Here is a 72,089-nt window from a genome sequence, read left to right as displayed (position 1 = left end):
GTAGCAATTTCATGGTGCTCCAAGGTTCCACAGGTTGCATCATCCACAGTAGGTACAACTGGTGCAATTTCATCAATCTTCTGAGTATAATCCAATGGCTGCTCCATAGGAAGCGCATGACATTCAGAAGCGAGAGGCTCTTGCACGAGAGAAGCCTCCTGGGAGGATAAGTTCACTTCCAATGAGGGTGAGCTTTCAACAATTGTTGTCACTGGCAAAGGCGGCTGGATGCCATTAACCAGTTCTGGTGCATTAGTCCCCCAGCTCTGCTGACAATTGATACTACTGACAATCTCATGCGGTAGAAGCACAGGAGGGGATCCAGAACTAACAGCATAACTGGAATCCCAGGAAACTTGTGGAGGTAGATTCATGAAGTTATGGGCATGTTCATCTTGGTTGCCTGGGATCTGCGAACCAATCTGAAGAACATTCTGTAATGATGGCTGAAGCCGAGAGGGGTCCATGGATGAATGGCCTGTTGGTATTGTAGTAGTCTGTAAGTGTACGTAAGAGGGTTCACCGAAATGCTGCTTTGATTGATGTTCTTGCAAAACCTGTGAAAGCAATTGTTGTTGCCGTAACAACTGTTGCTGTTCCTCCAGTTTCTGTTGCTGCTTAAGCAACATGATCTTTTCAAGCAGCAACATCTCTGGTGTTGGTACTGGTGTCTGGGGTTGCAGCTGCTGCATTAAATACTGCTGCTGCAACATATTTAGCAGTTGGGAGTCCTGAGATAAAGTGGAGGGGATAAACTTTTCAGGTTTTAAAATACCAGATGACTTATCCATAGTTTGACCAAGCAAACTTGTCAAGGAAGGTGGAGTAGGTGCTTGCAGCCTCTGGGATCCAGAGCATGAAAATTGTGGAACATATCCTTGCAGGCCTAAAAGCAAAACCGTACAAGACATTAGGCAGGCTGTTAGAAAATACTAGAAGAAATATTGATTAAACTGTGGAGAGCCTTACGTATTAGAACCCTAGAAATATACCTTCAGAGCTCAGCAAACAAAAATTATATACTATAAATAAATAAACGTAAGTGTCTATGTAAAAACCCAACCTTGAGATGGATTGCTCATGCCACCAGACATGAGTGACTCCAAAAATCTGTTTTCAGCTTCTGTTGCTGGCCTTGGCTCATTTCTGATCATATTGATCTCACTTGTACCAGCATGAACTTTCCCAGGGCTACTGTAATTTGGTCTGCTTGGCAAATCTGAGAGTTCACCCTGTTTTGGCACACCAAATCCAGGTGGCGGACGTGCTTTAGCCCGCAAGTGGGGCATTACATCACCAAGTAGGGAAAACAGTGAGTCCTTGGGTGCACTAGCTAGCCGAACTTCCAAATCTATCCCAAAATACCCTGCCTCAAACCAGCTTAAAATATCAATCCCTGAAAAAGGGCCTTGAATTTCACCTTGAGGATCTTTGTAGTGAAGAACAAGGTCCTCCGGAGCAGGCAGCTTCCTAGGTTCAGGTTCCCTAGCCAAAACTCCAGACGGCTGCCTCTTAAGTATAGGATCCTCACTAGATTGCCAATTTGCTTCAGCTCTAGCATAGGATGAATTCAACACATTGCTTTCTCGTTGGTTAATCATATCTTTCTGTGGTTGTGACCAGCTCATGTCGGGGGTTCTTGACCTGGCATCATTTGGAATCTCTTTCAAGTCATGTGTGACTGTAGGTGACCGTTCCCCAAATGAAGAGGTTCGCCACATGGTGCCAGGATTAACAGAGTTAGTCACTTGTATGCTTGATTCCCTACTTATAGGCAACTCTTCATCCCTTTTAAAAAGAACCTTATTGTCTGAAAGAATATAAATGAATAGAAGATCAATCTCATAGTCAAATAAGTTGAGAAAGGAGAGTAATATGTCAAATCTACCGAATACAATGTAGTGCATTGGATTTCAAACTACAGAAATGCTGAATTTTAGCTGAAAATAATCGCAATCATGGAAACTAAACAACCAATCCATTCAACACAAAGATGTAATCCACAATGAGTAATTATTGCATTCCTCACATCAATACTCAACTAGCCCCCAGACAAGCTGATTCAAGTTCGCCACCTGGGTCCTCTTTTTAATTCCAACAGCCATGAAACAATTTCCCATGTGGCTCAAAAGCTTAATTGAGAATACTTCTCACATCCAATTAAGTAATTGCAAGATGGTTGCCAGAGGTGTTACCAAATACATGCTTATATGATTCATGTAATTATACCTTCAGATATGAATTTAGCATCTGGGTATCCCTTATGTTTTTCAAGCTGTGAATAACTGCTGTTTGGAATGTCAGAAGTTTCCTCTTTACAATCATCAACAGCAGGTGGTAAATCTTCTCTACTGCCTGCATAAACATGTTACAGAAGAAATTAGACACTAAAAATTTCAAAAATATACAGAGTAGATATATCTTGCACTTGTTGAATACCAATCTTGTTTCTTCTTGAATGAGTAAACTCTGTAGTGTTCCGGCTGGCAGACCCGTCTTTTGGCATCTGAGGAGCACCACTACTAGTTATGTCCCCTTTGTCTATTCCCTTTAGAACAAGCTATCAAAGAAGCAATAAAGTCAACCGAGGACTCCAAATCAATGTTTACCATCCTAAGACGTGAAAAAATAAAAAAAGAAATTACCATTTCATCAGAACTGGGAGCACAAAGAGCTAGAGGTTCCAGTGATTCATTTTGTGTAAGTGAAGGAACTGATAGAAGCTCTTCTACGAGATTTTGGTAAATTCTCATATCAGTCCTCATGTATAAGTCAAGTAATTTTTTCCTACTATACCGTAAAGGGGATGGCTCTCCATGGTCAATTTCACTCCTGTTAGATATGTTTCCCAGAGTTTGATTGTAAGAAGGTATACTGGCCCCTGTGTTCCCACCAGAACTTCCCCTTCCATGACCAGCAGAAAATGGTGAAGAGTGACTTTCTCCACGTCCTCTGCCATAGGAAAAAGTGGGAACCTGCTTGCTTGGAGTTAGTGCTTGGTGATGTGGAGGCTCTCCCCTTCCTCGACTTTGAGAAGAGGTGGATCTCCATGGGCGATAGTGATCCCCCTCCTTCACATCCTTCCCATGACTAGAAAGATGGGGCAACCCTTTGTCAAGAAGCATATCACCATCTCTTCCAGAGTCTACCCACTTATCTCGCGACTTTTCATTATTTTTATCATCAGGCCCCCAGCGTGAGTTCCACTTGCTCTCACGCTTTTGATCATAATTTGAGTCCCTGTTACCTGAATCAGTCCACCGCTCAGTGGGTGCACGGCGTGCTTCTCCAAATTGTCTTGAAGGCAAGTTATCTGCCCATCGATCCATCCTGCGGTTATCACTGAGCTCTTTATCTCCATCCCTCCAGTGATCTTTGCGCAGAGCTGAATGAGTATCTCGTTCTTCATCACGCCAGCGGTCTCGACGGCCAGTTTCCATATCAAGTAAGGATGGCCTAAAAACATCCTTTTTTGGGGTACCATGCATCCCCTCGCCATTTCCTGATGGCTTAATGACTTCAGAGCGACCTCCATGAGCAGGATATGGCACAGGATGATTTTCCTGCATCGGTGATTTAAAATTAAGGGGAAAAATATGAGACTGTAAGAATATTGAACAAAAGATTAACTAATTCTAGAGATGAGAACCATATGTCAATAAAATGATGTAAAAAGCACTCACACAACATAAAACCCGCCTATAAATGAACAAGAACACCCTGTGCCAGATAACAGAATTATATAGCCACCACAACAACAATAATAACATACCATAGTTCCCATTCCAAGCTTATTCTCCCCTGGCTTTGAAAGAAGCCATTGTGGTGAAAGCGGAATAGGATTGTCAGATCCTTGAACATCTACATAAAACAACAGCAGCATCAATTAGAAACATAGCAGATACTCAAAGCTAGTATTTAAAATCAAAATGCTTAGTCCCGTTCAAAGACAGAGCACAACAGGTACACTAGCAATGATCCAAGCCCATAAATTTTTTCAATAAACACTCTCTGGTAAATGACCGAACTTGCCATGTGTGAAACTGCCACATTATTTATCATTGAATACGAAAAACAAAGCATGAAACAATGACAAACAAATGCGTTAAGACTAGAAATACATAATTCACAAAGCCTCAATCAACTTTCAAATGCAGCATTTCAAACTATTGATAAACCAAAGGAATGTCTCAATAAAATGTATTGATGAAAGCTAACAAGACAAAAACTGCACAATCAATTGTCAGTAAAAAGCTAATGTGCCATTTATAAATGAAGTAAACAACCATACAATTTTTCTTACATAATCACATAAATCATAGCATTTGAATCAATGACTGAACGAAAATAAAAATGTGCTAGAAAATAAATTGAAGAAGTATGTCCAATACTAGTTTTGAGTTGAATTAATCAGAAAAAAAAATAAGAAAACTTCCGTACGTACGTCCTTATCAAATCATACTTTTCAAATTGAAAAAATATATAACAAAAGCGGTAAGTTGGATACTAAAGCGCGCCCTGCTTAACCACAAAGAAAAGGGAACAGAAAGAAGAGAAGAAAAGAGAGATAGAGAACCTTCCATTTCCAGATGATAAAACAAAAACCCTAACTTCGAAGCAACAAACTAAAAAAATTTAACACAAACACAGAGCAATCTCGTAAAACCACTGAATCTACAATAATGCTTTCAAATATCAGAAACAAATAAGAGCAAAACAGGAAATGGAAAGAGGTAGGGTTTTAGAGAAGAGGAATGCAAGAAGGTGTTAATCCCTTAATGGTAGTAGGGGAAAGGAAATCGGCGAGGTAAACTACCTTTGGAGATCGGATGGTGAGGGTTGACGGTGAGGTGGCGGCGGGAATCGGAAGCAGAGGTATGAGCCATGGATGATCAGTGAAAGTCGAGAGAGAGACGAAAACCAAAGGAAAACCCTTGCTGCTGTTTTTTTGTTTTTGGTTTAACCCTTTCCTTTATGTGCTTTGGTTGCGCTAAGCGAGGTGAGAAAAAGGGAAATGTGAAGAGAGGTGAAATATAAGTTAGGTGAAAAAAACCAAAATATAAGCAAAAGGTAGTAAAAAGAAAGAAAAATTGTGGAGGGCTGGGTTACGGCTTATGTTAGTAAGTAGAGAGTCATTTGCTGTCCAACTATAGTTACTGTTGGACGGATTCTTAAGATTATTATCCGGTTGGGTAATATCTACGCGCTTGGGCGAATCCGTGAAGAACACGGCTTCTTAACACGTCTTACAGTGACTTGCACGCGACGTTGTGATGAAAGCAGATATGAATAAGTGTTTTGATTCGATGGGTGCGTATTACGCCACGACCGTGGAAATTAAGGTCGAGATGTGGAACGACGTAAAGGGCTGTCGTTTCCAACGTTAAAACACGCAAAATGAGTGTGAGATATTTGAAAATAAGGAAAAAAAATATTTGTTATGAAATAAATAACAAAGGGAAAATAAATACGAAAAAGAATTTATGAATTTTATTGATTAATAAAATATTTAAGATACTTCTCTAATGTTTATATTTATAAACATAAGAAATATAAATGAAATAAAATTTTACTTCTATCCGCAACACTACCCTTAGATATTCATTACTAGATAATATGTCTCGTTAAAATTTTCCTAAAATAAAAAAATCTATCTTACAGGAAAACCCATAAAGACAAACCCTCAATTAAGAAAAAAAGATTACAACTCGTATTTACTTCTCATCATGACAACATCACACAATACCTCATATTCTACATATTCAATATTTATATCACAATGCAAAGCTAAACAAATAATCCTACTCAAACATACCATTATGCCTTCAATGGCACCCAAATAACCAAAACCAAACATGTACAAAAACAACTAACATTCAAGTAAAGCATAAGTGTAAACATGACTTTAATCAATTCAATGCTAAGACATAATCTAGACATATCATGCATCAAACCAAATCCAAACATCCATCAAACATAATGCCTAACATATAATTAATTTCATCCATGAAAGCAATTAGCAAATAACCAAACCACCATTAACCAAATGACCATTGCTAAAACGCTATACATATTTACATAATCTATAAGGGCAACAAGATTCGAAATACCATCAAACTACAAAACCTAACGTTCCAAACACAAGACTCCCTAGGTACATGCCAAAATCGAATTAAAAGCATCACCAACACTTGAGTTCGAGATTGTCACTAGATGTTGAATCGACGTGCGAACCGAATAGTGCCTTACCTGCGCATGGACAAACAAAAACGTATCCATAGTATAACTCAATTTATAACTAGATGATGCCATGCTAATATCAATTCAAATATGCAAATTTATATAGACAATATTCTACCAAATACATTTTACTATTGCTACATACATGGCAAATTCAATTCACATAACATACGGTACCCCAAATCCAATTTCATGTATACAATGATCATATCAACCATAGTTCAATTCATTTCATACATAAATAATCTCCATTACTTATTCACATATCCAATCCCTATTTTGGTTTCCATTTTACATTTAATTTCATTTCATAACATTTGTTATTTCAATATCATTTGCCATTTCAAGTCATTAACTCTAGTTCACCATTTACTTCCTCTATTAACACAACTCAAACCAAGACAAATACATGGATCCAACCAACACACCAATTTGGCACCCAGTGCCTCATTAGATAAATCTGAAGTAAGTAGTTGCGCCCAACGCTATAAATAAATTTGACACCTAGTGTCTTATCGGTTAAACTAAAGCAAATTGGCACCCAGTGCCTCATTGACTCGTACTTGAAGATATCCCTAAATTATTCCTATCCTATGGCATGACAATTATATTCGACTCTGCCCAAACAGTTAATAGGGTTTTCGTTTCATAATCCAATAATAACTAATGTCTCAATTTCACAATTATTTCAATCAAGTAAACATTTATTCAATATATATAGAAGTTATAATTATCCCAATTCATACTCAATTTTCATAATTAACAAAAATACACACATTTATCAAACATATTCATTTCAATCTTCATAATCGTTATTCAATTCAAATCATTTCAAGTGCACAAGAATTCTCACCTTATAATTTTACCATGAATGAGTAAATCAATATGCATCAATTTATAATTAGTTCGGATTATAGAAACACAAATTGTGAGCTCCGAGCTATTCGTTAACGACTTTATCTTTTCCCTTCTTTTTCGAGAAATTCGGGTTGACGTTAGCTACGGAATAAAACGAACAACACATTTCATCAATTTGATATTCAATTGCTAATATATGAAACTTTTGCTTTTTATTCAATTTAGTCCCTAAAACCGGGACTAACATAACTTCCACATTTAACCTTAAATTTTTATACCAATTTCACTCTAAGCCAAATTTAATTCCCTATTTCTCATTTCTACCCCAAAATTTTGATTTTTTTTCAATTTAGTCCCTATTACACAAAATCAATAATTGACTTTATAATTTAGTCCTTTTTCACTTCTAACCTAAAAATCTATCAAATTGGTCCCTAAAACTTTAACTATTCAATAATGATAACATCGTACTAAAAAATAGGACATGGGTTAGGTAGCTTATATTATCGAGATTTCAAAAACATAAAAATTACGAGAAAAAGACTAAATTGCTTGAAAAATTAAGCCCTAGGCCATGCGTGCTTCTCCCCTTTCACATTGGTTTCAAAATGAAGAAAATAAAAAGAGAAAATGGTTTCTCTTACTATCCACCTACATGTTTTTAATTCTTTATTTTATTATAATATGATTTTATAACATATATTAATATTAATATAACATATATATCTTATATATATAAATAATGTATCTTTTGACCGTCCACTACAATAAAAAAGGTATAATTACTTTTTAAGTCCCTTAGCTATGTTTTATCTTATAATTGAATAATAATTCACACTTTTATCACTTACGCGATTTAGTCTCTATACGCTAAATATACCTTAATTCGATACAATTATCCAATCGAAATTTGATTCACTTCTAACATAACTCTGTAAATATTTAATAAAAATTATTTACGAGTTCGGTATAAGGAATCGGGGTCTCGAAACCACACTTTTCAACACCACTGACTTTTAGGCCGTTACATTTTATATAAAAATAAATTTAAAAAATATAATACATGAAATACACTAAAAACATTAAAACAAATGTTTCCTAACAAATGGGAAAAAATTAAAAAATATATACACTTAAATATCATTTATGTTTATGTCTTGTCCACATGTTTATTTGTTTATATGTGTTTTATAAATATAAAATATTATATGTGTCATGTTTAATCTTATGTGATTGCATATGATATGATTGAGTATGTTTTTCTAGTATCTTCAACATGTGTATTTTTATTTCTTTGTTTAAGTATTTCGTAAGTTAAGATATGTGTTAATTCTGTTGTCTTGTGTTATGTTTTTCATGTTTGTGTTTTGTTTTGAAGTTGTGTTTTTTATGTCAATTTATAGTGTTTTCAGGTACATTCGACTGGTCATATATGCCCTTGTGACTGTTCGTATTCCATTCCAAATACATGCACCCAAATATACAATGCACTCATGGATTCATATACTCAACCAAGACCATGTGACTCTTCATATTCCATCATAGATTCAAGGTTTCTGCAAAGGAATGTATGGCCGAATTTAATGTATAAACTTGCCATGAATGGATAACACAGCAAAAGGGGATTAAAGTGTTTATTCGATTGATACATGCACATCCAATGGAGGGTGTATGAATTAAATGTTGCAACAATTAATTTGTGGATGCATGCACATTCAAGAGCCATGCATTTGGCTTTTCAAATATTCAAAGAACTCTATCATGCATGAACATACACCCAAGGGGATGAATATTATGTTAAAACGTGAATGACTAGGGGAAAGATCATGACCATTCGGTCATTCCTTGAATGGGCACATATATAAACCTTCTTTGGTACATTGATGGCTTGTATGCTTGAACATTATTTACGGTCGGTTTGTGGCTATTCACTTGCCTAGACTAGTCTATAAATAGTTTTCATTTGTAAGTTGTTGAAGATCTTTTGACAAAATTATAATATTTTGAGAGTTATTCTCTTTGTTCTATTAGAACACCTATTCGAACTTATCTAGACTTTGTCTTATGACATTCATCCAATCTCGATCTTATCACTCTCCTTCTCATCCCTATTCAAAGTATGACGATTAATTATACTGATGGGTCCTAACTTTTATAGTTAGCGGATCTTGGCCTTTTTCTTTTTATGCCTTTTGATTCTTTAACAACTTTATAGAAAATAGGTCACGTGTAAGTGTCACATGTGAATATGTAATGCGAATGTGCAAGTTTACACGTCGAATCAAGTAATAAAGTGATAAGTGAGATTGTTTCCACAAATATTAGAATAGGTAAAAATTGTTGGAACACTGGTACACTCCATGGCGTAGTAGAAAAATAAATCCGGTGATCACATCTAGGGATCCATGTGCGAGGAATGAATCGGGTTAAGAAGGGTATGAACAATTACCTTTAATAATCTGGAAATTCAAATATAATGGTTGTGAAACTGATTACGTAATTGTATGTCGATTCCAAGCCGCTACGAAAAGTTTCAGCCTCTACGTAATCCACCTGGTGTGACAACGAACGACAAGAACTCTCTTAAACTTTTTCAAAGAGAAAAACTCATTGATGATTGCTCGACCTCATACACTATATTTCGGGTATATAAGGTTTTTCTTAAAAACCCTATATTTTCTAATTCGAAAATAGTTATATCTTAATATGAATCAAGATTCATTATAATAATTAGCCAAATATAATAATTATAATTACCATAATTAGAATGTTTGATCGAAAAATTACAATTACAATAATTATAATAATATTCGATCATAAATTATAATTACAATAATTATAACAAGGATTTCAGTAAATTATGTTTAGTTAAATTTTATATGAATCAAATTCATATATATATATATATATATTAATTTAACCATGTTTTCAATCATGTGTACAACATACTTGTACATATAATTCGTTCGATATTTAACTGCCCAATTAAATTAATTCTATAATCAATTTAATTCATGTGATAGCCAAAAAATAATACCAACTATGTTTGGATTTTGTTCGTTTCAACCATAGGGTGTGACCCTGTAGGTTATTGTAATGTTAGCAGTAATTCTAGAACTATTCTAATATTACAAACAATGAGTGGGATCTAGCAATGCATCATTACTACCTAAGTTACAAGAACTACATAACCTCTTTGTGATTAACCCTTCATGTATTAAATTTTTTTATCCTTTATATCTAAAAAAAACACAAGTCATGGAATAGTCACACTTGCATAGTCCATCTAATGTTTCTTGATATCCTAAATAGACTATGATAAACAAATAAGTTTGATATCTTATATAAACTTATTTGAGTATGACCATGCATTTCTAGTCTCACTCAATCAAGTAGCAAAAAATATTGATCCTATTATGTAGAATGGACAAATCCTATATTGATCAACCATATCCCACTACATAGATTGTGGTATATCCAACATCAGCCTTTATAGAACAACCAATTACACTAGACGTTTGATTGTATCAAAATATACAACTCATGATGTTGGGATAATGATGATCTCAAGTCTGAGGATCGTATACATAATAATCACTATAAGTAATGTTGTGACTATTACATAATAATCCAAGAAACATACTCATAGCGAGTCAATCCAATAGGTTGTTGTCTAACACACATACTTATGTATTGATTTTGACATCCCATGTCAATGACAATAATTTGTCATCAGTAAACTACATGTTAGTCTTAATGCATTATTATTGTCCAAGCCTACAATAATACTATACTAAGAACATTTTAAGAATAATCATATTATTCTCAGGACATTATTATAAAATAGTTTATTTATATATACAAAAGAAAATGAAATAATAATGGCAATACCTTATATTAATAAACGAGGTAAAACAAGTATGTTATTATAATCATCTCATGATTGGCCTTTGGGCATACTCTTAACAAAAATATGGTTGAATTATCACTATAAACTATACTAATTAATCAAAATAATGATTTGAAGTGAAGTATTAATGTATGAAATATAAAAATCAAATAATGAATAAAATGTTGTGGCAATTCTACGAGACAAAGTTGAGAGGATTAATACTGTTGAATGGGAAGGTTGGAATTACTTGGATTATATCTTAATAACATAACAATGTCATGGCAAAATCTTGACCAAATTACTGCCCAGAGTATAACTATTACACTCTTCTTCTTTCGAGAGCTAGAATTAAAGCTATCAATTTGAGTCTTTGTATGTCTACAAGTCTTAAGAACAATACCTAACAATATTCTTCCTTACTCTGTATAAATCACAACTCTATGTCTAGAGTGCTATGAGTATTCGCTCGAGTACTCGCTCGTATTATTCGATTACGATCCAACTTATTTAACATTTTTAGAATTAAATCAAGTTTAATGATATACCATGCAATATCTATGGCTAGAGCTTGCATGCATATATTTAAAATAATCCAAATTGAATAAAACAGTAGATCTACTCAAAATATCACCATGATCATTAAATATATCAAAATAGATCCAATAATTCCAACCCAAATGAAATTAGCTCATGGGTTGGGATTTAAAATCCAAAATCAGAATAACATTTGTCGAAACCATTTTTTTGAAAAAACAAAAAATTAGTTGTTGACTTAAAAACGAAAATTGGGAGTCGTCACCGATCTTTTATTGAGGTGTGATCAGATCACCTTGAAAATAATTTTAGGTCTGCGAATTTTGAGAAAACAAATTCGGGAGTCGATTACGCACGAGGAAGGGTTAGCGCCCTCGTGACGCCCAAAATTGGTACTGAATTGATTGTTTAATATCTTAATGTCGAAATTTTTGAAAAGATTTTAAAATACGATCCTTTTATCTTGAATAAAATGAATCAGATTATAAAGCTCTCTTATTTCAAAGGAATAAATTGTCACACTCAGTAAGTTAGAGTGTAACATTTCAAATCCTCGAAACTAAGTTTGTCCCTTTCTAAAAAAATTTTAACACGTTTTAAAAAGGATATTTGATGATTTAAGTCAATCAAGAAATTGAAATCCAGTAAGTTAGCTTCGATTTCTCAAAATTCTTAAACACCAAATATTACCTTAATTTTAAAAACGAGATAACAAAATATCGTACCCATTAAGTTAGGATCCAACATTTTGAAATCTAAAGAATTTTATTTAAATGATTGTAAGGTTTTAATAAAATGAACACTTGATTATCTTAATTCATCGAGAAGAATTGAAGCTCAGTAAGTTAGGGCATAATTCTCTCGAAAACTTATGAATACCAAGCATTTTTTGGAGTTTTGAAATAAGACTATTATAAATTTTAATGAAATGCAATTCTTACAAATAATAATTGAATAACAATATATAAAGTAAATGATGAATAGTCAACTAAATTTACAATATGGAGCAACCAAACATATAATGCATCAACATTAATAATCAAATATACAAATAATTAATCTTACAAATATCAAAATGAGAATAATTAATATAAAAATAATTTAATTACAAGTAAACCAAAAATAATCGAAATGAATAAAAATTTTAAAACATAAAATAAAATTTTATAAATTATAAATTATAATACATTTTATAAACATATACATATATTAAAATAATTCCATATAAATTATGCATATAATTATCGTATAATATTATTGTAAAAAAATAAAATTAAAATACAAAAAAAAGGTTGAATAAAAAACAATTGATTTATTAAAAAAAACTTTCGAAATCAAAATTAAATATGAAAAGTATTTTGAAGTTGAAAATAATAATCAACAAATTTTAAATCGAGGTTTAAATAAAATTAAATTAATAATAAAAGAAGACAAAACTAAAATACAATTGACTCAAAATATTGGTGTATAATGAATTTTTTTTAAAAATAAAATAAAATACAAACGAAAATAATAATTTATTACATTTTAAACTATAATAATAAATTTAAACACTATAAATAATATTAAATACTATAATATACGAAAGTAAGATTTATTATAATATAAAAAAATACTGTTGAATTTTAAGGAAGAAAACTAAATTTGTATTAAAGTTTAATTTATTTCAAAATTGAAGGACTAAATCTGCAATTAAGCGCAAGTATCGAAATAATCTCAATCATCCACAAAACGGCACCGTTTAAGCCTGGATCTAAATGACCACAGAATCGAATATGAGGTACAAATTACAAACGATTAAAGAAAATCAAATCGTAATTCCATTAAACACGGAAGGACCTGTTGAATAAATAGACCAGACGATCCTTAATGCGTGGATCCTTCCCGGATCGGGTCACCGTTCGGATCGGGTCTTCAAACGACGCCGTTTCAAAGCCATTGCATTGGCTTTAAACGACAGCGTTTTAACTTTGTGCTTAAAGGTAAAAAAAACCCTAAAATATGTTACTTTGAAAACCTAAAGGGGAACCAATGTTCTCTGCGCCGTTTTGTGTTCGGAGGGTATTCGAATGGTTTTCGATTCAAGCCCGTTCTCCGATGACGGTAGAGAGGGCCCAAATCTCGTCACTAAGTACGTTCTCTTTTTTCCTTTACCGTTTTCCTCTTAATTAACAATGGGTGAATCACTAAAAGAAAATGAAAGAACAGAAAGGAATCGAATGATTAACAAAAATGCGAGACAAAAAAATCACCTTTCGGTATTTTAATTTCTGTATTCTCAATGCGTAATCCGTTTACAGTGTTCGAATGGCCTCTTTATAGCCCGATTTTACAGAAAAAATAAAAAATAGAATAAATAAAAGGTTCCTCCTATTTTGTTATCTCCTCATTTGCTGCTGTTTTCGTGTGTTTTTGCAGGTATTCGGCCAGCCTGGAGGTACGGAGGGGATGACGCATGCACCAGGTGGTGATGCACGCGCGGGGCTCTGGTTTGGGTTTTCTTACGACACCGGAGTAGAGGATCAATGCTGCGGCTGCACCAGAATGGTCTAGAAACGGTTTCTGATTTTGGGCCAATTGGGCCACTGTAACCGAGTTGTGAAATTTGAGTTTAAGGTCTGTTTAGGGTCTGGGATTTAAATTGAGCCTATTATATTGGACTAGGTTAATTGGGTTAGATTTTGGGTCTGTAATTTTGTTGTAACCTGGACCTGGACTATGTAAATGGACTTTGAATTTGGTTTTATTTATTTATTTGGGTTTTAATATTTGGGCTAAGGCCGGGCAAAATTTGGGTATTACAACATTCAACATCATCATTAATAGTTTAGCAATCATAGAAATTAATTAACAGAATAATGGTAGAACTGCAGGAAGCTTTCGCCACTCCAGCTTTCACTTCGATGTTGTTGAATCGTGCAGGATCCAAGGCTGATTGCTCATCTTTTTCCTTGCATCTATGCTCTCATTTTAAGCTGCTACCCTCTCTCTTTTCTCTAGAATTTTTCACGAGTTTTTTTGGTGAAAAATTGCTCTCTCAATTCCCCTTTAGAAATCCTCATCCCAAAATTCCCGTCCAAAAATCTTCTTTTCTTTCTTTTCTCTTTCCTCTTTTATAGGGTAGGTCCCCCTCTCTCAGCACTCACTTTTCTCCCTCTCTTTCAAGTGGATTTATCTAGTACATGTCAAATTGGCTGAGAGTGACAAGGATTGAGTGCTGCTTCAGCATTTTCCAAGAATTGCCATGACATTTGTGTTGGCAATCCATCCAACGTTTTGCCATGACAATATTTCACTTCCTTCATTCTCTTCCTCCTTTTCTTCATCCTTCCTACACCTGCTTTATACAACAACCAATTCCCTTCTTCCCAACAGTAAAAATAACATGAAATGACATTTAAGGCACAATCCAAGTGTTATTGTACAATGTTCTAAAAATAACCTAAAAATGCAAATATATCTACTTAAGTATAGGCATTTAGTCAAGCTTAGTGGTTCAAAATATAACTCTTTTCAAGAGTTATCAGTAACACCCTATACCCGGCCCGGTAATCGAGCCCGAGTAACAAGATGCCACATCAAACATCACATCTTCATACATATTCACACAGTCACATTTATGGACAACCATTGTCACATTCAAACATTTATAGGAGTATTAAATTTAAAACACATTAGACAACATTCAAATGACTTAATAACCATTAATCGTCGTTAGGAACAATTTAAAATCATGCTTAAAGATCATTTAAAAATTTTCCAAAGACAAACATGTAGGTATCGATATACTCAATCATATGTACGTATCAATATTTAAGAAGAAAGGTATCAATACCATTAAGAAAATTGATACCGTTTTAGCATTCTATTTTTCCTCAAATTTTAATCACCAAGCAAATTATCGATACAAAGCAAAAGTATCTATATTTTTACTCCAAGTATCAATACTCGTAATAGGGTATCGATACCAATTTAAGCTATTAACTTTCTGCACATTCATTTCAACATGGAGGTATCGATACTTATGCCCTGCTTATCGATACCTCTATACCTTTCGACCAAAATCATAGCAAGATAGGGCATATAACTCATTCAAAAATTTTCCACTTCAACATGCATCCGCAACTTTGTTATTCCACATCAAAATGACCATACTTGCAGTTCAAAGCAACATCAATAATTCAAACCAAAACAATACTAATATAACAACAAACAACCATTAAGTCCTATACATCTAAAAACATAGCAATCGTTTGAGACATTAATAATCAACAAAAAAGTTTACCACATTGCCTTATTCTCACAATTCAAAAATAATAGCAATAATATCACCTACTCAAACACTAAAGCCTAACTTGGATCACTTACTTGGAAACCACACCACTCACACCCCAAAAGTGTATCATTTAGCTAATACTCTCTAACAAACCAACATATCCCAATGAATGGAGTTGAACTCACATTCCCTTATCTCTCTGAAATTGTCTTGAGCTTAGTGCCCAAATCATAACACAAAGGTGAGTACTCATATAATCCTATGGCATGTCAATTATATCCGACGGCTCAAAAGGTCACAAGGAAAAAATATCAACAATAAAACACACATTTACTCACCGTTTTCTGTACACTTTCACTACACATTTGCATTATTAGCACATCTTCACTGTTATTCAACATGTATAACATACCCACTACTAGTACATTTCACAATAACTATCACAAACATATATTTCATATCACATAAAAGCATCATAATACTCAAACCACATACCATAATTACATAACTCGCAAAGTTAATGAGGGAAATAAGAAAGCTTACACTTGGAACTTAGGATAGGGGTTTAGGCTACTCCTAAGCTCCCATTTAACACTATGAATTGTGTCTACAAGCAACAACTCCAAACACTCACCGTTCGCGCTTTTGCCTAGTCGCCGAAAGCTTAAACTAGCTTTTTCTTTCCTTTTGCCTTGTTCGTCGAAGGCTCCAACGATTCCAAATCTTCACCAAAATAAATCACACAACAAATACAATTAACATTCAACCATAGACACACCTAAATCTACCAAAAATACAGGCCTAAGCTAGTTCCTTTTGGAACTAAAATTTTCAACTAGCATAGTCGAAAAGTAATAATTCAATTCCTACTCGTTCATTTTTCTTAAAACTGATTCCAATCATCTAATTACTTTCCTAAGAATGATCCTCAACCTTCAAACCACTTTAAACTAATTAGAAGCATGGTTCCAAAAATTCGACGTACAATGACTAATTTTCATGAAAACTAAACAAAATCTTAAAAACTTTTAACGAAACTTTAAGGAGAGATTAGAAACCTTCTAGTCACATCAAAACAAGTTGAAAAACACTTTGAAACATCAGCTTCATTCAAAATCTCGAATTTCACCATTAACGACTACAACTTCAACATTTACACAAAACCTTTGATTCAATAACTAAAAACTCAATTTAAATGGTTAGACTTCATCAATATTTACTAGAAAAATGAAACATTACCTTGGTTGGGGAAAACATGCGTTCAATAGGAATTCTGAAAAGCCCACAAGTTGAATGGTAGTAAAATAAATGGTGTTCTTGTTGCTCTTTATGAAATTTTAAGAAGGTTTAATGCTTGAAAAATGACGAAAATCAAAGGAATTGTAGTTTGAAATATCAAATTTGGGTGAATGGTGTTTGGGTTTCAAAGGACGGTAAAGAGGGAGAGGGGAAATAAATGTCGTGAGTTTCTTGTAAGTGGGTATTTTTAAAACTTTGGTTTATTTACCTTTGTGGTACTCCTAATTTTAACCCCTTTTCAAAATAGTCCACATTTTAAAATTAAAGGTATTTTCTACATCATTTTCAAAAATTGATTTAATTTTCTAAAAGTCATAGTCGAATATGTTTTTAGGTTACCACACTTCAAAATTTATGAGCTCATTTCGAGCTGAAATTTCAAGTTTACCTTTGAAACTTGTAGACCTAATTTTAGGGTGTAACATCATGTTCTTTTATAACATTGGTTCTTTTTTGGGTTCGTTATTGTGTCGAAGGTCCTATCTTAAGTTATTTTGTTACTTTAATTTCTGTTTAACTTGTTTTTCATACATGTTTAGAAATGATCGAGAAATAATGCATCTTGTAATTTTTAAAAGATTACAAGCACGCATCAAAAGTTGCATGAGTTGGCACTAGTATAGTTTACTTTTTTGGGTTATAAAACAAACCACCTTTTGTTCCCTTTGAATATCCTACAAAAATGCACAATTCTATCTGTGAGTCTAACTTCCTCGCTTTTTTTATCCAATACGAGGGTTGGGCATCCTCAAATTCTTAAATGATTAATATTTGGCTTCCTACCATGCCATCATTTCTATGAAGTTTTCGATGTTGCCTTAGTTGGTACATTATTTAAAATATATTAAGTCATTTGTACCGCATATCCTCAAAAAGAGATTGGCAGCTTTAAATAACTTAGCATCGAATGTACCATATCTAACAATGTTCAATTCCTTCTCTCTGCCACACCATTCTATTGTGGAGTGCTCGACGCAGTCAATTAGGATAGAATCTCATTCTCCAGAAGGTACCCTAAGAACTTTTCAACTAAATATTCCCCACCTCGATTAGACCGAAGTGTCTTTATGAATAAACCTAGTTGTTTCTCCACTTCTGTACGAAACAATTTGAATTTATCAAAGGTTTCACTCTTGCAATACATAAGGTACACATACCTATATCTGGAATAGTCATTAATGAAGGTTACGTAATATTCGTAACCACCTCTTACACTGACGCTCATAGGGCCACATATGTCAGTGTGCACAAGTTCTAGGGGTTTTACGACCCTCGTTTCTTTTGTATTAAAAGATCGCTTGGTCATCTTACCTTCCAAGCAAGATTCACATTGTGGAAGATCGATTTATTTAAGTGAACTTAAGATGTTGTCTTTCACAAGTCTAGTGATTTTTTCTTGGTTAATACGACCAAGTCACGATCAAGCCGTCTTGATATAAACATGCAACTGAAATTAAGTTTCTTTTGAAACTTGGTACATAGAAAATGTCTTTCAAAACAATCTTCCTAAAATTATCAAAATAAAAATATACATCTCCCATTGTTTTAGTTAACACAGTTGTCTCGTTTTCAATCATCAATGATAAACTCTTACCTTTAAGATCTTTCGTTTCCTCAAACCCCTATAGAAAAACATAAACATGATCAGTGGCTCTCGAATCAATGACCTAGTGACCTATTGAATCCTCCACTAAACAAGTTTCTATCATAAAGAGTTTCATATATTTGCCTTTGGTGGCCAGGTATTCATTTCACTCTTTATAATTCACCTTGAAGTGCCATTTCTTACTACAAAAGAAGTATTTAGACTTAGATAAGTCTGTAGGCTTTCTAGTTGTATTCCTCACCACTTGTGGTGGCCCAGATACCTTAGCCTTGTCTTTCTTAACGTGCTTTCTCTTCCCTTTAGAAGAAATGACTGTTTGCATATTGTGAGGGACTACCCAAAAAGATTCACGTTTTCTACCATCAATGGGGATGATGAGCCAAAAAGGCACTGATGAAGCTTGGTTCAATCTTAAGTTGTGTTGAAGCCAAGAAGAGTTGTAAGCAGAAGGGGTTGATGTTTGTAGACATTACTATGGTAGATAGGGGTGAACAAAACTTGATTCGATTCGAAAAAATAAAAAAAAATTGAATTTTGAGTTAATCGAATCGAGTTATTCAAATTATCCGAGTTAACTTGAATAAGCAATTCAAGTTTCAAGTTTGAATCAAGTTGAATTTTACAATTCAAATAACTTGAATATTTCGAATAACAAATTGATGTAAATACCCTTTTGGTCTTTATCAAGTTTGAAAATGAACAAATTGGTCTCTCTCTCAACAAAAATTACAAAATAATTTTCAAAATTTTAAAATAATTTTTAAAATTTAAAATATTTATAAAAAATTCCAAATTTTATAATTTTGAAATTTCAAAAAAAAATTCTAAAAAACATATAAAGAAAGTTAAAAAAATTAAAAATTTTCTAGAATAATAATTTTGGGTACCTAAATAAGTTAATTAATTATTCAAGTTTATCATAAGTACTTTTTTTTATTTTTCTTTGAATTTTTTTTAAATATACATGGTTTTAAATTTATGTACTATAACATGGAATTAGTTATATTGTAATAAGATTTTAATTTGACATGTTTAATTTTTTAATTTAACTTGAACAATTTCACTCAATTCGACTCGACTTGATTCGAAAAAATTTTAAATCGAGTTAGGATAATAAAATATGAGTCGTCAACTCAAAATTTTTTCACTTGATTTGACCGAATGCTCACCCCTAGTGGTAGACAGAATATCGAATGCCCTTGTTAATATAAACGTTTCAGATTTGTTCATGTTTGAAGAGACTACTCAAAATCTTGGTTTTAAGGTTGAGAAATAATCGGGGTAGATCAAGAGAATGAATTCTAAAAGGGTGCCAATAGTGGGTGTTGCAAAGGAGCTAAATTTCAACTTGACGATTAGACTGGTAAGGAAACTATCGAGGTAATACCATTTGATGATTACAACTTTGTGGATGGATTAAATTTCTTTACCGAATTAATGTGCTTCTGATTTGTTTGATCGCTAGTTTTGTTTAATAGAAAACATGATGGGTTCTTAAGAATATGCATCAACTATCGGACATTAAACAAGATCACTGTAAAGAACAAGTACCCAATTCCGCTCATTGCAAATTTGTTTGATCAGCTTAGTAGTGCAAGGTGGTTTACCAAGTTGGATTTGCAATTGGGGTACCATCAAGTTAGAGTAGCTGAAGGGGATGAGCCAAAGACAACTTGTGTGACGCGTTATGACTCGTATGAGTTATTTTTTATGTCATTTGGACTGACTAATGCTCTAGTGACATTTTGCACCCTGATGAATAAGGTACTTCAACCTTTTTTAGATCATTTTATAGTTGTTTACCTTGACGATATTGTGGTGTACAATAAGTCAGTTGAGGAGCATGTGGAGTATTTTAGGGAAGCTTTTCAAGCCTTGTGAGAGAATGAGCTTTATGTCAATGAGGAGAAATGCTTGTTTCCTTATCGCGGGGTACCATTCTTAGGCCACATTGCGGGAGGAGGCAAAATCTGAATGGATAGGGGCAAAAGTCGGACGATTACTGATTGAGAGCCATCAACCAAGGTAACAGAGTTGTGGTCTTTCCTTGGGTTGGTGAACTACTACCGCTGCTTTATTAAAGGCTACTCTAGAATCAATGCACCATTGACAGATTTATTGAAGAAGGGTAATGTGTGGGATTGGAATGAATAATGTTAGAAAGATTTTGATCAAGTAAAATATGTAATGACCAAAGAGCCTGTGCTTGCTTTGGTGATTATATTAAGCCGTATGAGATGTACGTGGATGTATGGGATTATGAAATTAGGGGATTATTGATACATGAGGGGCATCTGATAGCTTTCGAGAGTCAAAAACTTAATGATACTAAGCGACGATATACGGTTCAAGAGAAAGATATGATCGTGGTGGTGCATTGTTTGCACACATGGAGACACTGTTTGTTGGGTTCTAGGTTCATAGTATTTATGGATAATGTTGCAAATAGTTATTTCCTAACTAAAAAAAAGTTGTTTCCAAAAAAGGCTCGTTGGTAAGTTTTCATGGAAGAATTTGATTTTAGAATAGAATATAAGTTGAGGAAAGGCAATACAGTGGCTGATGCACTAAGCTAAAAAATAGAGTTTACAATAATCAGTTAGCCTGATAGTTCCCTATTCAAATGTATTAGAAAGGGATTGTCCCATGATCCCACAGCTAAAACATTGATTGAGCTTACTAGAGAAGGGAAAATGAGGCAATTTTGGCTTGAGGGAGATTTTTTTGTATACTAAAGGGCATTGTCTTTATATGCCTTAATATGGGAAATTGTGAAAGAAGAACATGAAAGAGTGTCATGATTCGAGATAGGTTGGTCATCCAGGTATGCACCACATATTGGCTTTTTTGGAGGACCGTTATTATTAGCCTCACATGGGTGATGGTGTTGATACCTACGTGAAAACTTGTCTAGTGTGCCAACAAGACAAGGTAGAGTCGAAACTCTGATTGGTTTATTGCAACCTTTGCCCGTTCTGGAACTCCCATAGAAAAGCGTATCCATGGATTTTATTATCAACTTGCCTAAATAATCGTTTACGAGTATTGTTATTATGGTTGACAGATTTTCCAAGTATGGAACCTTTATTCTACCAACCAATGAGTGCCTTGCTGAGGAGGCAGCTCATTTATTCCTTAAACATATGGTGAAATATTGAAAGTGTTACAGTCTATTGTTAGTGATTGAGACGGGCATTTTACAGGACGATTCTAGACAAAGTTATTCAAGTTGATGGGGTTAGACTTGAACTTTTCCACTAGCATGCATCCGTAGACTAATGGGTAAATTGAAAGAGTAAATGATTTATTGGAGACTTATCTTAGGCACTATGTGAGTGCCATAAAACGGGACTGGCCAAATTTGTTGGATGTGGCCCAACTTTCTTATAACTTGCAGCGAAGTGGGGCCATGAATCAATGTCCATTTGAGATAGTGACGGAGCAACAACCACACACACCCAAAGTTGTTACAATCCATTATGCAGGATCGAATCTAACAGCTTATCGATTTGTTAAAAATTGGCAAAAGATTTGCTAAAGAGCTTTCTTACACAAGACAAAACTCATAAAAATGAATCTACTTCCTAATCTAGATAATATTAGCTTTAATAAATGTGAAATCTGGGTTGAAGCCAAGCATGCTAGGCCTTCCTTAAAATCTGTCACTGATAGAAAAACTAAACTTTTGGAATTATTTCATGCTAATCTAGCAGACTTTAGAAACACAGAAATTAAAAATGGGAAACGCTACTATATTACCTTTGTAGATGACTACTCTAGGTATACAAAGGTCTATCTTTTAAGAGAAAAAGATGAATCTAAACAAACCTTTCTTTTTTATAAAGCAGAAGTAGAAAATCAACTTGATAGGAAAATAAAACGTATTAGATTCGATAGAGGGGGCCAGCATGACACTAACTTCCTTAAAGAGATTTAAGAGAAAGACAAAATTATACATGAATTTTTCGCTCCCTATTTTCCACAACAAAATTGCATAGCTAAAAGGAAAAATAGAGCTCCAAAAGAAATGTTGAATTCTTTACTACTTAGTTTTGGTTTACCTGATCACATGTGGGGGGGAGACCGTACTTTCTGTGAATCACATCATTAATAAAGTGTCTTATAAACAAATAGATTGTACCTCATACAAATTGTGGAAAGATTATGCCCTTAATCTGAAATACTTGAAAGTTTTGGGGTGCCTTGCAAAAGTAGACTTACCTGTTTTTAAACAGAACACTATTGGATATAAAATTGTTGATGTTGTTTTTGTTAGTTATGCTCTAAATAATGCTGCATATAGATTTATGTCTTTGCATGATTTTTCCATATGTGAATCCAGAGTTGTTGTTTTCTTTGAAAATATTTTCCCTATAAAGAAATCTGATGTTAATCTTGGTACAAAATTAGATGAGCATGCTTCTTCTTCTAGTACACATAATAGAGATATTCTTATTGATGATGATGTGGAACCTAGGAGAAGTAAAAGACAAAGGAATGACACTAGTTTCAAACCTAATTTTCTTACTTCTTTTATAACTGAAGTTAATGATTTAGACTTGATAAATGATTCTATTTCTCATACATTTTTGATAGATGAGAACCCAAAAACTTATGATTAAGCCATAAATTCAATAGATGCTAGTTTTTGGAGAGATGTTATTAATAATGAGCTTAAATCTATTATGTCTAATCACACTTGGCAATTAGTACACTTGCCTAAAGGTTTTAAACCTATTAGTAATAAATGAGTCGTTAGAAAGAAACTTAGACCAAATGGGTCAATACAAAAGTATAAGGCAAGACTAATGGTTAAAAGGTTTACTCAAAAATTTGGGTTAGATTATTTTGATACATACTTTCCTGTAACTAGGATCTCTACCATTTGTGTTTTGTTTACTTTAACTTCCATTCATAATCTGCTGGTACATTAGATGGATGTAAAGACAACTTTCTTGAATGATGATGTGGATAAGGAGATCTATATGGAGCAACATTCAGGATTTGTGGCACCTGGTATGGAAGATAAAGTTTGTAACCTTCAGGTTGATAAAGTTTGTAACCTTCAGGATTTGTGGCACCTAGTATGGAAGATAAAGTTTGTAGACTCAAAAAATCGTTGTACAGTCTCAAACAAGCTCCAAAACAATGGTATGAGAAATTTCATAATACTATTCTCAATTTCAGGTTTATAGTTAATAGTGTAGATGCATGTGTATATTCTAAAATGTTTGGATCTGATTGTGTCATCATAAGACTGTATGCAGATGACATGTTAATTTTCAGTTCCAATATAGAAGCCACTAATAAAACTAAGAATTTTTTATCTATCAGATTTGAAATAACTGATTTGGAAGAGGTAGATGTAATCTTAGGAGTTAAAGTTACAAAATTAGAAAATATATTTTCATTAAACCAATCTCACTATATAGAGAAAGTGTTAAGTATGTTTAATAGTTTTGATGCAATCCCTGTGAGAACTCCTTATGATTCTAGCATACAACTGTTAAAGAATGGAGGAAACAATGTTTCTCAATTAGAGTATGCAAAGATTATTGGAAGTCTTGTGTTATTGATGAACTACACTCAACCGAACATTGCTTGTGCGGTTAGTAGACTAAGTAGGTATACCCAGAATCCGAGCAATAAGCATTGGAATGCTCTAAAGTGTTTGCTTAAATACCTTAAAGGTAATATAACTTGGGAGTTAGAATTTGTCGGGTACCTTGCAGCCCTTGAAGGTTATTGTGATGCAAACTGGGTAACTGATAATGATAAGGTAAGTTCTACAAGTGTGCATTTCTTTACTTTAAGTGGAGCAGCCATTTCATAGAAGTCTACTAAACAGACCTGTATTGCTTGCTCCACGATGGAGTTAGAGTTTATAGCTCTTGACTTAGCCGGGCAAGAGGCCGAGTGGCTTAGAAATCTACTTGCAGAGATTCCTATATGGGAAAAACCAGTACCTCTTGTATATTTATTATGTGACTCGCAAGCCACAATTTGTGTTGCTAAGAGTCAAGCTTACAATGGTAAGAAGAGATATATTCGAATAAGACATGAATCTATGAAACATTTAATAAACAATGGAGTACTTGCTTTGGAGTACGTGAGGTCTGAAAGGAACTTAGCTGATCTACTAACCAAAAGGTTAAGTAGAAAAATGGTTTTTGATTCGTCGAGCGGGACTGGTCTTAAGCCTAGTGGTTGAGGAATTCATGGTGGATACCCAACTTAGTTTTTAAGTTAAATGTGGTTAAACGAAACCATGGAAAGACTTATAGTATACATTTTACCTATCCCTATAACGAATGATGTACATGCGTAAGGATGAGATTTTACTCTTAATGTATTCATAGCCTAGAATTTGGGTGGTCCTATTGAGACGGACTTGGTGATTCACCGACTTGAGAGGTTGAGTTTATTACTCTTAACCAGTTCGTATCCCAGAGTTTGGGTGGTCCTATTGAGATGGACTTGATGAATTCGTCGAACTTAAATTTGAAAGGATAAGCTTAATGAAAGCTCTTAATGATTTCATAGCCCTGATTTGGGTGGTCTATATTGAGATAGACTTTTTGAAATCACCTACGTAAGTGTGAAGGACTAACCACCTTCTATGAAAAACATTTTGGACAATTTTTCTAAAGCACTTACTAGTATCCTGAGGTACATTGGCTAAAACTTGTTGAGTTATTGCGGAATATCAATTGGATCTGAGATTAGTTGCTTGTTATGAGTTAACTCCTATCTTAACAAGTTCAATATTCGTTCACTTGTTAAAGAGAAGAATCACTTATTTCACTATGTACTAGTTCAAATCCACAAGATATTAGTGCTTAAGCAACTAATTTCACTGTTGCTCTTCTCACGTTTTTAATTGAAGAAAAATAAAACTCTATTTTTCTCATGTTTTCAAAATATCCGAATTATTTTGCATTAGTGGGGAATTGTTGGTAATGCAAAGGGTTGGTGTTAGTGGGTACATCCCACATTGGTTAAGTACAAGCTATCAAGAGAGTTTTTATATAACTTCTTGCTCTCATTGAGTAATTGGGACATAGGCCTATCACATGCGTACGCCGCTGCCGCTCGCTTGTTCCGGTTCGTGTCTTTGACACATACCACATGTATATCTTTTTGGATAAAAGTTTTATTATTTTTCAAAAAATAATGTCTTTAACAGTTTTATTTTTTTCTAGTTTATTGTTCCGAAAAATCTGGTATTTTTTTTACTGTTGGGCACGAAAATAATGGGGCAATTTCAAACTGTTCATGCGTCTATTTTGCCCCTGCCTATTTACTGTTTTGCCCCTTCATTGCTACTATAAATATAGGGTTGATTTCCTCATTTTTCACACAGAACACAAAACACAACTCTCTCTAAAAGCATTTTTCCCCTCTACCTTCCTTTCCGATTTGTTTATAAAATCTGCCGGTTTTTCCTAAATCACTTTAAAGAATTTTGTAAGTTTAGACTTTAAGCGAGACCGACTACGACCCCTCCAAACTTTCCTGAAAATTGATCCTACTATGATTTCCTGAGAAAATCAACACTAATTGAGTTTCATCTTCATTAACCTTGGGGCACCGATCACGACACAATAAATTTATGATTTCATATTTCGTTATTTATTTTCCAACCAAAATTCCAATTGCTAACCGAACCTTGTTGACCTATTTTCATTATATTGTTATACTATACTAGACAACCAACCGATGGTAGTAATGTTTGCATTCAGGTCCAAAGAGAAACGTGTCAAATTCATTGGAAAACACACGAATAGAATTGAATGCCAGCTTTTATCATGTAAAAACTAAAATGATACATTAACAATAAATATGCCATAGATGGTTAAAAGAAGTAGAATGTACTTCTTCCACGCAATTGAACAGAAATCATAAATCATCACTATTGAAAAAGATTTTACTTCCAGACTTGAACTGCAAAAGGATTATACCAAAACCAATAGGCCACCCGCCATAGTCTGGCGTATTCAAATTCAAAGCCACTTATATTATTATTCTTTTATAAGTTTATGAAAGAGCTACTCTTAGCCGCAAGGAAATGTATTCCAAGTCAGTCGTTGTAAATTTATTAAAATCCACCGTATAACCCACAAGATTCAGTGGATCTCCGCATACACCAAACATAACAAAAAAGGACCAGAAAACCTTCTTAACATGGGGACAAACTACAGATGAAGCTGTAGTGCAAGGCATTCCGCAATAAGGCCAACAGCACCAAGACAGTTATATCCGAGGTAGAAGAGTGGGTGGCTCAGCTGGAATATCAGAACTTGCCTGTCAAAAGTAATGTTATAACTTTTCAGTAACGGTGTAGCAATTGTTGGAAAACCATAGGGCTTCGTGGAAAAAGTGCTACTCAGACTTGCATGTAAATCTTAGTCAGACATGAGTATGCATCTGACTCGACGGTGGTATGATCATTTTTTTCCCAAGATTTCCATGTATTTCGAGAATTTCTGAAAGATCATATCTCCATCTCTGTCAGAGTAAGTGTCAGACAGAGGTACTTCAGGAAAAAAGCGAAGTCAGTTTAACATAGCTATAGTTACTCACCATTAAAGAAGTTATATCTATGTTCCAGAACAAAAAAAGAAGTTATATCTAATACTAAAACTTTTTAAATATATTGTAATATATCTTGCGATAAACCTCATTGTTTAATCAAGCTTTCTGATGAGATTTATGTCAACATTCTACTTCTAAATGGAGCAACATATATGTATATATAAAATGAATTTGTAGTACCTGTAGATATCTAGTTAACAACGTAGTAGTACTAAAATTAAAGCCTTCGACAGGTTCACTTTTCGTACGTGATGCATTAAGCTGTTTTCGGACTTGAGTAGCTAGTGACTGCAATTATAAAAATGAAAAAGATATTTTAAGTTCAGGAGTATAAAAAAACAAATTGCAAGGAAAAATTTCTCAAAACCTGCATCATTGGAGTTGGAACGGTATGATTATATATATGGAACACAATGCAGTGCTCTTTAATGATACATACCTTACCCAACTCAACTCCCCACTGGTCAAAAGAATTGATGCCCCAAACAAAACCTTCAACAGTAACTCTATGTTCATAGCTTGCCAAGAGCTGAGGCAGCCAAGAAGTGTGTTAGACCGAACAGGCGAGAACACGTATAAACGTTTAAGTGCTATAGTACTTGAAAATTAAAGCTAGAAAAATAGCAATTACAAGGTAGTAATCTGACTTAGTGATGCAGAGCGATATGAATAAGACAGAAGTCCTCAACAATTGTAACAAGTTACAAGCAAAATGCTTCATCGATAAAAATTTGGAGAGAAGAAACCAATCACCTGCCCAATATTGTAAGCGTTAAGAGATGGTAGCAAAAGACTGAGAGAAGGCCGATTCCCAGAGAACGTCTATGGAAGATAACATCACAAGTTACAAAAATGATTGTATTATGAATCAAATCTTGGTAGAAAAGATGAAAGTAAGTCACCTTATGAGGAATAAGATGCTGCGAAACATTCTCCTTCAGCAACTGCTCTGCTGTCTGCAGTGAATCAATTTTTTTTCAACAGCAAGACAGATTTTATGAAACAAGTCATGGAAAAAAGACATCGACTGCTACAGTAAAGAGAAATAACCGATACCTAAGAAAGCAAAAAACTACCTTTCCATATGCTAGAGCATCCGGCTGTGCGAAAAAGTTGGACATAAGCTCATCATGGTTGCTCACAACTTCACCTGACAATAACAATAATAATGTTAAATGCCATCTCAAAAACACAACAGAAACAACAAAATACACCATCTTCGAGTTGAATATAGAAATAAATTGGATTATACCTTTAAGGTACACAGGTTGCTGGCTCTTCACAATACCAATGAAATCACATGGAATTACACGTCCCTGAGGTGTAAAAATGAGAAATTAAAATGCTTATTGCTGAAGCACAATGAGGTTTAGTATAGTGCTTGATTTTGCAAATATCACACAATGAAGAGCCATCCCAATCTATTTATATTTTTAGACTGATTGTAAGCCATTGAGGTTATGCAGTAACAGAAACATTTTTCAACCAAAGCTAAGGAAAAATATATGTTACATTAAGACTCAGTGAATTCTCATGAATGGAACCTATATTCTGGTGAATAACATTCAAAAGAAGCTTTTATTGAACCAACTAAAGTTCTCCAAGCAGACTTTAGAACTTCAATTTGTTATTTCAAGGTAACTAATTAAGATAATGTGCCATATCTTGACCAGTCTCTTGTAAAGCTTTCTAGTCTCTTCATTTTATGCACAAATTTCCAAATTTACAGTAGCCTATGGGCAGATCAATAGCTACCCCAGGACCAGTCTCCCGACATAAAACAATTTAGCACCTCAAATCTTTAAGGTGGTCCAAGATGTTATATAAAGCAAGAATCACCTAATATGCTTCTTTCTGCAACATAAAATTCACCTGATGGATTAGTTGATAAAAGCTGTGCTGGCCATTCGTTCCAGGTTCACCAAAATCAATTTCACCAGCCTCATAAGGAAGTGGCACACCATCAATTGACACCCCCTTGCCATTACTCTCCATGCTGACCTGAATTGAAGTAGATTTATCAATATATAATATTTGAAAGCACAAATTCAACCTCCCACTTAAACCCCCCCCCCAAAAAAAAAAAAATGGAGAAACACAAAAAGCTGCCTAGCGGAAAAGGAGTTGCAGCAAACATGCCTGTTGAATGTGTGGAGCAAATTTCTCGAGGGCCTGGGAGTATGGTAAAATAGCCTATATACACATAAAGTGTTAATGATAGGTTGTAAGCATGTAAAAAGGAGGAGGAGGAGGACCAAGGAATGATAAGTTTAACTGAAGTTAGAAGCAGAAAGACTAACTCTTGCAGGATATCCAAGAAATGAAACGTTCCATACGCTTAGCAAACCCAAAAGTACCTATGCATCCAAAGAATGTTATCATACAATGTCACTAATACCACAAAGCAGATCCTGATACCAATTAGGAAAGAAATTCAACTATCAACCAAACTTCTATCAGCAAAAACAGTGTTATATGTAGTTAAAATAAACTTAGTGTCTGGCTATCTACCTTGGAAAATACAAAGTAGATTATACTGGATCAATCCATCCTAGTTTAAAATACCATAACCTTTATCGCATCATACATAGATTCTAGCCAAATTCATCAACCCCATAATATAACTGGTAGAGTTATGCTAATCTAGTAAGTAATAAAGAATAACAGCTGCAGCAGAAGATTTTACATTAAGACACTTACAGGTATATTCTTCTCAAAAGGAGCTGAACGGAAATGCTCATCAATACTTGAAGCCCCCTTTAAGAACCTTCAAGTAACAAGTTAAAAAAGCTTATGTATATAACAAATTGTGCCAAAAGAAAAATAAAATAAGTACATAAACAAATAATTTTCAGAAGCACCAAGGTAAAATGGAGAATGGATTACGTCGGCCGAAACTAAAAACCTACCTTTTAAGAATCTTGCAGTTTTAGTTGTCATACTTTCGCAAGTATTTGGAGATTCTCATAGTATTGTAACTAGTTTTGTCTCACAAAATAATGGTTTTAAGTTAAAGATCTGTGCATTAGCAACTAACAGTTTTTATTGTCCATTAGGCTACAACTTGATTTACTAAGACTACAACTATTAGCCAAGAAAGGAGACAACGTCTTCTCAGTGCAGCATGTAAAACTGAATTGCATGGTAGATGAGCTCCATGGAGAAAGATGAAAAAGAAAAACCCCTTTTATTCCTAAGTTCTGTTTGTCATATTTACATGATGTATTTCCTTAGAACACTGAAGCGGGTTATAAAACTACACAAATCCGTCTCACCTATAATATATGGACTTCTAATGGATGTTATAAGTTATAGGTTTTGAAAAGTGGATTCAATAGAGTCAAAACAATAACAGGTTACCATACTTTTCTACTATTGAAAAACCATACTGCAGAGACAAAGGCAACACTCCAACTGCACTGCAAACTGCAAATGGCAGTTTAAAGATTAGTCAACTTCCACAGTTCATTAGAAAAAAAATCAATCCTCAATAGAAATCAAGATCGTCAATGATGCTTAGAGGTAAGCAAGGGGAGAGGGAATAATACTTACCACTGTATCGACCACCAACCCAATCCCAGAATGCAAATGCATTATTAGGGTCAATTCCAAACTTTTCAACAAGCTGCACGGAAGACATTTATAAGCTGAATAGGATCAATACTAGCATATAATATGTAATGTACAGTCTAGTTTATTGGCCCTTTAGCAATTGCCAAGGAAGGGAATAAATACAAAGCTATGAAGCATGGATATTAAAAAAGTGAAAGAGCAATGCATAATAAGGGGCCATCTGCTTCAAGCAAAAAGAGAATAAACATTTTCATTTTATCAAAAACAAGTTACACTGTACTATAACACCTTAGCAATGTGTAAAAACACTCAAGAGGAAAAATTCTATTATATTGCTACTGCTTTAGTTTACAGCTTTATAAAGAGAAAAATAATCATTTTAAAGGAAATAAATCCTAATCCCTAAGAATCAGTAATTGATATCCTAATTTCCTAAGAATCAGTAACTGAGATTAGTTTCTATTTACAAGAGATCACAACAGATTTCTATCCTTAATTATAGGGATTCCAATACCATCAGATTTCTATCCTTAATTATAGGGATTCCAACACTCCCCCTCAAGTTGGAGTGTAGATGTTAATCAAACCCAGCTTGCCACTAAGTTCTTCAAACATGTTTCTGTTCAAACTTTTGGTTAACATGTCTGCAACTTGTTGTCTAGTAGGTAGGTAGATGATGCATACTTCTCCTGAGTGTACTTTTTCTTTTATAAAGTGACGATCTATTTCCACATGTTTGGTCCGATCATGATGCACAGGATTATGTGCTATGCTGACAGCAGCCTGGTTGTCACAGTACATCTTCATAGGTCTGGTAAAAGGCACTTTTAGTTCTCCCATAAGTTTTTGTATCCAAACTCCTTCGCATATACCATGAGATAGTGCTCGATACTCTGCCTCTGCACTGCTGCGTGCTACCACAGATTGTTTTTTGCTCCTCCACGTCACGAGATTACCCCAAACATAACTACAATAGCCGCTTGTAGAGCGTCTATCATTAACAGAACCTGCCCAGTCTGCATCAGTGTAGACTTCCACGCTTCGGTTGATAGTCTTCTTGAAGTACAGGCCTTTACCAGGAGTTCCTTTTAGGTATCTTAGTATTCTATATGCAGCTTCCAGGTGCTTCTCCCTCGGGGCATGCATATACTGGCTAATAACACTCACACTGAAGGCTATGTCTGGACGAGTGTGAGATAGGTAGATGAGCCTTCCTACTAGACGTCGATATCTCCCCTTGTCGATTTCTTCTCCATCCTCATTAGTTCCCAATTTGAGGTTAAACTCCATAGGAGTTTCGGCTGGTTTGCTGCCCATCAAACCAACTTCCGACAGTAGATCAAGAACATATTTCCTTTGGGAAATGAAGATACCTTTTTTCGACCTTGCTACCTCCATACCAAGAAAATATTTAAGACTCCCCAAGTCTTTAAGTTCAAACTCTGTACCAAGAAATTCTTTCAATCTCAAAATTTCGCTCGAGTCATTTCCTGTTATTATTATATCGTCAACATAAACGATAAGGATGCAGCATTTACCCTCTTCCGAGTGCTTGTAGAACATGGTGTGGTCTGCCTGTCCTTGAATGTAATTTCTGCTAGTCATAACTTTTGCAAATCGGCTGAACCACGCTCGTGGAGATTGTTTCAGCCCATACAAGGACTTCTTCAACTTACACACTTGGTCCTTGTTTTCTTCAAACCCTGGTGGGAAATCCATATACACCTCCTCATTTAATTCCCCGTTGAGAAAAGCATTTTTTACATCCAATTGAGTCAAGTGCCAATCAAGGTTGGCAGCAAGAGATAGCAGGACCCGAACGGTGTTTAGCTTGGCAACCGGTGCAAACTTCTCGTTGTAGTCGAGACCATAAGTTTGGGTGAATCCCTTAGCCACAAGTCGAGCTTTGTATCGGTCAATACGGCCATCGGGTTTAAATTTCGTAGTGAAAATCCATTTGCACCCTACGGTTTTTTTCCCTTTAAGCAGATCCGAGACTTCCCATGTTTCATTGTTTTTGAGGGCCTTCATTTCTTCCATCACGGCTTGTCTCCACTCAGCTGATTCAAGAGCCTCTTCTATATTTTTTGGAATTTTTACAGAATCAACATTAGTCACAAAAGCTTTGTAAGACTTAGATAAATTTCCATAGGATACAAACCGAGAAATAGGATGTTGAGTGCAGCTCCTTGTACTCTTTCGAACTGCAATTGGAAGATAGATGGATGGTGACGGAGGTGGGACTTCTGCTTCAGAACAGTCCTCGGTTGGAGATGTAATTGGCACTGCTGTATCAGTTTCAGGAGAACGATTCCGTCGGGAGTAAACATGTATTTGCTGTTTTCCTTGACCAAGTGGCTGTTGTACTTCGGTGGAGGTATTGTCATTGGGAAGGACGGTGTTAAATTCTTGCTGTATAGGGGAAACAACTAAATCTGGGATAGTAGTAGTAGGATCAGGCGGTATAATCAGGAGAGTATTAAGGGTCTCATCTTCATTAAAAATCTCCCCCTGAAGATGAGATGCTGCAAAGTATGGTTCATTTTCAAAGAAGGTAACATCTCGAGAGACAAACATTCGGCGCAATGTTGGTAACACTTATAGCCTTTTTGTGTAGGGGAATATCCAATGAAGATACAGGTGTGGGCTCGAGGATCAAGTTTGGATTGATTTGGTTGATGGTTATGGACAAAAGCTTTACAGCCGAATATTTTGGCTAGAAGATTAGGGACATGAAATAGAGGGAAGGCCTTTAAAAGAGTATTTAGAGGTGTTTGGAAATTGAGGATCTTTGATGGCATTCGGTTTATGAGATAGCAGGCAGTAAGGACAGCTTCTCCCCACAAGTATTTTGGAACATTCATAGTGAACATTATGGCTCAAGCCACATCAAGAAGATGACGATTTTTCCTCTCAGAGATCCCGTTTTGTTGAGGAGTGTCAGGACAAGAGCTTTGGTGTATAATGCCTTGGTCAGAAAGGTATGGACTTAAGACAGAGTTGAAGTATTCTCTCCCATTGTCAGTACGGAGGGTATGTATGGTAGAGTTGAATTGGGTTCGAACCATTGAGTGAAAATTTTAGAATACTTTGGGTGTTTCAGATTTTTCTTTGAGTAGATAGACCTAACAGACCCTAGTATGATCATCAATGAATGTTATAAACCATCTAGCCCCTGTAATATTTTTCACTCGGCTGGCTCCCCATAGGTCACTATGGATTAACGAAAAAGGTTGGGACTGAATATGTGGTTTTAATGGGTATGGTACACGGGTATGTTTAGATAATTGGCAAATTTCACACTTCAAGGAATTAATACTTTTATTTCGAAATAACAGCGGAAGATGTTTTTTCAAATACACAAAGTTTGGATGTCCTAACCTACGGTGCCATAACATAATAGTGTCCTCTTTTGCAGTGGATAGAGCCAATCCCCCTTGTGTACTGTTTTTATTCCAAATATATAGTCCATCATCAACTTTAGCAGTGCCAATCATCCTCCCCGATTTCTGTTCCTGTATCACACAACCAATTGCAGAAAATTCAGCAAGAACTTTTTCATCCTTAGTAAGTTTACTAATTAAAAGTAAATTACAGGACAAGTTTGGAATATGTAGGACTTTATCGAGAGAAAAATTCTCTGTCATTTGTACTTCTCCTATTCCAGCCACAGGTGAGTAAGAACCGTCAGCTATGCGGATTCGGGATTTGTTATGACAAGGAGTGTAGGTGTGAAACAACGTGGAGTCACCTGTCATGTGATCAGAGGCGCCCGAATTGAGTATCCAAGGAGATTGATTATTAGATTCAAAAGCAATGTTGAGGGCAGTACCTTGAGTTGCTAGAGATCCATGAGTAGTGGGAGTACCAAGTATCTTATGGAGAGTCTCAAGCTGTGTTTTGGTTAAGCGAACATCAAGAACATCATCAGCAGTAGTAGAGGATAACATGGCAGTCTTATTATCCTTCTGTTTTTTTTCAGGATAGCCATGGAGTTTGAAGCATTTTTCTTTTGTATGACCAACACGATTGCAGTGACTACACCATGGTCTTGTTGATCCAGAATCATTTCCAGCACGTTGTTTTTGTGGCTGTGGACCTTTGGAGATGAGAGCAGAGGTTTCAGTAGGACGATTAGAAATTGGAGTCATAGGTTTAGGTTCCTTTGAATCTCCCATCATGACAAGACGACGCTTTTCTTCTCTTCTAACTTCTGCAAATGCTTCACCGATCGTTGGAAGAGGTGATCTACCCAGAATTCGGCCACGGACCTCATCTAACTCACGGTTCAGTCCTGCTAAAAACTCATAAAGACGTTCATTGTTGAGATGGACCATAAACCTGTTGTGTTCTAAGCCTTCACCCCAATCTGCCTCATAATACATATCCAGTTCTTGCCACAAAATTTTCAAATTGTTATAGTAGTGAGTTACCTCGAGTGTTCCTTGTCGGATGTCCTTTAACTTAAGCTTGATTTCAAATACTTGGGAGGCGTTTCCAAGATCTGAGTAGTTTTCTTTGACTGCATCCCACATGTCTTTTGCAGTTTTGAAAAAAAGATAGGTGCGGCTTATATGGCCTTCCATCGAATTGATTAGCCAAGCCATTACAATTGAATTGTTGAGTTCCCAAGTGGCATAAGTAGGATCAGCCATGGTTGGTCGTGGGATTTCTCCATTGATGTACCCTAATTTGCCACGACCACGAATCACCATAAGAACCGATTGAGACCATTGCAAGAAGTTCTTCCCATTTAGCCGATGATTGGTGATTATAAGGGAGGAATTAATTTCACCTTGAGTGATTCCCTGATTGATATTCTGAGTTATTTGTGATGTCTCAGTTTTAGAGAAATTCTCATTGATATCACCCATTGGAGGACTAAACCACAGAAATTTTTAGTAAGGGAATTTAGAGAAAAAAATAGGATCGAATGAATCCTATAGCCCTGATGCCATGTAAAAACACTCAGAGGAAAAATTCTGTTATATTGCTACTGCTTTAGTTTACAGCTTTATAAAGAGAAAAATAATCATTTTAAAGGAAATAAATCCTAATCCCTAAGAATCAGTAATTGATATCCTAATTTCCTAAGAATCAGTAACTGAGATTAGTTTCTATTTACAAGAGATCACAACAGATTTCTATCCTTAATTATAGGGATTTCAATACCATCAGATTTCTATCCTTAATTATAGGGATTCCAACACAATGTTTGATTTGTGGCACAAAAACCCAAAACAAACAATTCAATATGTACACAGTAGTGCGGCAAATGCTTAATCATTCAAATGAAGAAGTTAAAGGTAAAAATAATACCGTAAGATTAGTACTGACTGCCACCATGTGTTTTGCAACTGCAGAAGGCCTGAAATATTACAATCACAAGTGGCTTAATAAGAAAGCCTGATCATACCATAGTAATTAACATGATAAATTACATTCATTCCTTGAATATTGAGAATGATTCCTAAAAAGATTGAAAAAATAAAAAAACTTATTATAAGCATTCAAAGATGATAAGATCTCTGTTTTGCTCAATGCATTGTCACTCTAAATTTTTAGACCGAGAAATAGTTCTGACGTATTCACGTAAAATGTAGCAGAACCTCAAACTGCCACTGCATGCACATTGTTGAAGAAATAACTAGTGTTATCATGAAACTAACCCAAGAGCAGATGAAATCCACTCCCTTAATGTTCGAGCATTCAACATAGTTTCTGCGGTTGTAAAAGTCTTTGAAACCACCACAACTGGATAAAATTACAAGCAAATAACATCAGACGAATCAACAGTGCAAAAATGAGTTTAGAAAACAGAAAAATAGTAGACTTCCAGAAGAATAAACGAAAATAGTTTACCAAGTGTTGTTTCGGGGTTTAATCCTGCAATATTTCTAGCAACATCGATAGGATCTACATTTGCTAGGCTGTTGCAATGAAAACAAGAGATTACATCAAATTTCTAGAATTGCCAAATGAAACAACTTATTGTGTATGTAAGCATTACAAATTACAAGGAAAATGTCAGACAAGCAGCTAGAATGACATGCATTTCATTTTGAGAATCTACCACGGCGAAAAGACTTTTTTTTTTACTTGATATCATTTATGCCCATTCCAGTTTTAGCAGGCCTAAATGGCATCTAAGTGTTCCCCCTCACAGAACACAGTATGCTGCTGCTGCTGCTGCTTCTTCTCAAATATATATTAATATCTTGTTTTAACAAAATGGAGCAAGGGGCCTCAACCTACCTTTTCTGACACCTTTTACAGGCAATCTTATAATTTGATGAAAGAAAGGAAGTAGACACAACAAATACCAGCAGCAGTAATAAGCAGTACTTACAAACGTAGTTGGCGTCCTTTTGCAAATTCAACAGCCTCAGGGTCTGTGAATTATCAAGAGAAAACCATGAACACATTAACTACACTTCATCTTCATAGGTCACAAGTACGAGGGTTACACAACTAATAGTAAAATGCACCAGCATAACCTGTTTGGAGAGCAGCATGCACAAATAAAGGACCTAAGAAACTGCCACCAATACCGATTGCAATAACATCCTTCAGTGGTTTCCCAGTAGCTCCAACCTGCCAAGATTTACTTGTCTCTCAGCAATTGAGGAGGAAGATGGTCAAATTTGATGTAAAAAAAAAAAAGATGATAAGTTACCCAGGAGCCATTGCGAACTTTCTCTGAAAAATCCTTGATCTTATCCAAAACATTCCAAACATCTGGCACCACATTCTTTCCATCACTGTTTATAACAGCATCCCTTGGTGCTCGAAGAGCTACATGAAGCACTGACCTATTTTCTGTGCTATTTATCTGAAATTTCCAGAAAAAAAGGCAATGCAACAACATAAAAACTAAGAATGAAAAGGCGTGGAATGCTATTCAACAATATCATCACCAATCTTTACATCAAACCCAAAACTAGTTTTATCTTTCTCCAAGGAGAGAGTTCAACTTTACATCAAACCCAAAACTAGTTTTATCTTTCTCCAAGGAGAGAGTTCAACTCACATGCTCGCCACTATACATTCGGTTAATTTGTTGTTTGAGAGAAGCAGCCTGAAATTGTGAGAAATATTACAAACAAAAAACAAAACCCAAAAGACTATTATGATTTAAATCGAACGAGAAATAATCCAAATTCACCTCTGCTAATTTATAGAGCTTATCTATGGTCTCAAGAGTGGCGCATTGCCTTGAGTAGTCCAAAAACATTCCATCAAACTCACTGCAGAAACATTTATATATCATCAATTTTATTAGTATTAAAAGTTTCGTGCAGGTATCGAATCAGAAAAATCGTAGGAGTTGAATAGAGGATCTTACACCATCATCGATTCGCATCGTTCTTTGTCGTTCATCAAATCACGAAGATGAGTTTTCTTGATATCCTCAGTATGAGCCTATAAAAAACCCAAACCCAATTTGTTGATCAAATAGATTTATCATGCTATTTTAGCTATAATCTTCTTAGCTAGAAAATGAGCAGAAAACGCTACCTTCAAGTCCTTCCATGGCTGGGTATCGCAGATTAGAGTGGTCGAAGCCATCTCAACCTATATTAAAACGTAATAAATCAGCTTGAGATCTCAAAACCGATGAGAAAGATGGTGAATGATAATTTGAGAAGAAAAGAGAAATTACTAATGGAATAAAAAAAAAAGGAAGTTGGAGCTGACAAAAAGCTGAGGCGAGGTTAAGAAGTTCACAATCTAGTAATGAATGGGAGGGTCGGAAGGGCATATGTCAATTAGGATGCGGATCAGGAATTTCCGGTCATTGAAACTTGGGTCCAGTCCGGTCCAATTTAACGACTTTGGAAAATTGATTGTGACTTTGAGGGCTGAAATCCGTGGGAGACGAATTTCCGATGGGCCCGAGGAACCGCTAGCTTTATTACATTTACAATGAACCGTTACGGTTTAATCGACTGCGCCAGTGAGGTTGGTTGGACTCATCGTTATTCTCCAAAGCCGATTCCCTACACCCTATATTCTTGTTTTGTAAAAAAGAAATTCATAGTACATTGGGCAAGGATGACCATGTGGGGTAAAATACCATTAAAAGTCATTTTTTTCAAAAATTTACTGAAATAGGTCCAGTAAATAATTAATTATCGGAATAGCCCAATTCATCGAAAGTGCATCTACGTCAGCGCGTTATTAGGGGACGTTGCAAGAAAACGCTTCCTCAAGGAAGCACTTTGTCTATGTGGGCAGAAAGCGTGCCCTCAAGAACGTGTTTTCTTGCCACGTCAGCACTCCCTTGGGGACGCGTTTTGCTTGCGCGTGAACAGTAGCAACGGTTATTTTTTTGACCGTTGGTGACCCTCCAACAGTAAAAAAAAACTATAAAACCCCCTTTAATTTTTTTTCACAACTTAATACTTTCTCTCAATTTCTCTCTAATATTCTCTCAAATTTGTCTCAATTTCCTCTCAAATTCCTATTTTAAAAAGCTTTAATTTTTTAATTATTTTTAAAAAAGTTTTAAATTTTATTTTTTTGAATCTTTTTTAAATCGTAAAAATTTGTACGAATTTAGCAATGGCCGGAGAATTAATTCGTCTTGATGACAAGCACATATCCGTCAAACAAATGAAAATGGTAAGTGTTAAATTTAATTTTTAAATATTATTTAAGATTTTTTTTATTTATGCAATTTTAAAAAATTATTATTTATTTTATTATTTGTTATAAAAGTCTGTATATCGGATATTGCAATGCTATATCCGTAATATGCATGGTCTTCCATCACCGTTGGTAGAGAACTACTGACTGGAAGCGGGTTTTTGGCACGTGGCGACGGTAGGCCGGGGATGTAAGTTGGACCCGAAACTTATCAGTGCGTTGATTGAGAGGTGGAGATCCGAGACGCACACATTCCATTTTCCATGTAGAGAGTGTACTATCACTTTATAAGATGTGAATTTGCAATTGGGATTGTCGGGTCTGTTCAATCTGGTGATTGGAGAGCGGTATGCTACGAGCTTTTGGGCGCTATTCCGGAGAATATTAACGGAGGTTGGATCGAGATGGGCTGGTTACGAGACACATTCCCGGATCTGCATGATGATTCTACCGAACTAGAAAGAATCTGATATGATCGGGCATACATTCTTCAGATAATTGGGGGTTATTTGATGCTGGACTTGTCACGGAACCTTGTACATCTAAGATGGCTGCTGAAACTCGTTGATTTTAGAGCAGCTGGTGAATTTAGTTGGGGGTCTGCCATGTTGGCAACATTGTACCGGGAGATGTATGGGGCGACGCGACTGAATAAAGCAAAAATCGGAGGTTGCCTGTCACTACTGCAGTCATGGGCACGGTTTCGCTTTCCATTTTTATGTCCTCGAGTGGACCACCTATATACATTCCAACTCATAACGAGGTAAATTTTATATTAGATTTTTCAATTATTACGTAGATTTAAAATATAATAGTATGCTAAAAATTTATTTAATTAGGTGGAACCATTCGGCAAGTTATGCTCGATTACCTACCTCTCTTGAAGATATACGGCTTCTATTAGACCAACAATCGGAAGCATAAGTAAGTATTAAATAAAATATATATTTCCATCATGAGCTAGTCAATTGGTATTTAGTATTTAGTATTTAGTATTCAGTATTATGCATTATGTATATAACTAATATTTCCATCATGTTCATATAGTTTCAATGGACACCATACGAGGATCCGACAATTCGGGCAGTAATTCCGGATGAGTACTTCCAAAATCCAAACGCTTGGCATATGAAAGTCGCATTGGTCAACTATGTGACCGTGGAGATGCACCAGTCAAATAGAGTATTACGAAAATTTAGATTTCGACAACCGATTCTCGTGGCACCTGAGGTGTTGGATGATCATCACAAAATCGACCTACAACAATTGCATATGGATTGACCGAGATTCTGGTCATACTACATCTAAATGTGGGAAGATCAGTATGATTATATACCTACTCGAGAACCGATCATCGTTTCAGAGTTAGCGTCGTGCTGGAATACATGCCATGGTTTAGGATCCATGGCAAGCCATGTTTACTATCGACAGAGGAGAGGCAGCGGCAATTGCTTGTCCAAAAGGAACGACGTGGCCCTTTAAATCCAAAAAGAAAGGACGACAACGCAGGCCCATTAACGAGGCCCAGACATTCACCCGACCCATCATCAGCACCCATACAATCACCAGGCCCAGCAACAACACCGACACAGTCACCTGACCCAGCAGTTCAATGGACGATACCCACGACACAGCTTTTCAGATGATGCCAAGTGCGTATCCTAGCCCTTTTATGTATCCTAACCCTTATATGTTTCTTTTTTATAGTCCTATGGCAGGTTTGAGTCTATTGCCCGGTTCATTTCCATTTTCGATTACGCCGAGTGGATCGCAAGAGGGGCTGTCGGGGAACTCTTCTTTTTACCAATCCCCATCACCGTATGGGTTTCAAACAGCTTCGTCGTTGGTGATGCAAACACCTCCACAGTCACTATTCTATCAAGGCGGCTCATCTTCCCAACACCGACAACCAGATTCCCTACCGGAGGAACCAGAATCCCCACCGGAACAACTAGAACCCCCGCCGGAAGTTGGACAAAGGAGGAATCCAGCGCGTAACCGTTGACGACCGCCATGTGGCACTGAATCTGGCTGGCACGGAGATTGATTTTTATTTTAATATATTTGTACAAACATTTTGAATATTTTGATATTATTTGATGTGATAAAATAGAAATTCTTCTATATTATTTCATGTACTAAAACATAAATTTACTTTTACATTTTTAATATAATAAAAATTCTTTTAAATAAGACAATATGCTGAATATTTCTATATTATTTCATTTAATAAAATAAAATGTTGTTTTGAATAAAGTAATTGTAATTTACTTTAATATTTTTAATAAAATATATTTTCTTTTAAATAAGTCAATATTCTGAATATTTGTACCAATTTTTTATTTAAAAAATATAAATAATATAAAGTTTTTTACAATAACGTTCAACTATTGCGATTTGGATATGATCGGCTTGTATGGCCTGGGTTCCTACACCATCCGTATAAATTCTATTGACTGGTTGTTTCTCAGATATCCATATTGTTACGTATTCTAGTCAAGTAAGGTCGAACCTTTGGTTTGCAACGCAATTCTCTATCCGGTAACAGCTTAAAGAGAGCAAGCGATATAGACGACCACTTACGTTTATCTGGGACCGGTGGGAATACGTGTCTCTAGACATTGTATATGTTTTCTAATTTGTACACTTCGTCGACATAGCTCATTGGATCCAGACGGAGATTCTAACAAGCTGCAATTACATGAGTGCATGGATAACGAAGTGCGTCAAACATACCACAGTCGCAAGTTCTATTTCGTAAGTGTGCACGATATTACCTGCCAATAACACCTTAGTGCGGTCTGTCAAACTCTGTCACGCGAAACCATAAGTTGTCTCGATCGTGACAAACTGTGTGCATGGTGTTTGCCCACGCCTTGGCCTTGTTAATTTCTTGCACTATATATGGCCTCCCTGCATCTGGCCTGCATAACTACTTGCTCGCTTTGGAAATAGCGCCGCTAAACGAAAATATGTCTCTTGCACAACCGATGTTATCGGTAGATGGCGTGTTCCTTTTAGAATAGAATTTATGAATTCAGCCAGGTTTGAGGTCATATGAACATATCATAGGCCGTCATCGTATACTTATGCCCACTGTTTGAAAGGTATGTTACAAAGGTAGTCCGCGCCTTCGCCGTTAATTGAATGCAAAACTACCAACATCTCATGAAAACGATCTTTATTTATTTCATACCCTGCCAATATAAGTTCATAGTGAATATTACATACCACTCTTTCAATTAGAATAAATTTAAAATGACAAACGAAATTATATTAATAGAGACTAAATACCTATGTTGGTCACTTGTCGTCATTCACTCTTAGATGGATATTGCCTGTAGTAGTTGGAAGCAACGTACCTTAGGCAATACTGATGGTGTGTGCGCTGTTATAAGCTTTCCTGTCGATCAATTGCAGCAAGTATGTCGGTGCCCCGATCTGAAATAACATAGATATTAGGTTGGGGGCACACATGCCTCCTTAACCTAGAAAGAAAGAAATTTCAATCATCAGTTGACTCCCCCGGTGTTATTGCAAACGCAATTAGAAGAATTTTCTTACCGCCATCCTGTGCCACTGTTAGCAATAGCCGATGGATATATCTACCAAACATAAAGGTATAGTCAATTTGTACCAATGGCTTACAGTATGGAAATGCGTCTCGGCATTGCTTAAAGGTCCAAAACAGGCATTTAAACACTTGGCATCCACGTAGCAATCAGCCGTTGTAGTATTCATGTTTCGTTTCAAGGTCTGTTATGCAACCTGGGACGTATCTCTTCACCACTTGACACCACTGCCATATTTCATTATATGAAGCGTCCCACCCACTATGCATCTTCTTCAATGCCTTCTGCTTAGCTATCCAAGCCTTGCGGTAAGAGGGCGTGTAACGCATTTGGCTACGAATATTAGCAATTAATATCAGCACTGAAGTCTAGGGATCTGCCTTCACCATAGGTAGTATCAAGCTAGCTAACATAGTTGAATCCATCTTGGGATGATCTTATGAAATACCTATAAACGGAGGACATTAAATAATGCAACATTACATAATAACAGTATTATTCAAAAACCCTAAATACTGTAACTAGAGCACATGTATGTGGACCTTTGTACTTTTTTATCTCCCATAACCATGTCCTTTTCCTCAATGAGGCGTAGATTTTCCATGAACATGTACCGTCTTGCACTACACACTTCGCCTCAAACTTATCAGCTTTGGATTTAACCATGTGGTAATTAACGCCGTTATTGATGCTATGTTGTTTCAAAGCACCAATAAAACTATCATTGTTGAAAAACTAATTACCAACTTCAAATTCACCCGAATCCAGTACCAAACTTGTACGATTACGCAACCGATGTGGTAGATCTGGAAACTCCAACGCATCATCTGCAGACAGATCGACATTATGCATATGGGCTGGAGGTGAGTATGCCCTGAATCGTGGATTTTCTTTGTCATCTAAACCCTCTTCAACATCTTCAGGTTCGGTTGGAATAGACTTCGGTTCAAAAAATAATGCAACTTCTGCACCATCAGGCCTGGGCTCTCGAGGTAGATCCACATTGAAGTCATCTTCTAACCTACCATCATCTGCAATGTACGAGGTCCCCTTCCCGGTGGATGTCGTAGGGAGTACATCATCCTTTCTTCTAGGCGTTTTATAACGTCCCCAATTGAATGTAGATTGCCAACCACTAGAAGTTGATGTCGTTCCCCAGTACGTATTTTCAGCGTCAAACATCGACCCACCGAGGTACATGTCCCATCCACCGACAGAGTGTCTTGCAGGGGATGTGCATTCCATACCGCTACCAAACATGGGCTGTTCTGTGTTTTATAACCCACTAACCGAATGTCGGGCAGGGGTTGTGTATACCTCTCGAACCACAGTCGCAAGTAAATTATTTGGCGATGTAAATTGTACATATAACTCAATATAGGGTGCTCCACTAGCGAGATGAGTATGCCCTGAATCGTGGATTTTCTTTGTCATCTAAACCTTCTTCAACATCTTCAGGTTCGGTTGGAATAGGCTTCGGTTCAAAAAATAATGCAACTTCTGTACCATCGGGCCTGGGCTCTCGAGGTAGATCCACATCGAAGTCATCTTCTAACATACCATTATCTGTAATGTACGAGGTCCCCTCACCGGTGGACGTCGTAGGGAGTACATTATCCCTTCTTCTAGGCATTTTATAACGTCCCCAATTGAATGTAGATTGCCAACCACTAGAAGTTGATGCCGTTCCCCAGTACGTATTTCTAGCATCAAACATCGACCCACCAAGGTACATGTCCCATCCACCGACAGAGTGTCCTGCAGGGGATGTGCATTCCATACTGCTACCAAACATGGGCTGTTCTGTGTTTTATAACCCACTAACCGAATGTCGGGCAGGGGTTGTGTATACCTCTCGAACCGCAGTTGCAAGTACATCATTTGGCGATATAAATTGTACATATAACTCAATATAGGGTGCTCCACTAGCGAGATGAGTCTACACCATTGCCTCCAAGCTACGAGCACCTTTTATGTCGAACGAGTCATATGTCATCGGATCAACAGAAGAACAAAATCGATATGTAATAGACAAAACTTTCATTGGCGTTGTTCCAATATTTTACACCTAATTCTTTTACGAAGTTCTGTCAAATCTATGTTCTAGTTAAAAACCAGTCGCACTGTATTCTCCGATAAAAAAACAACGCTATTCTCGGTGTGGCAAACCTCACCATCATAGTAAATAACAGCACTAATACGTTCACTCATCTTTAATTTCTATCCTTCTTAGCCTCTCTAAATTATTTTTGCTGTAACTTATGCAATCTGAGAAAATTTTTTGCCTCATTTATAACCTCAGGCCAAACGTGCGCTACTGTAGCAAAAGCGCATCCACGTGGGAGCGATTTTAGTACTTTTGCTGACAAAGCAGCGTTTTTGACACTATTTGCTCAAAAACGTCTACTCGAAATTATTTTTTCAAGAGCTACTGTAGCAAAAGCGCGTCCACGTGGGAGCGATTTCAATACTTTTGCTGACAATGCATCCTGCTTAAAGCGTTTTTGACACTATTTACTCAGAAACATCTACTCGAAATTATCTTTTCAGGAGCTACTATAGCAAAAGCGCGTCCACATGGGAGCGATTTCCTTAAAAAAAATTTAATTAAATTACTCAAGTAACCCTAAACCCTAATTTAATTGATTTTTTTCTTAAAAAACCATAAACACGAAACCTAATCCAATTTTGAAAATTTTATAATTAATTTAATTGAGAAACCCTAAACCCTAATCCCTTATTTATTTATTTCTCTAAAACCCAAAACCTAAAAACCCCAAAACCTTAACCCTAACCCTAAACCTTAAACTCAAAACCCTAACGGCAGGGCAAAACGCTTCTTCAAGGAAGCGTTTTCCTGCTTCGTCCCCTAACAACGCGCTGACGTGGACGCGTTTTCGGAGAAATAGGGTCATTCTAGTGATTAATTATTTACAGGGCCCATTTCGGTAAATTTTTCTAAAAAAGGGCTTTTATATGTATTTTCTCCGACCATGTGTCCGTCACCTTTTATTCAATAATTCCAACTACATAATTAGAATCTTCGATAACCATGTGTCAATCACCTTTTATTCATTTTTGCCATTATTCTTATAATGGTATAATCTTAATTTTAGTCCCTTTATTATAATAATATTTGAGATTTAGTTTTATATTTTAATTTAACATAATATGGTTCTCAAATTTTACAATCACATTATCTAGTCCAAATAATTAATATCTTTAGTTATTTTGATTAAATTTTTTTTGTTGATTTTTTTATAAATACTGTCCTAATAAAAAAATATTTTGATATAATAAATTGGAATAAGTATTATTAAAAAAAATTCATGTTGGGTACCAAAATATTAAGGATGGTACATGTTTAGACTAACTAACGACAGAAATCTCTTTTTTAGTCATTATAATATGATGGTAAAATTGTAGTTTCGATCTATCTACTATGTTTGCATTTGGAATTTAGTCATTGTATTTTAATTTGATGTACTTTGGCCACCTATGAAGTTTAAATAAGTCCTTTTAGAAAAAAAAACGAAGTCAACATTTTGAATAGAATAATTAAGGGTATTAGCTATTTCAACAGACTAATAACATTATGTAAAGGAATTAAATTGTATCAAATTAAAGAATAAATACTAAATTCTAAATTTAAACACAGTAGAGAGATCATAACTATTATTTGATCTAAAACAGTATATGTCTAATACAATCATTTGTTATTTGATTTAATAAAAAAGTTTGATATATTTTTATAAAAAATTTATTGTTAATTTAATTGTAGTAAATGATTATATGTTTATTGGGAATGACTTGGGAATAGCAAATTGCTAAAAATAATAAAAATTATATATTTCATCACATAGTCTGGTATCTTCGCATTAATACTGTTGATTTGTGCTTACGTGATATCAATAGCCAACTCGATAGTGACACATGATAGCTTATTAATATGCTATGTGGCAAACGTAAATATAAAATTGCAAATTCTTCAAAAATATATAAACTAATAAATATATTGTTTTCATGTAAAAAAAATAAACGCGGACAAATGTAATCCAAATACATTTAAATTTGGACATACAATTATATAGATTCATTCCAGATGTGTTTTTAGTAAATTTTATATACTCTTAAACTTTTTATAAAATATAAGTTTTTAGGTTATAATTTTGAAAGATATATAAAATATAAAATATAAAATTATATAATTAAAAATATACAAAAAGCATATAATATTTTGAAAAATATATAAAAAAACTAAATATTTATAAACTTATAAAAATATGTAAGGCCTTGATTGAAAAAATTAAATCAATATTTAATTCTTTTTTGGTAATCCAAAATAAAAATAACTTGATAGAATTTTTGCATGAAAAAGAGTGGAAAATAATAAGTAGGTAAGAGCTACTTATCACTTAAAAGGATACTATTTTCAATTAATTCTATTTTATTTTATTTATTTTAATATTTTATTATCATATAAAAACTTTGCATTTAAAATTTTATTTTTGTTTAGAATAAGTTGAGATGTTTAAAATTTAAGGATGAAATGTAGAATATTTTTTTATAATTAAAATCTATCTTTATCAAACAAATCTAATTATATTTCATAATTACATTTAAGTAATATATTAAGAAATTTTATAATTTTAATTCAGTACTTAAATTTTTAATAATTAATTTTTCAGCACTTAATTTTTTCAACACTTAATTTTTTAGTTTATCAAATAACACCTAAATATATAAAATTAGTAAAAAGCATTCTAGAATGAATTTGGACAACCATATGTCCAGATTCACTCTTGATATGTGAAAACTTTTTTATACTTTTTATTAATTTATTAATTTTATTTTTTTAAAATTTATATATTTTTAATTTAAATACAATAATAACATGATATTTTATAAAAAAAATAAAACATACAAGCTTACTAAAAAACACGTCTAGAATGAATATGGTCAAATGGGTGCTTAAATTCAAATGTGAAAAATTTGTTCACGTTCATTCTTGATGTGAAAAAATTATTTTTTATTAATTTATATATATTTAAAATTTTTTATTTATATTTTCCATGTTGCATATGGAGGGGTTGCCAGGTGTCGTCATTAGATTGACTATTAGTGCCATGTCAGCACAAACTATTGATGTTAGTGTAGAGGTACCAAATTGTGTGATAGGATACAAGTTCAAGTACCAACTAAGGGCCAGTTCTTTATTTCTTCAAAAAAACACTTCTAACTCCAAAAGTACTTTTGGAAGAAAAAACTGTGCAAAACAAGCTACTTTTTGCTAAAAATTTTAGCTTTTCCTCTCCCAAAAACACTTTTGGTGCTTAATCACTTTTTCACCCCTCCAATAACATAGTACTTTCCTTTTTTTTTGGTGCTTAATTACAAATGTGTTAAAATCATTAATTAAAAATAAAAAATATTTTTTAAAATACTAATTACAAATATTTAATGGTTATATTTAAATATTTAAAATATTGTTTATATATTCTAATTACATTTTATAAATAATTAATATTTATTGTTTAAAAATATTTAAAATTTATATTTCATATGTTAAAATATTAACAACAAGTTATAATAATTTTTTTATATTCTTACTAAAATATAATAATATTAACTAATTTAAATATGATTTAAATGCATATTTGTTACTTGATAATAACATGTCTAAAATGGATATTTTGTTTCTCAAAAGCACTTTTTGATAGCAATGCTAAATACTCAAATTTTAAACCAAACTTTTCAAAAGCACTTCTTAAAAGTACTTTTCCACAGCACTTTTCAAAATCACTTTTTAAAAGCATTACCAAACTAGCCCTAAGCCGAAAGAAAAAAAAATTAAATACCACCTAAATACAAATGGATAAGTTTGAGGGGCAAAATATATACTAATCCAAAAAATTATGTAAAAAATATATTTATTAAAAAATTATACAAAAACCAAATGAGACTTGAGTGAAATGATAAAATTAAAAGTCTAAAATTTATAATGTCTTAAGTTCAAGTTCTATCATATATATATATATATATATAAACTTTTATTGAATTTATATAAAAATACAAAAAAAATCTTATAATAAAATAACTTACTTTGACATCCAACCAAGTTAAAATTTGAAAAATCGATCTTTTAACATTTATTATTTAGATTCAATCTATGATCTCGTGATTATATTTATTTAAAAAAATCATTTATTTGAAAAGTTTAAAAAGGTATATCTATACATCCATATATAAATATGTTATACAATTATAGTAAAAATAACCCAACCTGAATTCTAACCCGATAAACCCCTTATTTATATATTGCTAAAGACCCCACTGAGAAGGAAGGGCACTCCAGACCATCTGACTGTGAATTTTAGAGGGATCAGGGCAGAGCACGTCTAGAAAGTATAACTGGACAGAGTGATTGAAGAGTATATATATGGCAATATCTGCCAAAGGGATAGCAGTAACTGTAGTTGATGATTAGAGATATTGGAATTGGGTGTTGTAAAGGTGTTTGTGGAAAGGTAAATTACCTTTTCTCTAACTTCATTGCTGCATTTGCTTTCATTTCAATGGAATGATTCCATTTTGCCTTTAATGGCATTTAGAAAATTGATTTCATTTGTTTGTGGACCATGCATGTAACAAGCTTGGAGTTTTTGTTTTCATAGTGAGACAGGGAAACAATTGATTTATCAATTATGAGGTTTAAGGATGCTATTGTGATTGACTTTTCTATTTTGTCCCTTGTTCTCCTGTTTTATGGTGAAGAGCTTGTTACGAAATTGAATTTTGGTGACTTTAATTGGATATCATGGGTTCTTTTTTCATAATGATGTTTTTGGGTTTCATGGCATGGTGACTTGCCATCATTATCTGTTTAAATTAGTTGCGAGAATCCCATGTTATTGGGTTTTGAAATTTGAGTATCTTGTGGTTTTACTTTACAAGAATTACTTTATAACTTGAAAGATCGAAATGGTATAGAACAAGTTTCACTTGCCATTCAATCATAGTTTCATTCCATTTGTAGTCTTTGATCAATGTCTTTTTGGTTATACTTCTTTTTCTTTCTTAAATATCAACCTATAAATTCTGTGATCCTCCTAAGTATATCCACAGTTCATTTTATTATTAAAAAAAAACACTCGACCATTAGTAACTCAATCGAAGGTCCCTAAGGTCATTACAGTTAGATGTAGTCAAGCAAAATACTCAAATTTTTGCCTGTTAGGATATTACTCTATTTACTAATAACATGTTATTCAATGAAGATATATATATATGTCCTAACTACTAATAGGAAACATAAAAGACTTCCAGAGATATTCACCTTTATGTTGAGTGTTGTGGTGTGTGTTTTGGAGCCCATTTCATCCCAATATTTACTCATTGCTGCATGTTTTCTTATAGCATCATTTTTTAGGGAAAAAAAATGGATGAGAAGGTTGTTGTATAATTCTTACTTATGAATGGTACTGTTGATTTTAGTTGATCAAGGGACAAATTAGGCATATTTTGTGACAAATTACCTGCTGTAATACTGCCTCTGCAGATCTTTTCCATTTATTTGTAGGGTACTATCAAATTAACAAATGCATCTTGATCAATGCAGTTCAATGAAATGAAAATTTTAAGGACAAAGCTTGTACTGCTCTAATGTTATATTCAAATTACTTACCGAATATGTTTTTGAAATGTTTATTACCTGGTATTGGTATTTTCTGGCTTGTATGCATAGGATGATAAATATCCACTATAGGGAGAAATATAAGCTGGAACATAATCTACGTCAATTAAAGTGGAATCTCAAGGTAAGCAATGGAAAACAAGATGTTTGTGAATCTTGATTGTTTACAATTTGGTACATTTGGTGTTTGAAAAATGAGGAATCAATTGAAGCCAAGTGGTTGGAAACTGTAGAATCAAGTTGTAGTATAGTTGAAACTTAATGCTAATATGGTATTTATGTTCAGTATGGTAGTTTTGCTTGGTTCCTTGATGCTGTTATTGCTCAATTTGAGGGCCAAAAGTTCTCTGATCCTTGGCATTTATGTTACTTGGATTTGGGTGGAATGTCAAAAAAAGGACATTTTCAAGAAAATGTTATTATTGCTCAATTTGAGGGCCAAAAGTACTCTGATCCTTGGTATTTATGTTACTTGGATTTGGGTGGAATGTCGAAAAGAGGACATTTTCAAGAAAAATAAAGAGACAGAGTGACATAGCATGGCTGATACTAGTTGAGTTTTAATTGTAATATGCAACTTTTGGGTATAAGGATTTCATTTTCTGCAGATGTCTCCCCACATCGTTGCACGTTTGGTCGTCATTCTTGCGTACTCTAACATCCCCTTGAGGCTTTGTCATCCAAAAATGATTTCTCCTTTAAGTCACAAGGATTTTCTTAATTCGGTGGTGTTTGTTTTGATCTGAGACAAGGTATCTGATTCAATGGGCCTGATGGTGTTGGGATGGGCCTCATTTTGCATCATAAACTCCTTGGAAAGAAGTACAATAGAGGCAAATCAATTCATAGCTTGCTAAAAATTTAATTTAAATGGAGTTACTTACTCATTTTCTTGAAAAAAATACTGTCTTGAAATTGTTTACATTGTTTTCAGTTCTTTCCTATCACATTATACTGACTCATATTCACCCCTGGCATTATGTTAATAACTATTCTATTGGAAATGTAACAATTTCTACTAAAGATTTTGGTTGAGTACTGTAGGGTTTTTGAAGTTCAATGCCTTCATATTTCGATCAATGATCGAACACCATTTCAAGGTTTTTGTCCTTCATGATCTTTCTTGACTTATTTATAAGTTTTATCCAAGTTGAAGATGCCTTGAATGATATCCTAAGCTTGAAGGTTCCACTGTTCCACAAAATCTGAATGTATCACCAACATGGGCAACTTTAGCTTCTAACATCTCAAATTTTAGCTTGAAAGAATGTAAAATTATGTCAAAGATAAGTAAATAACCTAGTGGTCAAAAGAAAAATAAAGAAGCAAGGTAATTAGATTAAGGTCTGAAGTTTGAATATTTTCCCTTGCAAAATAACTTAATTTTGCTCAAATTTTCTCTTTTCCTTATTTTTGTGCCGCCCATACCTATTAAACTTAGGTATAAATATCACTTTTATTTTTTTTCAACCTTTAATCATTATTTTTCAACCCTAGTTTCCCTTTCCTCTTGCCCTCCTATTTTCCTCTTCAATTTTCTTCTTTTTCCCTAGTGTGCCGCTGCCCAAAACCCTTGCTCCACCACTTATATTTTCTTTTTCAATAGTGAATTTTTGCACCATTCTCCTATTACCTTTGCTTCCTTTTTATCATAATTTTTTTGGCCTTAGATATGATATTTTTAACACTTAAAATCGATCTCCATTGCTACTACAAAGACCTTCATCGCCACATCTTTCTTCTTGCTAGAATAAGTGTATTTTTCCTTCTGTTTTCTTAACGAACTTCTCAATAAAAGACCCACTTTTCCAGATTTGGAATTTTAAATTTTTTAAGGATTTAAATGATGAATTTTCAGATTTTAATCCCATTTTTATTAAGCCCCAAGACAACCCCAATTTTGGCCGCTAATGGCGGTGGTGCGTCACTCCTAGATCCTTCAATAGGGGCTATTATTTTTTATTATTTTTATCTCTTATTTCCAAAAAGATTTGGATATCTTTAAACCCTTCCTAACCAGCCATTGATCATGTGTGACTTAGGGAAACTTGATCTTGATCACTTGTCAACTCAGATCTGACAATCAGCAATTGTAAGTACGGTTGTGTGAGGGTTAATGTGTAGTTTCGACTTGTTTACTAGGGAACATGTTAAATAATGTAGTCAAGATTTTAAATGGTTGTTTATCTATTGCTTATTTAGTACTCTTTGGTGTTAGGCATTGACATAAACGCCTATGATCAACAGTGAAGCCGTTAGACATTCGGGCACACATTTCACATCAAATCAGTGTAAGTAGCCTAGTCAATTTGGATTTGAAAATTTTTATGGTAATGTTAATTTGATTGAAACCCCAAAGGGGTGTTTTAAGGATATTTTGATAGAACCCTAACTCGATAAAAAATATTTTAATTTAGGTTTGATTTAAGGTCTTAAGGAGAAATTGTGGGTTTCGCAAGTAGTGCTGCAATAGTGCGAAAATAAGGTGTGGGTCTTAACCTGTAAACTTGAATGCTTTAATAATATTTTTAATTTTTTAAATGAAATTTAAGCTTGCTGGTTGGACTTAGCTAAATGGGTAAGTAAGTGATTTTAAGGAGGTCGAATTAGGTATGTTTCGAGCTCTGATTGAAAGGCATGTTTGCAAGGTTGCATGAATGACTGAATGTTTAAATGTTAGATATTAGTATGATTAAAATGAATTGTTTTGTGATGTAATATATGCTGGTTGGATGAAAATAAAATGTATGTTTGGGTGATATGTTATGAAATGTAATGATTGAAATACAGTTACTCATGCACTAGAAAAGAATTGCTTATGAATGATAATAGAACTAAGGCATGTTGGAACGTCACCATATTGATGGTGAAACTGAATGATTGATAAGTAATGGTACCATGATTTTGATTAGAACTTGTATGACATATTGTATGTGTATTGGGGTGGGATTGTATGGTTGATAGAAGAGTTCCATGGAGTAATTGCGGCATATTAAGTCCACATATATGTTGTCAATGCACTACATCGGGAGTAATGAGGAGAATGATGATTATATTGCATTTTATTTTAAATGGCAGTATAACTACATTACATATAATGGTGGTTTAACCACAGCAAGCTTTGCTCGCAATGATTGGAGTTTGATATACAGGTTCTGGGGGACTCATGATGTGTAGCGGTTGGCTGGGGGTAGGAAATCACTGTGCATTATGATATGTTCATGACACTTACAAAAGATAATGTCTATGCTATGATTGTGTTACAGTAATGTTTTGGGTAATTGATATTTGAAGGTTCTTATTGATTTGACTAACACTAAGCTAGTTAGATCACCCCATACTTTCAACCTCCTCAGCTAATGCTTGTGACTAGGATGAGACATAGCATGCGAACATATGATGAACTTCAGACTTAGTTATTATTTTGCTTAAGTTTTAACTAAATTTATTTGGTTTTTGGATTGTAATGTTATTTGGACTATGGTTTGGGTTTTTTTTCCTATTTTGGGGATTTCATGCATGCATACTTAACATACTTTAAATTGGTTTATAAGCACATTTTGAAATTGGACAGAGCATGTTACTTGGCTTAATGATTAAACGGTTATAATTGAGTTTTCCGCTATAACCAAAGAAAACAAAGTCTTGAGTTGAGTAACGATGAGCAATGTGATTTCTAAACCATGCTAACACTAATAACATGACTTAAAGATTGTTGGATTAATTAATGGGTTGTTTTCCCAAATTAACAAAGGTAAACGTCGATTTTTCCTAAAAGAGAGGGTACTTAAGGTTTTCAACGAATGATAAGGTAGCTTTGTCACATAGGTGACCAATGTGATCTCCACGATTCAACTATAACGTCTAGGTAGGTTTTGGGAGGTTACATTTAGTGGTATCAAGGTCAAGGTTCAAAACCTTAGAGTGAATTTTAATTATTTTCAAAACAGAGTCTGCATGCATGCATACATAAAAGGGGAAATTTTGGGAAAAAAACTATAGTATTTTGAAAAGTATTTCTTTCAGAAACGACGAAGTTCGAAGGTTTGATGCCGTGCCTATAGAAAAAATATTGAAACTCTAGAAAAACACTAGAAACTATTGCATAAAATTTTAAATGAAAGAGCTTAGTTAACAGTGAAATAAAAGATTAAAAAATACTAAAGATATTCCTACTTGTAAATTTTAGATTCCATAAAACATCGAAATGAGTACCTACGGGATGAGTACCTCCAATAGCTCCGATTGAGTCGTCTGTGTCTTAAGAGCCTGTACAGAATAATAAACAAAATAACCAAAGATAACAAAGTCTTGAGTTGAGTAATGATGAGCAATGTGATTTCTAAATCATATTGATGCTAATAGCATAACCTAAGGATGGTTGGATTAATTAATGAGCTATTTTCCCAAATTAACAAAGGTAAATCACGATTTTTCCTAAAAGAGAGGGTACTTAAGGTTTTTAACTAATGATAAAGTAGCTTTGTCGCATAGGTGACCAATGTGATCTCCACGATTTGGCCATAATGTCTAGGCCGGGTTTGGGAGGTTACATAGCTGGTTTGAAATCACTTGATTTACATTACAACTTTTGTTTTAATGAGATCAGGTGAACCATTGAAAATGGCAGAAGTAGCTGTTAAAGGTAGGCTTTTTCTCTCAAAGAAAGTTGAGAGAATTTCTAGCAACCTCACTGTTTTGCTTTCGTTTTATTTTGGTTTGGATGATATGTTACCAATGGAAACTCTCATTTGGAAGTTGAACTTGATTAAATCATTTGCCATATATAGCTTTGAGAGATACCCTGTTGCTTGCTTGGACTCAAAATGTGCAATGACAACCGTGTGAGCTCTTCAAAGTTATAATGTCATACTCAGAACATAATTGCAATTATGATATGATTTAATTCTAGCACGGTAACTTTACTGATTTACTATCATGACTTCGATTTTCTAACAATTCGTTGATTTACTATCACGACTGTTATTTTTAAAGTCCACTAATTTATTATCACGATTGGTAAGTGCTAAAAGTAACATGTTTTAACCTCATTCTTAATGCATTTTTAGGTGATTATCTGATGTTAATTGTGAATTTTATACCCCTAATCCTTTAAATTCATGTTTTAATGCTTAATAGAGCACTTGGGAGCAAATGGAAAAAAAATGTGTGAAAATCGGAGTGTCAGAGCAAGTTGTAGAAGCCACACGGGCTGAACCATTCCACACAGCCATACCACACAGCAGTGTGACCTACATGGGCGTGTGGTGGGCCGTGTCAATTTCACGGAATTGTGCACCAAACTGCGAAAAATCGTAATTTTTAGGTTTTTCGGGCATTCTAAGACTCATATATGACAAAAATAAGAAGGTAGGAGTGAGTCGTCAGAGAAATGCTCAAGAAAATAACTCGAAAAACACCATTAAAGCCAACTGTGAAGTAGATTTTCGTTAAGATTGAATATTCCCATTTGATTTCTTAGGTTGTCATGAGTTTTTTTTATTTCTTTCGGTTATACTGTATCTTAGATGTTTCTATTTTCAAGCATGATCTAATTTTCTAAATACCTAGGGAGATGAACCCTATGATGGATTCTGTCGTTTGATATTTCTAAATTATTGATCCACATTTGATGTGCTTAAATCGATGGTTGAATAGACTCTGTTTAAAAGTAGATCTTGTATAATTGAGTGGAGTTGCATGCAATCTTAGAAATAGGATGACATAAATCTACCAGATTAGAGTCAAATCTAATAGAGGAATCCATAGCACGAGTTAATGCGATAATAGGGGTTTTAATTAGAAAGAAATTTTAATTAATCAACCTAGAGTTAATTGCTCTTATGCTTGAAAGAGATATTAGCATAATTTAGGGGTTCTTACGGATCAGGGTGCTAAGTTGTAACACCCCTTACCCGTATTCAACTCCGGAATAGGGTATGAGGCATTACTAGAACACTTACACATGTAAACGTATTAAACCGAGTTACAAAATTTCATTCAAATTTAAACTCTTCAAATTTTTAACATGCTTTTATAATTCTTTATAACATATCCTCAAAATATTATATTCATAACAAATAGGGCCTACGAGACCCGATACTTACTCATGTAATTCAAAGCTCCATTTCCATTTTACTCAATTCACAATATTTCGTGTTCACAATTCAAATTAATTTCTCAATCCAATATATATATTTCAATACCACACTCTCATACTATGAAACTTTATTTTCCCATATGAGCTTAAAACATGATCATCACATATCAAAGACAAATGTTCTTGACATTTCCATCATATAAACCGAATTAATCAATGCAACTCAATGATATAATCATCCATATATCATTATTATCATATATATATAACATGACTAAATTTCTTATATATTTGATCAATTGCTTTTCAACACCGCAACAGTTCCTTCGGTACCAATACGTATTTACCATTCAATTTAACATTTACCGATTATAATCGGGCATATGACCATTATACACAATTCTTTCATACATTTTATTGTCCTCCTCCTCCTCTCCATTCCACATCCTTTATGTATAAAACATGCTTAAATAGCATTATACATAATTTCACTATTCACTTATATTTAAATTCAAAGCTGTCTATTTGAGTCAGAGTCACTAAATCATTTTTATCTGAAGCTACAGAGTTCCAAATTAAGATCTGTTAATTTTCCCTGAAACTAAACTCTCATGTCTTCTTACCATAAAATGTTAAGAATTTTTTACTTGGCCAATTAGTACAGTTTATTCTTTAAATTCATCCCTGTTTCACTGCTCAACATCACTGACCTCTCTTCACTAAAAATGAATTATCTCATTGTAAAGAATTTGGATGATATTTATGTTTCTTTTATTTGAAAATAGACTCATTAAGGATTCTAATCATATAAATTATAACTCATAATTATTTTTGTACAATTTTTAACTATTTTCCAAAGTCAGAACAGGGGATTCTGAAATCAATCCGACCCTGCCTCACTAAAATTCAAATATCTAAAAATGTGTAACTCTTTTGCTTCCCTTGTTTCTTTCATGTAAAAATAGACTCCTTAAGATTTCATTTCATATCTTATTCACTCTCTAATTCAATTTCCACCATTTCTTGTGATTTTTCAAAGTCACATTATTGTTACTGTCTAAAACTGTTCTGTTGCACATTTTACTTTTTCATAATTTCATTACTTCTTTTCATCCTACTTAAGGGTCGATTAAATATCGAACCCAATATTCATCACGTTATTCGATTCACATATATTTTCACTTATCTAATTTCCCCGATGAACACTTCGGAATATTAACCGTTACACGGTGGAATCAGCACTTAGCAACCACCTTATAATCAATGATACGGGGAATCAGCACATAGCAACCCCTTTCACAGTCAAGGATATGGTGGAATCAGCACTTAGCAACCACCTTTATATTCAATGATGCGGATTCACATAGTAGCATGCACATAGTACTACACATGTGACCATCACTATCCGATACACGTAGTAGCCTGCACATAGTACTACACACGTGATCGAAGCTATCCGGTACGCATAGTAGCCTGCACATAGTACTACACATACGACCTATCGTTCTGGTACACGTAGTAGCCTACATATAGTACTACACACGTGATCGAAGCTATCCGGTACGCATAGTAGCTTGCACATAGTACTACACATGCGGCCTATCATTCTGGTACACGTAGTACCCTACACATAGTACTACACACGTGACCATCACTTTCACTTTCACATAGCGGCCTACACACAGTCCATGCCACATATGTGATCATTTCTGTCACTTCATTCGTATCCCTTTTTATTCCGAATGTTCAATCGGGAAATTTCTCACTTTTTCTCATTTTTTTCACTAATTAAAGTCAATTCCTTGTCTTTCTTGACTTATAATAACATATTTAACTTATTTAACACTCACATTATTCAATCCAGTCCAAAAATCATATTTTGGAAAAATTACATTTTTGCCCCTAAAGTTTCACAAAATTACAATTTTTCCCCTAGGCTCGGAAATTAAATTTTATCCCTTATTATTATGTATTATGACACGCTGAACATTTTTTCCTTTATGGCAACACCAAATTCCCACTCTAACACTTACTTATGAACATTTAGTATTTTTATCGATTATGTCGTTTTACTCGTTTTCACTCAAAATCGCTTAGCAAAAGTTGCTTAACATAATTTATAGCTTCATATTCTACCATAAAACATCAAAATAAACACATTTCACATGTATTTTTCCAAATATAAACCCTAGATTAAATTATTGCTAGAATAAGTAAAATCAAGTTACTGGGACTCCAAAAACGTAAAGAACATTAAAAACGAGGCTTAGAATCACTTACTATGGAGCTTGGAAGCTTGAAAACCCTAAAAATGGCTCCCCCCTTGCTGATTTCGTCCCAATGAAGAAGATGAGCCCAATTTTCCATCTTTTTCCCTTTTAATTCATTTTAATTACTAGATTACCAAATTGCCCCTAACTTAAAAATTTCCTATTTCACTTATCTCATGCCCATTTTTGTCTACCAACTTAACCAATGGTCTAATTACCATATAAGGACCTCCAATTTTAAGTTTCATAACAATTGAACACCTCTAACATGTAGAACTCAACTTTTACACTTTTTACAATTTAGTCATTTTGACAAAATTGAGTGCCCAAACGTTGAAATTTTTGAACGAAATTTTCACAAAATCATTTCGTGAAATCATAGACCATAAAAATATAAGAAAAATAAATTTTTCCTCGTCGGATTTGTGGTCCCAAAACCACTGTTCTGACTAGGCCCAAAATCGGGCTGTTACATAAGTGAAGAAATTGCGTAATTTAGAATGATAGTGTTGGGAAATGTGCCCATATTGTAGTAAACATGTAATTGTTTTCTATTTATTTGAAAAATGAATAAATAAATAAATTTAATTTCACATTTCACTGTTATGTCTTTTGTATTTCTTTCATATTTTGCATGCATGGAGAAATTGTGACAAGAAATATTAGCTCATTAATTGTCTAAGTTCAAACTGATGATAAGTGACATTGTAAGAACATTTGCATTGCGAGAAAGACAACTTACTTCAGTAGATAAGCTAAACGAGTCCATAATCCCATAAAAGAATCAAAATGAGAATTTAATTCAAATATTTAGAAGGATTATTATGTTTTTTACAATTCCAATTGAGGAGATTACTAGTCTTGGCTATCGGAGCAGTTGACTCCACAGGTAGAGTTATAGATGTATTCATTGGCAGAATGATACATTGGGTTGAACCCAAGATGAATTAATTCTGAATCTATTTGTGAATTAATTCACTTGTGACATTCATGGTGTGATTTTCCTAAATCCTGAGTTAGTCATTGACCATGTGTGCGTAAATCATGTGTTTTGATATAAGTGGAGGCTTGTACTCTGAAGATGATCGAGTTGATAGTCGGTATGTTGGGTATATGACTTGTGTATGGCATGACTTTACTAGCAACAGTGAAATTCATGGCTCAATTAAAGAGTTAACGATATCCTTTAATTGGCATTGCATGGATTGATAAATATGGAACGTCGCCACGAGTTGCTTGTTCTCAGATTAACAATTTATCACAGTCATTTGTTGACAGTGATCATATTAATCATTAAGAAGACCTAATAGTGACAATGAGATAAAATAGAATTGTATTGAGTGAAAAAATTTAACTCAAAGGAATCAAGGATATTTTACGAGGGTAACACACACATGACGAGATCATGAGACAAAATAGTTGGATAATTTGCTTTCGTAAAGAGTATACAATAATGAGTTTTCAATCATGGTACTTCTTGTGGACTGACTCCATGATTAAGTAATTGCAAATTATCGGAACGATACTTTTAGACATAATTTCAATTACTAGAGCTAATTGTATATGTCCAATTGGTTCCTTCGCTAGCTCAACAAAAACTCGATCGGACTACATTTGAATCAGAAGAAAATTCTATGACTTTGGAAATAATTTAATTGAACCGATTTATTTGATGTGGAATTAAATTGAGAGGTTGTAAGAATTGTTCAACTAGAGAATTTGATTAACGAATTTTCTTGAAAAATTAATTTGGGAAAATTAATTTTGATAAAGTAAAATTAAATTAATCAAAATTAATATGATATTTTTGGAAATTAATTTTCAAGTCAAAAAATTGACCCAATGGGTAATTGAACTTGAAAGTTGGACTTGAGATCGTAAATTGGGCTCGAGAGCTTAAAACCGAGACCAATGCCCAAAAACTGGTCGAACCGGGCTTGGTATATGAAACTGGATTGATGGTCCAACCGGTGGCTGGACCGGACCGGTTGGACCTTCATTGGCTCGGACCCGAACAGGCAGTAATCGAACTAGCTTAGGGTGCAGGTGGCTATGACGGCGGTATTCCGGTGGTCGACAAATGGTCGGCTGTGGCGGGTCTTTGGCGGGTATTCCGGTGGCTGCCAAAAATAATATTTTTGTGATAGATTTAATATTAAATTTAATTTAATACTTATCTTAATAGTATTTTATTAATTTAATATTAAAGTGATTAAGTTTAATTATAGTTTATCGCTTTAAACTCTCCCTATATAAAGAGAGCTTTAGGTCATTATTTTTTATACACTTGAATTTAAGAGAAAGTTGTAGGGAGTAAATTCTCTAAAGAAGTTATTTCAGAAAATTTCTAAAGATAATTTTCATATTTATAACTTGGCCCAAAAGTTTAGTGAAATTACGAAATTACCCCACTGGTAATTTTTGTGAAAAATTTTCTGATTCGAAGTGAGTCCACACTCGACAGACGTAAGCTTGAGGATAGCGGAGAAGACTACTCAATTGAAGCGTTCATTCTAGACAAATCAAAAAGATATGATTTTGATTAAGTGTTTATTACTCTAGATATCACAATGAAGTTCTTATTTTGGAATTTTTTTTAAAACTCTGATTTTTCCCTAAATTTATTTTCCGAGGCGTTTTTTAAACCTGATTTTCCAACAGATAGTCACAGATTAAATCTAGATGGATTCTTTCTTGGGTATTGTTTCGTTTCTTAGTTATTAATCGAATATTTTCGTGATTTGTTATTTGTCGTGTTCGTTAGCTAATTAATTTAGTTAATTTTAGTCTTAATTAATCACTTGAATTATTTAGTTAAATAATAGAAAGACGGTAATTACTAGTACTTTTAGTCTTCGTGGGAACGATATCTTTGCTTACCATAGCTATACTATTAATTGATAGGTACACTTGCGTTAGTCAAATTTTTAGTTAGTTCTGTGGACATCAGTGACATTTCCTTCGGTTTTCTAACAGTTTCCTGATTTACTATTGCGACTGTCATTTTTACAGTTCGCAGATTTACTATTCGAGACTGTCATTTTTACGGTCTATTGATTTAGTATCGCGACCTTTAGTTTTCTAACAGTTTGCTGATTTACTATTTCGACTGTCATTTTTACGGTACGTGGATTTACTATCGCGACTGTCATTTTTACAATTAACTGATTTACTATTGCAACTTTCATTTTTACGGTACGTGGATATACTATTGCGACCTTCATTTTTCTAACAGTTCGTTGATTTACTATTGCGACTGTTATTTTTACGGTCCGTTGATTTATTATCGCCACCTTACCTTTGATTTTCTAACAGTTCGCTAATTTACTATCGCGACTATCATTTTTACAGTTTGCTTATTTACTATTGTAACTATCATTTTTACAGTCCGCTAATTTTTGATCATGACCTTCGATTTCCTAACAGTTCGCTAATTTACTATCGTGACTATCATTTTTACAATTCACTAATTTTTTATCGCGACATTCAATTTTCTAGCAGTTCACTGATTTACTATCACGTCTGTCATTTTTACTGTGTAACACCTCTAACCCGAATTCGTCGCCGGAACAGAGTTATAAAGCATTATCAAAATTTATAGATCAAATAAACAGATATTTCACATCATATAGAATTCATATAAAAAACCAATTGAAATCAAGAATAATGTCCCTTATGTGAGCCCTCGAGACTCAAATTACACATTGGAAATAAGTCGGGACTAAATTGGGAACTCAAAGAATTTTTTAGAAAACATTAAAATTTTTCAAAGGTGTAGGGGACACACACCCGTTTGGTTAGGCCGTGTGACTCAAACGGTCAAGAGACATGCCCGTGTCCCAGGCCGTGTTGGTATTCGAAATAGGGGCACACGGCCGTGTCCCAGCTCGTGTCCAAACTTATAAGCTCTCTGACTTGGGTCACACGGCCAAGTCATACGCCCGTGTGATAGGCCGTGTGGGTATACTGACTTAGGTCACACGGCCAAACCACACGCCCATGTGCTAGGCCATGTGAGCAATTCAAGCACACTGACTTGTGCAAATTTAAAGATACAAGGGACACACGGCTAAGACACACGCTCGTGTCTCTACCTGTGTGGACAAAATATGTCATTTTTCCTAGCCAGATTTTTCACCCAATTTGTCATCAACCTAACTCAACATTTTTGCACATCAATAAACCATAACAAGGCATTCAAAACAAGCCAAAATCAAGTCTTAAATATGTATTATCACAACATACAACCAATGTGCCCTTAGACACCTCAAATGACAATTTAATATTATGTCAACCAATTATTCATATTTACCTAAATAAGCAAATGCATATATGCTTAATCAAACTCACACTTCAAACATGATAAAACCACTTATATATACATCAAAATAAACCAAACACAAGCCATTCAAATGACTAGTCTCAACCAAACATTTACATGCCATCATTGGCCAAAATAACCTATACATGCCATTATAACAAAAATTAGTTTATTATATGTACCGAAAAGGCCGATGGATAGTGTGAAGTAGCTCCGACCAACTTCCAACCAAATCAAGCTTCCGAATATCTATAAAACATGGAAAATAAAATAGAGTAAGCGTTTAAGCTTAGTAAGTTCATATAACATGGAATTTAACTTACCATTTATTCACATTTAAGGTAAGCATCCATAACATATCCAAACCAGTTTGACCAAAAGCCTATACACATCTCCTCAACATGTTAGCCATATGAATCTCATGTAGTATTCCATAAACAAGAACTGTGCCTATTGAACCATTAAAAATATCGTTGGATACAAGGGAAGTACACACAAAGTGTACAAAACTGTAATCCATCAATTCATATTCAGGAATGCTCATATGAGCATGTAAACGGGAAGTTCTTTCGAGCCATATAACGGGAAACTCATGTGAGTTGTATAACGGGAAGCTCTTGCGAGCCATTTATCGGGTAGCTCGAGAGAGCCAAATATCGGGAAGCTCGTGAGAGCTATGGTGTATCCGCAACATATGCAGGACAACAACTAATCGGGAACCCTTAATGACATGTCATTTGTATCCATCGAATTTCTAAGGTTCAAATGGGACTCGAAACTTGTCGAACATGTGATCAGTATTTTAGATGGAAATTACAAATTTCACACACATATCAATATTCAATTCAAAACATATAAATATACAATTTAGTTACACGAACTTAGCTCGACAAGTGTGCATAATTTCGTAGGCTACGAATCCGATACTTTTTCTTTTCCTCGATCCAATTCCTACTAGGTCTATCCGGATCTATACGAATGAATTTAACTCAATTTAATACAATTCATATTCAATTCAATCCAACACATATCTTTGGAAAAATTACTATTTTGCCCCTATACTTTTAATTAATTATAATTTTGTCCCTTGGCTCGAAAAATGAAATTCATATAATTTAATCCTTATTTCAAGCCTAGCCGATTTTCATATATATCAGTAGCAGCCCATGAATTTCATAAAATTTAGAATTTTTCCATGAATTTATCATCTTTTCAATTTAGTCTAACAACAACCTATTATCTTTACAAAATTTGTTTATCTAACAACAACTTTTCATTTTCTACCATAAAACTTCAAAGTTCAATTATACTCATCCATGACAAAACCCTAATACTTTAACAATTTTGCAAATTAATTCCTGAGATAGCTAGATTAACCTATTATGATCTCGGAAACATAAAAATCATTAAAAATGGGACAAGAATACATACCAATAAGCCAAATAAGTTTGCTATAACTCAACTTCCATGGCTAGGGTTTCCATGTTTTTGTTTTAGGAAAGATGATGAAAATGATATTAATTTAATTATTTATTTCATTTATCATCATTATTTTATCATCTTTCCAAAATTAACCTTAATAATTTACTAAATTCCAATGATGAATAATCATCCTTATCTACTAACTCCTCTAAATGGTTTATTTGCCATATAAGGACCTAAAATTTTAAATTCTATAGGTATTTGATACCTTTAGGTATTAGAATTAAACGTTTGCACTTTATGCAATTTGGTCCTTTTCATCAAGCCAGGTAGGTAAACGGTAAAATTTCTTAACGAAATTTTATACGATATTTCTATCATACTGTAGACTATAAAATAATTTTAAAATAAATTTTTCTTCTGACTTCAGATTTGTGGTCTCGAAACCACTGTTCTGATTTCATTAAAAACGGGCTATTACAACACTCTCCCCTAAAGGAATTTTCATCCTCGAAAATCTTAGCAGTAAAGAGGTTCAGATATTGCTTTCTTTAATATTCCTTAGGTTCCCAGGTAGCTCCTTCTATTCCGTGTCGTTGCTAGAGAACTTTTACTAAAGCTATCTTTTTATTTCTCAATTCTTTCACTTCTCGTGCCAAGATCTTGATTGGTTCTTCACTTTACGTCATATCAGGCTGAATTTCAACATATGTTAGAGAAATGACATGTGAAGGATTTGACCGATATCATCGTAACATTAACACTTGAAAGCGTATGCAAGAGGTCCAATTCTTTCAGTAATCTCTTACGGCCTGATAAAGCGCGGGCTTAGCTTTCCTTTACGACTGAATCAGAGAACTTTCTTCCAGGGAAATAATTTTAAAAATACTTTGTCACTAACTTGAAACTCTATTTCTTTACGTTTAAGATCCGTATAAGATTTCTCGGATCTGAAGCTACTTTCAAGCTATCTCGGATCACTTTTACTTTTTCTCCAGTCTCACGAATCAAATTAATTCCATGTATCTTTTTCTCACTGAGCTGAGTCCAATACAACGGAGTTCGACATTTGCGACCATACAGAGCCTCATATGGTGCCATCTTTATGCTTAACTGATAACTATTATTATATGCGAGTTCGACTAACGACAAATATTTCTCCCAATTACTTTCGAACTCTAAAACACAACACCGAAGCATATCTTCAAGAATCTGAATCACACGCTTGGACTGACCATCAGTTTGAGGGTGAACTAAAATGTAATTGTGTACCTAGAGCTTCTTGTAACTTTTCCAGAATCGTGATGTGAATCGCAGATCTCTATCCAAAATAATGGAGACTGGTACTCCATGCAATCTAACAATATCTGAAACATATAACTCAGCTAACCTGTCAAGTGAGAAATCTATACATACTGAAATAAAATGTGTAGACTTTGTCAAACGATCAATGATAACCCAAATGACGTCTTTCTTTTTCGGAGATAGGTGTAACCCCGATAGAAAATCTATTGATGTTCTGCTTTAACTTGCTGACATATCAAACATCTAGATACAAAATCAGAAATATCAAGTTTCATTTTCGACCACCAGTACGTTTGTTTCAAATCATTGTACATCTTATTACTTCTCGGATGAACATACATGGTACCACTATAAGCTTCATGTAAAATTTTCTCTACAAGCTCTAGATTCTTCGGTACACAATCTCTGCCTCTGAATAACAAACAATCATCAGATTCTACCTGAAATTCTGAATCAGAAGTCGACTCACACTGTACCTGGTTAGCTTGTAACTCATTATCACATTTCTGAGCTTCACAGGTCTGCTGTAGAAACATCGGTTTAACTTTTAACTCAGCTAAAATTGAGCCATCATCAAATAATGGCAATCGGGTATTCATTGCTCGCAAGGCAAACAGAGACTTTCTACTCAGAGCATCTGCAACTACATTTGCCTTTCTCGGGTGATAATCAATAACTAATTCAAAATCTTTCAACAATTTGAGCCATCTACGCTGTCTCAGATTCAAATCTTTCTTCGACATCAGATACTTTAAACTCTTATGATCGATAAATATATGTCACTTTTAACCGAACAAATAGTGTCACCAAATTTCTAGTACAAATAGCTGCCAATTCTAAGTCATGTGTGGGATAATTCTTTTCATATGACTTTAATTGTCTAGAAGCACATGCTATTACTTTACCTTCTTGCATCAAAACACAACCTAGACCGTTCAATGAAGCGTCACTATAAATTACAACTTTGCTGACATTTATCAAACCATTCAAATTTCACATCTTTCTGTAATAGTCGTGTCATCGGTGTAGCTATCATCGAAAACCCTTTTACTAATCTTCGATAATAACCAGCTAATCCTAGAAAACTTCTAACTTCAGATATACTTTTCGGTGGTTTCCAGTTCACAATAGCTGAAATTTTATTTGGATCAACTCTAATACCTTCAGCCGATACTATGTGTCCCAGAAAACTCACTTACCAAAATTTATCAGTCCATTCAAACTTCACATCTTTCTGTAACAATTGTGTCATCAGAGAGGCTATCATTGAAAATCCTTTTACAAATCTCCGATAGTAACCAGCTAATCCCAGAAAACTTCTGACTTCAGATACATTTTTGGTGGTTTCTAGTTAACAATTGCTGAAATTTTATTCAGGTCCACTCTGATGCCTTCAGCAGATATTATATGCCCAAGAAAACTAACTTCCCGAAGCCAAATTTCATATTTACTAAATTTGGCATACAACTGTTTCTCACGCAATGTTTGCAGAACAATTCTCAAATGATTAGCATGTTCATTTTCATCTCGGGAGTATACCAGAATATCAGCAATAAACACCATAACGAATCTATCCAGATACGGTCTAAAAATTCTATTCATTAGATCCATAAATGCCGTAGGTGCATTAGTCAAACCAAACGGTATCACCAGAAATTCATAGTGTCCATACCTGGTTCTGAATGTTGTTTTCGGTACATCTGAGTCTTTCACTCGTAATTGATAGTAACCAAAATGAAGATCAATATTCGAAAACACGGTAGCACCTTTCAACTGATCAAACAAGTCATCAATAAGAGGCAATGGATACTTATTCCTTATTGTGACTTTATTGAGCTGCCGGTAATCAATGTGTAATCTCAACGACCCATCTTTCTTTTTAACAAACAAAACCGGTGCACCCCAAGGTGAAGAACTAGGTCGAGCAAAACCTCTATCAGTTAATTCTTACAATTGTGCTTTCAATTATTTTAACTCTGTAGAGGCCATTTTGTAAGGTGCTATATATATCGGTGTTCTCCCCGGAACAAGATTTATAGAAAATTCCACTTCCCTGGCTGGCGGTAACTCAGGTAATTCCTCCGAAAACACGTCAGGAAATTCACGAACAACCGACACATACTTAATTTTTTATTCGGGTACTTTAATGTCCAACATATATGCAAGATAAGCATCATACCCTTTCCTGATATATTTTTGTGCTGACATAGCTGAGATCACATTAGACAACCTATCTAGTTTATCAGATTCAACACGGAGCAATTCACCATTTTGACATTTTAATACAGTATATTTCTGTTTACAATTTACCACTGCATCATGCTGACTTAACCAATCCATACTCAAGATTACATCAAATTCATCAAATGGCAGTAACATCAAATCGGCTGAAAAACAGAAACCCCGTATCATTAGCTGACATTTCTTGTAAATTTTATCCACCATCACATGCTAGCCTAGGGGTTTTGATACTTTGACCACGAATTCAGTGGATTCAACAGATAAATTTTTAATAAATGCTAAATTCGTGTAAATGTATGAATGTGTTGAACTAGGATAAATCAAAGCAGTAATATTAGTATGAAGAAGAGAAAATGTACCGGTAATAACATTAGGTGCAGAAGCATCCTCACGTGCACGTATAGCATATGTTTTGGCTGGTGCTCGTGCTTTAGATTTAGCAGTTGAATCTTTTCTTGTACCTCGGCTATCACTCATATTACTGGGGTTACGAGGTGGTCTACCTCTCGAGGTAGGGTTGCTCGGCTTTGAAGTCTGAACAGTATCTTTTTCAATTCTTTCTGGGTAGTCTTTGAGATAGTGGTCAAGAGAACCGTATCTAAAACAGGCTCCGCTTTTCATGCGGCACTCACCAAAATTAAATTTATTACAATGCTTGCATTTAATTTTGAAATTCCCGACACTTCCAGCACTTGCTACTGATGGGGCCAAAGATCTCGGATTAGAGCGTTGAGAGCCTCGGTCTTTCCTGGAATACCCTACAGATGTGGTAGAACGATCATGGTATTTCTTTGATTTATTCGAAGTTGACGGTTATGACTTTCGCATAAATATTTTACTTAAGGTTTGGGCTTCTATCTTTGTCTGTCTCTTTTCTTTACTTAATTCTTCAGCTTTATGTGCCCGATCAACCAGTACGACAAATTCTTTTAATTCCAGAATCCCAACTAATAGCTTAATGTCTTTATTTAATCCCTCATCAAACCGTTTACACATGGCAATTTCAGTCAGGGTACACTATCTGGCATATTTACTTAATCTAACAAATTCCCGCTCGTATTCAGATACAACCATATTTCCCTCTTTGAGCTCTTCTGATCCAGGAATCACTGGCTGTTATACTTCTTTTTTAATTCCGTTTGGGAAAATTCCCATGTAACATTCTCCCTCGGTAGAATAGAAACCAGAGTATTCCACCTCTGATAAGCTGAAGCTTTTAGCAAAGATATAGCACCTTTCAAACATTTTTCAGGCGTGCAAGATAATTTATCCAGAACCCTGATGGTGTTTTCTAACCAAAATTTAACTCTTTCTGGATCATATTCAGCAGTGACCCTAAATTCTTCTGCTCCATATTTCTAAATTTTATCTACCAGAGGCTTACCAGTTCTAACAATTTCAGTACCTTATGGTATATCAGATACCGATTGAGAAACAGGAGGGGGAGGTTGTTGTACAGTAGGATTTATTCTTAGAAATTCTGTAAACCATTCATTCATCGTTTAAAAGAAGGCTTCTTTAGCTTCCTCACCTTGGCCCTGAGATACAAGCCTTTGAATTGAAGCTTGAGCATTGCTCTCAGCTTCCTTAGATTTAGCTTGGCTGGACAACATTACTATATGAAAAACATGTTTAAAATGGTCAGGAGATATCACACTATCACAAATTATATAATGGTATGTATAGCTAAACTCGTACTTGCAGGCTGTGTGGACAATTTAATTTTCAAAAATTAGGTGCAAGGGTCACACGGCCAAGTCACAGGCCTATGTGCTAGGCCGTGTGACACACACGGCTGAGACACACATTCGTTTCTTTGCTAGTGAGAGCAATTCGAAGCATTCTATTTTTCAAATTTTTAAGCTGTAGGGGACACACGACCAAACCACATACTCGTGCGCATGGTAGTGCGTCACACACGGCTGAGACACATGTCCGTGTCTCTGCCCGTATTGACAAAATAAGGTCATTTCCAAGCCTTATTTCTCACCCAAATTTGCCTTGCACCAACATTAACATTTTAACACATTCCCAAACCAATTCAAAACATTTAAATCAAGCCAAAACCAATTCTTATGCATGACATATCATCACATATTTTCAAGTGACTAACTTACCAAATTGGTCAAATATTCATTTAAGCATATTTATACCTAATATGTATATCAATTTAAGCACACAATACATATCAACATAATATGGTCTCATACACATATATCAAAACATACCATCACTAGCCATTCCAATGACTACTTACAATCAAATATTAATATGTCATCATTTGATCAATTTAACCTATACATGCCATTATACCAAGGAAAATTTTACTAATTATACCAAAATGAGCTCAAGGATAGTGTGATCTTGCTCCGACTTACTTCCAACCTTTACGAGCTTCTGAGTATAATAAAATAGAGGAAATAAAACAGAGTAAACATATTATGCTTAGTAAGTTCGTGTAACGGAAAATTAACTTACCAATCATTTATATTTAAGATAAGCATACAAAATTTATCCAAATAAATTTGACAATTTCCCTAAACACATATAATCTCAAGAAACTTATTAGTCAGATATTACATATAAACATCAAGAATCAAGGATGAGATCATCATGTAATAACTTTCATAAACATATGCTTTTCATGTCATATTTCCATATAACATGTGCATTTCTATAACAAATCATCTTAAGTTCAGTTTAACTATGTCAGAACTTTACCCGTTGAATTTATTTGAAATATCAATGGATACACATGTAGTACACTCAAAGTGTACAAAACTGTAATCTGTCAACTCATATTCAAGGGTACCCATTAGGGCAAATAATCTAGAAGCACTCACTCGAGCCATATAACAGGATGCTCATGTGAGCCATGTAACAGGAAGCTTATCCAAGATATACCATGAAACTCATAAAAGTTTACAACAGGAAGCTTATTGAGCTTACTAGGTAACTCCGAAGAGTTATTATCAGGGAGCTTTGGATAGCCATATAACAGGAAGTTCAAGCGAGCCATATCATGAAGCTCACAAAGAGCCTATATTAGGACGCTCATAAAAAGCTGCGGTATGTCCGCATTATTTGCAGGATCCATACCGATCATATAACATGACACTCACAAAGAGCTGTGGTATGACTACAACACATGCAAGGTCAAGACCAATCGGGATGCTAGCAGGAACCATGTAATGGGAAGCTCGAGAGGGCTTATAACAGGATGCTCGTAAGAGCTATGGTGTGTCCGCAACATATGCAAGACCACAACCAATACGAGAAATTCTATATCCATTGAATTTCATTTATTCAAATGGGATTTAATGTTTATCGGGTATTATCGGATATGTGACCGATTTTCATACATAAGATATTTATACAATTCACATATATACAACATTCAATTTAAACATATTAATATACATAATTTAGTTACACAAACTTACCTCGATAATTGTTCGTGTTCGTAGGCTACTAATCCGATACTTTTTGTTTTCCTCGATCCAATTCCGAACTAGGTCTATCCTGATCTAGTTGAGCCAAAACAACTTGCTTGAACTCACTTTCTCTTAGCTAGGGTTTCTTGTATTTAATTTGGGGAAGATGATGAAATAAGATGATATTAGCTTATTTCTATACTTAACTT

The 72,089-nt window shown here is 34.4% G+C and overlaps 2 protein-coding genes across 12 annotated transcripts in view; both read right to left on the bottom strand.

The window, feature by feature from the left end:
- LOC107922016 (protein ESSENTIAL FOR POTEXVIRUS ACCUMULATION 1) overlaps positions 1–5,155 on the bottom strand; it is an 8,558-nt gene extending 3,403 nt beyond the window's left edge. The window contains exons 1-7 of the mRNA XM_016851841.2: positions 4,817–5,155; positions 3,773–3,861; positions 2,646–3,563; positions 2,440–2,560; positions 2,230–2,355; positions 1,064–1,810; positions 1–886 (exon numbers count right to left, since the gene is read on the bottom strand). The exon at positions 1–886 is cut by the window's left edge and continues 1,416 nt beyond it. Coding sequence (XP_016707330.2) covers positions 1–886; positions 1,064–1,810; positions 2,230–2,355; positions 2,440–2,560; positions 2,646–3,563; positions 3,773–3,861; positions 4,817–4,886 — 2,957 coding nt within the window. The 5' untranslated portion in view covers positions 4,887–5,155. The remainder of the gene's footprint in view (positions 887–1,063; positions 1,811–2,229; positions 2,356–2,439; positions 2,561–2,645; positions 3,564–3,772; positions 3,862–4,816) is intronic.
- Positions 5,156–26,701: 21,546 nt separating this feature from the next.
- Positions 26,702–38,802, bottom strand: LOC107922074 (glucose-6-phosphate isomerase, cytosolic). 11 transcript variants are annotated; one of them, XM_016851908.2, is made up of 25 exons: positions 38,537–38,748; positions 38,392–38,448; positions 38,219–38,295; positions 38,039–38,120; positions 37,904–37,951; positions 37,550–37,705; positions 37,371–37,467; positions 37,223–37,265; positions 36,736–36,803; positions 36,543–36,627; positions 36,193–36,241; positions 30,853–30,925; positions 30,666–30,726; positions 30,001–30,067; positions 29,601–29,657; positions 29,440–29,493; positions 29,173–29,301; positions 28,553–28,616; positions 28,377–28,450; positions 28,203–28,256; positions 28,054–28,122; positions 27,740–27,829; positions 27,481–27,588; positions 27,102–27,213; positions 26,777–27,009 (listed from the first exon to the last, which is right to left on the bottom strand). In XM_016851908.2, the coding sequence occupies exons 1-24, from the start codon at positions 38,633–38,635 to the stop codon at positions 27,115–27,117; spliced, it is 1,860 nt and encodes a 619-aa protein (XP_016707397.2). In that variant the 5' UTR covers positions 38,636–38,748; the 3' UTR covers positions 26,777–27,009; positions 27,102–27,114. The 11 variants fall into 11 exon arrangements, 6 of the variants coding, with proteins under 6 accessions (XP_016707398.2, XP_040943199.1, XP_016707397.2 ...); XM_041087264.1 differs by having other exon boundaries at positions 38,572–38,711; XM_016851909.2 differs by lacking the exon at positions 27,102–27,213 and having other exon boundaries at positions 26,702–27,009; positions 38,537–38,756.
- Between the last annotated feature and the right edge of the window lie 33,287 nt (positions 38,803–72,089).

The sequence above is a fragment of the Gossypium hirsutum genome, chromosome D01 (genome assembly GCF_007990345.1).
Source record: "Gossypium hirsutum isolate 1008001.06 chromosome D01, Gossypium_hirsutum_v2.1, whole genome shotgun sequence".
NCBI classification, from domain to species: Eukaryota; Viridiplantae; Streptophyta; class Magnoliopsida; order Malvales; family Malvaceae; genus Gossypium; species Gossypium hirsutum.
This window is presented reverse-complemented; position numbering and strand designations above follow the sequence as displayed.

Coding starts and splice junctions, on each gene's coding strand:
- LOC107922074 (XM_041087262.1), bottom strand. CDS start 38,635: ATGCCCTTCCGACCCTCCCATTCATTACTAGATTGTGAACTTCTTAAC. Junction 38,296..38,391: donor AGCCATGGAAGGACTTGAAG/GTAGCGTTTTCT, acceptor GGTTTTTTATAG/GCTCATACTGAGGATATCAA. Junction 37,706..37,903: donor GAATGTATAGTGGCGAGCAT/GTGAGTTGAACT, acceptor TGGAAATTTCAG/ATAAATAGCACAGAAAATAG.